General features: G+C 39.9%; 2 protein-coding genes across 3 annotated transcripts; one reads left to right on the top strand and one right to left on the bottom strand.

Moving 5' to 3' along the window:
- The first annotated feature begins 41,098 nt into the window (after positions 1-41,098).
- stra6 (signaling receptor and transporter of retinol STRA6) lies at positions 41,099-57,757 on the top strand. Of its 2 annotated transcripts, none has more exons than XM_035942810.2 (18): positions 41,099-41,253; positions 44,282-44,688; positions 46,021-46,087; positions 47,008-47,090; positions 48,024-48,157; positions 48,727-48,893; positions 49,686-49,811; positions 50,776-50,846; positions 51,649-51,728; positions 52,355-52,416; positions 52,839-53,001; positions 53,179-53,254; positions 53,670-53,803; positions 54,250-54,367; positions 54,640-54,741; positions 54,825-54,988; positions 55,664-55,801; positions 57,068-57,757. In XM_035942810.2, the coding sequence occupies exons 2-18, from the start codon at positions 44,618-44,620 to the stop codon at positions 57,304-57,306; spliced, it is 1,995 nt and encodes a 664-aa protein (XP_035798703.2). In that variant the 5' UTR covers positions 41,099-41,253; positions 44,282-44,617; the 3' UTR covers positions 57,307-57,757. The 2 variants fall into 2 exon arrangements, with proteins under 2 accessions (XP_035798703.2, XP_023153805.2); XM_023298037.3 differs by lacking the exon at positions 41,099-41,253 and adding an exon at positions 41,312-41,455.
- Positions 57,758-58,638: 881 nt separating this feature from the next.
- On the bottom strand, positions 58,639-62,975 carry islr2 (immunoglobulin superfamily containing leucine-rich repeat 2). Its single transcript, XM_023298040.3, has 2 exons — positions 62,667-62,975; positions 58,639-61,995 (listed from the first exon to the last, which is right to left on the bottom strand). Exon 2 carries the CDS (start codon positions 61,984-61,986, stop codon positions 59,830-59,832), a length of 2,157 nt encoding a protein of 718 aa, XP_023153808.2. The 5' UTR covers positions 61,987-61,995; positions 62,667-62,975; the 3' UTR covers positions 58,639-59,829.
- Positions 62,976-72,089: the final 9,114 nt, after the last annotated feature.

Genomic DNA, 72,089 nt, shown 5'->3' with positions numbered 1-72,089 from the left:
TTGATAATTACCTTTCTTCTCAAACGTGATTGCCGGGCATTGGAACGGCGATGCCGATGGGTAACCCAAACAGAAGGTTTTGCTGTTCAACGATGGCAAGGCACACTAGCAAATCCATGAACACCACTCCAATGAAGTCCTCCATTGTTGTTGTGTGGGCTTCCGTACGGCGCGAACGCTGTTGAACGGCTACGTACGCAGTGACGTACACACGTTTTGTTGTGGCGCAATGACGCAACTCCAACTTTGCTCCTTCCGAATGGAAACACAAACCCTTTCTGGGGCGGCACGAGATTTGAACCAAAAAAGCACTGGCTCTCAACTTTGAACCAACCTAGCACCTGGTGCTCTTTGGTCGAAAGCCCCTCTTAGAAAACATCATATTATAGCCTTTGGTATGAAAAAACACCATCATATACATCATATACATCGCATATTGTACAAATAACAAGTCAAAGGAAAGAGACATACATTGTAGAATTGTAGTAATTGTGGGTTGACTGATTTACTGATTATCAGTATTTTATTTTTTACTGATTTACGGGAATAAATACATTTAAAAATGGCGCTACTTTGGCTCTGAACCTTTATCTACCTGTGGTCGCTCTGTCTTCTGGAGTGATTTGATTGGTTATACGTCACGAATAAAACTCCTTTAACTTAACATCTGTAAACAAAACAAAAATGTATCAACAAAGTTTTCTGTTAGAGTTTGTGTTCTTCTAAGTTTAACTCAAGATTTTAAATACTTTCGTTTACTGCAAATGAATATCGACTCCAAATGTCTCAGTAATAATCATTATCAGCTTTAAAAACCCACAAAACACCCCTCTATACTCGACCACACTTAGTACAGTCTGGTTCCCCCTTCTATAAATCTGCTTGGAATCGTCCACTTCCTGTTTGTCAAAGTGGCCTTCTACCTGGACAGGTTTTGTTGGAGCTCATGCAACAAACATTTTGGGTAACTGCACTTTAATATGGATGGATGACACTGAATTAGAGTCTGTTTTAATGAGACTGAGTTAAGATGTGTAGCTCTGTCATTAAATAGTAAATTATTTCTCAGAATTCACAGAGAAAAGTCTGAAATGTTTGCTAGGTTAGCGTCCCACATGTTCTTTGGCTCAGCTAAAGCTAACTCTCTCCAACTTCTGGATCTCTTGAGTTGCTTGTTGTTAAAATATCTTGCTGTAGGTGCTGAAGCTCAGAAAGTCTGAGATGTTTGTTCAAAATAAGCTCATTCTCAAGTCTTATCTGAACTGTCCTCTTTTGTTTAAACTTTCCCTAAACTTAGGAGTTAATGACAGAGCAGCACATCCAGACTCAGTCTCATTTATGTAGAGATTAAACTTCAGTGTCATTCATTGATGTTAAAGTGCAGTTTTTCAAATGTTTGTTGCACATGCTCCTGACCAAAAAAAGTCCAGGTGGATGACGATGTGAATAGAAAGCTCGAGAGGATGAATATCACACATTTACGTTGGAAATAAATGTCCTTTAATTAGACATTGTCATGGAAAAGTGTGAGTTCCCTTTAATGATGTTCAAATCTTTGAGTGTTTTGTTGATGTTGGTTTATAATGTTTTTTTGACACTCGGCCCCAAAGATTAAAACCTTCTACGGCTCACAAGCTGCAACAATTCACACATTATCAACTATCTTTCTGACTAAACTAAGATAAAAAGTGAAAAACTGCCTGATTCCTGCATCATGAATGTAAATCTTTTTGGTTTTTATGTCAGTAAACTGAATATATTTGGGTTTGACATTTTATAAACCAAAACAAGAAATGAATTACTGGAGAAAACAATCAACAGATTAATGGACAAAGAAAATGTGTTTTCCAACATATATGGCTGAATTACTCCAACATTACAAGATACATACAATTTTAATTCAATTTTACTTATATAATGCCAAATACAGGTCAAATTGTCTAAAGACACTTTATTTTTATATTTTCTGTCATATTTGAAATATGACAAAGTAAGAAATTTAAACCTCTTGACTAATCCAATTTATTATTTGGTTTTTAAGAGACTAATGGACAATTAAAATAACTTTCTCCACTAAAACTAATAAACATGAGGTCAAATAGAAGGAACAGTTTTAAATACTGCAGTCCCACGACGACAAGAATAAAGTTTGTCAACAAAAACTAAATCTGCTGGTGGATTCCATTAAAGTCCTAATAAATGATAATAAAGTGTGATACTAAAGGTTTGTGGTGCTAAAAATCTCCAAGTAAAGATATCAAGTTGAACATCTGGATGGAGGTTGATAAAAGTTGACCTCCCTTCATTTCTCTGGAGCCGACTCCATGGATTTTATGGATGGTGGTTAAAGACCTGCTCTTCTAGTCGTCTTCCTTCTAGTCGCTGTAAAAAGTCAGTCCATCCTGGCCGACTTCAACATCTCTTCATGACAAGTTGTTCTGCCTCCGACCTGGTGGAAACTCCAGAAACTCGGGAAAACCCGTGGAGACTCGAAGAACTCGTGGAGACTCGAAGAACTTGTCGGGTGGGGGAAGGTGTGGTGGGCGGTGGGGGGAGGTGGGGGAATAGAGGGGGGGAGGCCGCCACCCACCTCCCCGCCTACTCTCCACCCTGACTCCACCCAGACTCCGCCTTGGCTCTGCCCATGTGGTCACTTCAGGAACTACGATGCCAAAGGGACGACGAATTTATTTCTTTTCATCTGATCTGTAGCTCAGTGAGTTAAGGATTTGCCTATGGAGCTGCAGGTCGCTGGTTCAAGACCAGACCCTTCTTAAGTTTTTTTGAAAATCCGAACAAAGACAAAGAAAGTAAAAGGCCAGTGGCGGGTCTTGAACTTGCGACCTTCCACTTGGTAGTCCTCTTCTTATCCCCCTGAGCTATGCGCTCAGATACTAATTCTTCTTTTTTTTGCGCATTTATCATCTATTTTTTGTCGTTTTCAAGTTCATTTTTACTTCGAGTCTCGACTCGACCATTTTTCTCAGGAGGTTGGACTTCAGCCTTTGTGCTGGAGGGTGGAACCCTCAGTTCCAAGACTTTCCAAAGCCTCCACACCTCCCGAGTCCTCAGGACCTGAGCTTTCACACAGTCTGAGGGCTGAAATTTTCTAAGTCCCACAGTAGTTCTCTGGTAGATTTAACTTTCAGACAGTCCAAGGACTGATATCTTCTAAGTTCCTGAGTACTTCTCTGTTAGTTTGAACCTTTCGACAGTCTGAGGACTGAAATCTTCAAAGTTCTTGAGTAGTTCTCTGTTAGTTTGAACCTTCAGACAGTCTGAGGACTGAAATTTTCAAAGTTTCTCTGTACTTCTCTGTTATTTTGAACTTTCTGGTTAACAGAAGCCTTAAAACTTGTGACCATGAGTCTTGATTTCACATTTAGACCATCCATCTGAGTTCTTTTCAGACCTTCACCTGTGGGTTTTTTAGAAATCCCTAACAAACTTTGATTCTCTTCACTGAACAGTAAAGTTTGTGGAGATCAGAAGGTAACAGTTTGATCGATGCCTTCAACTACTAGTAGACTTTATCTGGAAAGCTGTTTTCTGAAATGAGCTCTTAGTAAATCTATCCACAATCAAACCAAGAACATAGAAAGAGGAAATGTTTGAAGAAACAACTTGATGTTATCGTTTCAGAGTAGAAAACGCTTTAAGAACTTTATCTGTTTTTGCTATTTTTGATCGTTTTATTGTCTCTTCTGTTTAATTTGATCTTCTAAAGTCTAACTGGTGTCTTTTCAAATGTTTTGTCTTCAGTTTGATTCTTCTTAAACATTTAGCTTTGCTCTTTTCTCACCTTTTATTCTTTTCTAATGTCTGATTTGATTTCCAGATGTTTTGTCTTTTTAATGTTTAATTGTTTTTTTCAAATGTTTTATCGGCTTGTTTGAGTTTGTTTTTCTTTCCCAATGTTTAATTTTTTGATTAAATCTTTGTTAAGGTTTTTCTTTTTAAATGTTTTACCACCTTTTTATGTTTAATTTTCTTTTTAAATGCTTCATTGTATTTTCTGTTTAATTCCTATTTGAAGTTTTATTGTCTTTAAGATGTAATTTTTTTAATTAAACATTTAATTTTTTAATTAAATGTTTTGTCTTTTTAAATGTTTAATAATCTAATTAAATGTTTTGCATTTTTTAAAAATGTTTAATATTCTTCTTGTTTAATTGTATTTTTTAAATGTTACATATGGAAAATATTTTATCTGTAATTTTTAATATTTGTATTTTAAAAATTTTGTTTAATGTCATAATGACATGTATCGTATCTTGTTGAATTATCTCATTCAATATTTTGTCTGTTTAATATAATTTAATTGTATTTAATGTTTAACTCTATTAAACAGACAAAATATTGAATGAGATAATTCAACAAGATACAATACATGTCATTATGACATTAAACAAAATTTTTAAAATACAAATATTAAAAATTACAGATGAAATATTTTCCACAATTAAACATTTAAAAAATACAATTAAACAAGAATATTAAACATTTTAAAAAATGCAAAACATTTAATTAGATTATTAAACCTTTAAAAAGACAAAACATGTAATTAAAAAATTAAATGTTTAATTAGAAAATTACATCTTAAATTTCGTGAATCTTTTTAATAATAAAACATTTTAAAAGTTTTATTGTATTAATTTTTCCCCCTTTGATTTAGTTGCTTTTTGTTATGTAGTTTATTTCTTTAATCTCCTTTTTCTGTCAAGATTTTAACCCCAACCTTAAAAATGAAATAAACCCTTAAATCACAGTGAAAATACTTCTGTTGTCACAATCATGAGTTAGTCAGTTATTCAGTTTATCAATTCAACTTTATTTGTTTAGCACCTTTCACACAGATGACAAAACTAAACAAGCAAAGAGAAAAATAAACTATGCTAAAACTATGATTAAAACTCAAAAACATTTAAAAAAAAGATTTAACACGGTAATAAAATATGTTGTGTCCAGGGGATGGAGGGAGTTTATTGAAGTCTTCTTGGGCTCACATGGGAAAATCATTTAAAATATAAACTTGATATTCAGTCTAAGGAAACTGCAGAGCAACAGAAGAACCAACAATATCTCCTGTTTTCTCCTTTAATGAGTCGACTCTTCTTGTGCTTTCAGACCAAGGAACTACAGACTCTTCACAACCTGCTCAAACTCTTGGTACAGGACCTCACCACACGGGTCAAGAAGGTTTCCATCTCATTTCTACTCTGAAGCTCACCTTCTCCTGCTCAAACTGCTGACAAATGTTTCTGCTGCTCTAAAGTCTGGTCTCCAGAACTTCCTAAAAACTCTCAAAGTCTCTTCTGCTGCAGGTTGCTTTGTAGAACTGTTCCAGAAAACCCCACTAAACCACATGGAGGGGCCTCAAGATAGTCGTCCAAATGAAACCATACAAAAACCAAACTAGCACAACCCAAATACTAAAGTCTCCTGCAGCCTACCAGAGAACCTCTGAGAACAGAGAATCAGGACAGGAACTCTTACCTTCTGGACAACCAACCTTGGTTCACAAACAAGAATACAGAATGTGTCAGACCAAAAACCTCTGAAGACTCACTACAGCCAAGATAAAGACACAACTCAGCTGGAGCAAATCCACTAATCACTGCACACATTAGCACCATGTGCTAACTGTGGCTAAAGAACATTTACCAAGACAACTATCCAGTACAAAGCCCTAAAACACACCAAGAAACACATTAAAGTCTATTTTACTGCTGGAAGCTGCAAGCCAACGCCTAAAGAACAGACTAAAGCAATAGAGCCAAACCCGGTTAATGTGGTGAAGAGAAGCAGAGGAAATGTTTGTCTGCAGCTAAATAAAGCAGGAAGACACTGAGCTGCTCAGGTGTTCCTGATAACACCAAGCAGCCACCTGGACAGCCAATAGGAACACAGCTTACTGGAAGTCCAGAGGGCGGGGTTAGTGAAGGAAATTTAGTTTAAAGTTGAAGCAGAAAGTTAACAAAGAAAGTTGAAAACCACCTTCTGATACCTGAAATCTCTGAGTTTTCACACAAAGAACACCTGAACATGTCAAACTGGCTTCATAGTAGAACCATCATTGTAAAAACATCATAGTATGGTGTGTTGCTCAAAAAACATTAGGACCCGGCTGTCAGGGGAAAAACATGTAAGAAACATGAGAACAGAGAGAACCCAACCAGTAGGTCACAGTTTATCATCATCTAATCATCTCCTGAAGTCCATATGGTGAGAGACATCAGTATCTGGTTGTTAATTTACCAGATGCTGATGTGGTCTGTACTGTGCAGTATTTTAGTGACTCAATAAATGCCTAAGTAGTTTTTTTTAAAATGCTTTTTAGTTTTTAATAAACATTTAATAGCCTATATGTAATCAATAAATGGCCTCTTAAGAAAAATTCACTCAGAACTCTAATATGTTAACAGTACTAAATAAATCAATAAATACATGCATACACACAGAAATAAGTTAATACATTAACTGTGTTAAGATAAGATTTAGATTTTAAAAAAGTTGTTTATGTTTTTGCAGAATCCAGTATTGCTCACTGGTTGGTCATTACATTTTGTTAGTTTGATTTCACTGTTTAAAATGATGCCACCTTTTTTCAGACAGAACCTGTGATAATAAAACATTACAAAATTTTTAGTTCCGTGTTAATAAAGCACTTAAAGCTTTAAGTATGGCTAAATGCTTTTTTCAAAATTAAATATATCACTCCTTAGGTGGCAGTGGCCCCAAGTTCAGTAAAGTTGGAAAGATATTCACAGATTCGGACTTCCAGCATCAATAACTCATTAGATATAGGTTGTCAAAACATAAACGGTGCCTCTTTCCCATTGTTGCAAGGCAGACAATGTGTTACAAGCCCAGTTTTATCAAAAGTAGCTGTCTTTCAAGCTACAGGAATAACATTGGTGTCTATGGAGTGAACAGGGTCCGTCTGCAATTTGCAAAACCACTGCAACAGTAAAGAGAGACAAATATTCAATAACTTCACTCTTATACATTGTAGTGTCACTAAAATCACTGCAGCCTTCAACTGGCTCCTGTTGACAAAGTGTTTTAACAGAAATGTAAATGCTGTAATTTGATTCTTTTAATGAACCATGTAACTTGAATGGATGTGATGCTGGTGTGACCACAGTGCACACGTCTGATGTTGCTCACAGTGGTACAAGGGACGCTCAGGGAGTTTGTGTGTTTGCTCAGACTCAGGAAAAATTACAGGGAACATTGCCACTGTGTGACTCAATAGCACTCAGCGATGATGCAACAAAAGGTCCGAAATTATAATTTTCTGCTCGCTACTTAGTAAACTATTGAGTGTCAATAAATAGAAAAATACAGAACAGTTGCCAGCAGGTAGTTACCGCTCCCAGCCAAGAAAAATTCTGTCACATAATTGTTTTCCCTCTTCTCAGTCTTTATGCTAAGCTAACCGGTTGCCTAAATATAGATCAATATACAGTACAGACATGCGAGGTTTATTAATCTTCAGAGATCATTTTTGGAAAGAAAACAAATAAGCGTGTTCCCCAAAACATCAAAAATATTTGTGTGAAACTACGAGCACAATTGATTCAGTATTAATGATGGACCTTGATGACAAAATGTCACCAACAGAGGCCTAATGATGATGGCAGGTCCTGTCACAACATATTCACACTCATTTGCTTCACAGATTCCAGCTGTAAGCAATGTGTTGAGCATCTGATACAGGACAGTTGTCCATTGTCTTTCCTAATTGCAGTTGAGGCCCTGAGGTGCATTAGTGTGTTGTGGGATGAGCCCATGCATGGAGAGCCTCGCCCACCAGCTGCACAATACAGCCTGAGCGTATTGATTAAGCTGCTCATGGAGGCAGAATAAGAGGAGGGGGATATTTTCCCTGCCTGACCTGTTTGAGTGGTAGTTAGGGACAAAATGGGCCACAGTGGGTAGAAGACCAACTGTACAGGGGTCTTCAGTGGACATTTCCACAGCCTGCAGGATCACCTAAAAGCAAGATTTATTTATTATGCAGGAGAGGAAATAGAGGGAGGCAGAGAGCATACGCACCACAAATCCCTCACACTGCTTAATCTGCAAACATAGCACATCTCTGCTGGTCAGTTTAAGTTATGCAGTATCACATGCCAACATTTAAACCCATGCTATGCAATACCACCTGCCGGGCAGAAGATCAATGAAATGATTCAGGCAAAATCAAATTCTCACTTTGCTTGATTGAGTTAGCGTCTTTTTTTCATCTCACTTGCTCGGAGATGTGAAAACGGAAAAGTGAGATGAGGTATCTTATCAGATATTCCAAGATCTAATTAAAGCAAAATGATTTGCCGACATTCTAATTGCTTGAATCCAGAGCCCATAAACCCCTCCTCACATCGCACTGGATATTCATCACCGCCAGACCATTTAATCCATTTATCTACTAAATAGAGAGGAAAGTGGGGATGTTCATAAATATATGAAATACTTCATTGAGAAGGGGGAAAAGTGTGTTTGCCTCAAACCCAGTGAAGGAGAGGTGAGATTCAGGTGAAAGAACAGAAGACTTCAGCTGGCTCAGAGCGGTAAAAGAGAGGAATCAGGCAGAATGTGGCACTTGGGCACAACAATATTACTGCCACAGTGGGGCAGTAGTCCATTAAACTACATTATAACCCAGCACAGTAGAATGAGATCTCCTCAGCAGCAGCAGCATCCCCTGTATCATTCACCTGGCAGGAAATACTGTTGACGGCTAAGATAAGGCTAACAGATGTCTTAAGGGTATTACAAAAACAGGACTTCACAAACAGTGATTAAAGCTTGGCGCTCTCAGGAGGACCTTCCATTAATAATGCTACACAAATCAATGTTTATGACTGTCATAAAAAAAACGAAAACTAGAAAGCCCCCAAAGCCCGATTCATCCATAAAATCCGTTCTCTTCACATCAGATTCAGTCGGATTCAGACTGATTTAACCTGAAACTCGTCTAGCCTCCTTCTCTCTGCTTTTACTGATTCTGTTTACTGTTGAGAACCTCAGGTGAAAGAAGATGAAATGTGAATATTGCTGCCTTGAGTCAGTGATATATTGTAAGCTTCATTAAGATATTCACAATGACAGCTGGAAGCAGAATATTGAGGAGAATAGGTCAAAGGTAAAGTAGTGAGTAAAGAGGCTCCTAGATAATTAGCTTTTTACCATGCAGTTTATCTGGATAATATTATAGTTCATTCTGCAGTGTGTGAAGGTGCACACCATTAAGAAATTAAACTGTCTATATAGTACATGCATTTAGTTCAAATAAATTACATAAACAAAATGAAGCAAAGAAATGTATTTCAGGATCAAAAGAAAAACGGAAGTAAAATTAGTTCTGACTGCACAAAACATGATGAGCCTCAAAGCCATTTAGCTCAGAACATCCTACTGCAGCCCTCTACCCTTACTTTACATTTCACAGTGAGAATGATATTTATTTAATCTTACTGACTTCTAGAACCCTCGATTAACATGTAAACAAAAGGAATATGCTTAGAAAAATGAGAAATGTAAGATAGTTTTGTTTGAAAATGAGGTGTGTGTTTATGATGCAAGTGATTTCAGTCTCATACTGGTGGTAATCTTTCTCATTTTATTAAACTCCATATATTCCAAAATACCTTTTTAAACAGGTAATCTGCACTGTAAAATAAAAATTCAAAAACTATTAAAAAAAATAAAAATCCTAATAATATTCTGACAACTATAAGGTTAACTAAAAATACTCTAAAATAACTTTCATAATTAAAATACATTTCCTAGTCTAAATCTTTTACATGAGATAATATATATTTTTTGTCTGTTTAATGCTTAACAAGGAACATTTGCATGTGTAAAAAGAACAATATTACCTGTAAACATTTCTTAAAAAATAAGTAATGGAAAGGCAAGGAAATTATGTTAAATTTGCAAATGAAACAAATTTTATTTCACTTTCAAAAAATGACTAATGTTATGGTAATTCAAAGTTAAAAGTTTTAATGTAACTTTACATTAGACATGTAAAGTTATGGTAAATTTTTGCCATTCCAACAGTATTTTCCTGTATTTCAAACATACAAAAAAAAACTAGAAATTAAAGCTGCAAGCAGCGTTGGACGGGTCCTCGCATCCTTGCTGGTCGGCGAATCCGCGCACGTCCACCAGGTGGCGCTGCGACCGAGAATGCATGTCGGCCTATGGATGCGACGAGGGCTGGACTCTGATCACACGTGTAAAATTTCAGGCAGATCGGACCATGTTTAGGGCAGTTACACAGCAGTTGATGTTTCATGGCGAAGCATCAAAATTCACGAGGCCGCCATGGCCACGCCCTCAGACTTAAGGTGAGCATTTTGATAACTTTTGATCACCCATGCCTGGAGTACATGCTGGCCAAATTTCAGCTCACTCGGTGTTACCCTGTTTGAGTTGATAGCTTTTCAAAATGTGTAAAAATCACCCAAAATTTAAGGTTGGTGTTAAATTCTAGAAAGAAGAAGAAGATTAAAGAAAGAAAGTACATAAAAAAGAAGCAATTAAAGAAATGGGAAAAAGTTAAGACAATTAAACTTTTAAAAAGTATGGGGGAAAAAAAAGATGTAAGAAATTAAAGAATTGTATTTAATAAATAAACAGGAAATTTGTAAATAAGTGTTGTAGTCTTTTGCAGTTAATTGATGGATAGGCGTAGTGAGAGACAGCCAGACAATGGGGTAGAAATAAGAATGAGAACAATTTATACAGCACGGGGTTGCGAGCGGGAATCGAACCAGGACCTCAGCGTTGAGGAACAACTACATGCATAAGTGGCTTAACCCGCAGAGCTATATGATCACACATGTTGCATGTCAGCAAAGGTGTACCAACCCAATAGAAGTCTAGGGGAAGGGTTAGGGTTGGAGAGGTAGGTCCTGACAGTTGTAATGTATCATAAAAAATTGATATAAAAATTAAAATTTTTTCATAATTTAATATTAAGCCACTCAACCCAAAAAAATTATGAAATAAAGTTGGGGTTTTCCCTTGAGCATTGTGGTTGCACGTCTCCGTTAGAGGATATCTAGACCCACAATGCTCAAGGGAAAACCGCGGATTAATTTCTCGGATTATTCTGTTGCTTAGTTTTAATATTAAAAATATTTATGTGTCATATTAAATTTACCTTATTTTTCATTAATGCTGTAAGGACCTTGCTCTGTAACCCTAACTCTATCCCTAGACTTTCTATTGGATTTATACACGTTTACAAGGCGAGAACATACGTGCTCATGTAGCTCTACGGGTTACGCCTCTGACGTATGTACTTGGTCCCCGCCGCTGAGGCCCGGGTTCGACTCCTGCTTGTACACCCCATGCTGTATGAGCTGGCTTACCTCTTATTTCTAACCCCGTTGTCTGGCTGTCTCTCACTACACCTATCCAAACAAAAAGTGAAAGAGACTAGTACACTTATTTAAATAGTTAAATGTTTATTTACAAATAAACACCTTAAAGACAACAACACTTTTACTAGGAATTAAACACAATTTACTATGAAAACTTTAAATATACAATTACACATTAAAATCCACTACAAGTTCTTAAAATTACAAACTACAACAGTTTAAACATTTAATATTGAAAATAATATTTTTACTCATCACATCCAATAATACTTTTCACTCAACAATTACACATTAAAAAGACAAAACATTTGGACATCTAATCTAATATTATAAAATCATAAAGAATGACAAAAGACCAAGACTAGACTTTTAAGATGAATCTAAATACAGACAAAAAATTTGAAAAACACCAGTGACACTTTTGAATATCTAATTACACAGAAGACACAATAACAAAATCCAAAAAAACCCAATAAATTTACATATCTTAAAACGTTTTCTATTCTGAAACAAAAACATCTGGTTGTTTCTTCAAACAGTTCCTCTTTCAATGTTCTGGGTTGCACTATGAATTGATTTACTAATAACTCTTTTCTCAAAACTGCTTCCCTCATAAAGTCTACTAATAGTTGAAATCATTGATCAAACTAATGTTACCTTCTGATCACCACTAACTATACTTTTCAGTGAATACAATCAAAGTTTCTGGACCATTTCTAAATAGCACACAGGTGAACGTCTCACCAAAACTCAAATGGATACTCTAAATGTGAAATCAAGACTCATGTTCACAACTTTTAAGGCTTCGATTAAACAGAAATTTCTAACTAACAGAGAAGTACTAAGACACTTTGCACATTTCAGTCCTCAGACTATCTGACATTTCAAACTAATAGACAACTACACATGGACATAGAAGACACGAGTCCTTGGACTATCTGAAGGTTCTAGTTTACAGACAACTACTGTGAAACTTCGAAAATTTCAGCCCTCAGACTGTGTGAAAGCTCATCTCCTCAGGACTCAAGAGGTCTGTACACTTAGAACATCTTGGAAATCAGGGTTCAACCCTCGAGCACAAAGCCTAAAGTCCAACCTCCTGACAAAAACTGTCGAGTCCAAACTCAAGTTAAAAATTAAAGCTGCAAGCAGCATTGGACGGGTCATCGCATCCTTGCTGGTCGGCGAATCCACGCACGTCCACCAGGTGGCGCTGCGACCCAGAGTGTATGTCGGCCTACGGATGTGATCAGGGTCGGACTCTGATCACGCATATAAAATTTCAGGCAGATCGGACCATGTACAGGCTAGTTATAGAGCATTTCCTGTCCATCCAACAGGTGACGCTATGGCTGTGGCTGTATTTCAGCATGTGAATGTCATCAGGGCAGGACTCTGATCATACATGTAAAGTTTGAGGCAGATTGGAGCATGTTTAGGGCAGTTACACAGCAGTTGATGTTTCATGGCAAAGCATCAAAATTCAGGAGGCTGCCATGGCCACGCCCTCAGACTTTTGCGGAGCATTTTTATAACTTTTGATCAACCACGCCTGGAGTACATCCTGGCCAAATTTCAGCTCTCTCAGTGTTACCCTATTTGAGTTTATAGCTTTTGAAAATGTCTAAAAATGACCCCAAATCGTCAAAACATATGACATATAATTCAAAATGGCCGACTTCCTGTTGGGTTTTGGGCATGGGTGTCAATTACATTTTTGTGCATCTTGACGAGTTACATATGCCTACCAAGTTTCATAATTCTAGGTGACACGTACTGGCCGTAGTAACTGTTTGAAATTTTCCAGGTGGCTCTATGGAGCCATTTTGCCACACACGTGCAGTTTCCCCAAAATATCAAATGGGTTGCCCGTCCAGATATGTGTGGTAATTTTGGCGAGCATTTGAGCATTTTTAACCTGTCAAAAAGTACTTTGTTTATTACGGCAACGATGCGTTGCCACCGCAACAGTGTTTTATGAATCGTCAAAATCTTCACACTGTGGCATCGTCTAGGCATAACCAGTCAGCTGACCAATTTTCAAGATGATATGACAAAGTTTCTGGCAATGGTAGGTGCAAATGTAATGACAATTGTGAATCTGAAGACTGAAGTCATTGTATTTGGCCCCAAACATCTTAGAGAATTGCTTTCAAAGCATATAGTTACTCTGGATGGCATTACATTGGCCTCCAGTACTACTGTGAGGAACCTCGGTGTTATCTTTGACCAGGACATGTCCTTTAACTCGCACATGAAACAAATCTGTAGGACTTCCTTTTTCCACCTGAGAAATATTGTGAAAATCAGGAACATCCTGTCTCAGAGTGATGCAGAAAAACTAGTCCATGCATTTGTTACTTCTAGGCTTGACTACTGTAATTCCTTATTATCAGGTTGTCCCAATAGCTCTCTGAAATATCTACAGCTGATCCAAAATGCTGCAGCCAGAGTACTGATGGGAGTTAGCAAGAGAGATCATATTTCTCCTATATTGGTTTCTCTTCATTGGCTTCCTGTTAAATCTAGAATAGAATTCAAAATCCTTCTTCTGACATATAAAGCTCTTAACAACCAATCTCCATCATATCTTAAAGACCTGATAGTACCATATTATCCTAGCAGAACTCTTCGCTCTCAGACTGCAGGCTTACTTGTTGTTCCTAGAATCTCTAAAAGTAGAATGGGAGGCAGAGCCTTCAGTTATCAGGCGCCTCTCCTGTGGAACCAGCTCCCAGTTTGGGTTCGGGAGGCGGACACCCTCTCTATTTTTAAGACCAGGCTTAAAACCTTCCTTTTCGATAAAGCTTATAGTTAGGGCTGACTGGGTGACCCTTACGGGGTATGCTGGTGTTTTCATTTGCACAACTGACTTCCCCTCTTGACGTCCCTTTAGTTTGCCCCTAGTTATGCTGCTATAGGCCTAGACTGCTGGGGAACCTCTCTTGATGCACTGAGCCCTTCTCTAACTACCTATGTATTTACTACATATACCATTATTGCATTACATTCGCTCTGTTTCTTTCTGTGTCCTTTTTCCAAGTGTCCCTGGTCCCAGAGCTGGATGCTGGATGCTTCAGATGTGTGGCTGTGTTTTATGGTCCTTGTGTCCCACCCCCCCACCTCTCTATCTCTACCCCTCTATCTCTACCTCTACCCCTCTATCTCTACCTTTCTACCTCTTCTGTCCCTCTCAACCCGCCCGGCCAGCAGGCATATGGGTCCCCCCACATTAGAGCCGGGTTCTGCTCGAGGTTTTTTTCCCTGTTAAAAGGGTGTTTTCCTTGCCACTGTCGCCTTTTGGCTTGCTCTGGGGGTCAGGCATATGGGTTCTGTAAAGCGTCTCGAGACAATTTGACTGTAATTGGCGCTATATAAATAAAATTGAATTGAAAATTGAATTGAACTGAGAGCTCTCAGCAGTTTTCTACCCATTTAAGAACAGGACAAACCGAACAAGCTGTTGTATCGATTTGTCCACGATTTCCTCTCATGTGTCCATTTTAAGGAGTTTGCAGTCAACCAAGGCCGACTCAGAATCACTCCCACCGGGAAGATCTGTGAAGGAAGGTCCACCCGGCTGGTCCAGAAGCTCCGGTCCAGCAGAGCAGCGTCAGGATGGAGACGTAACCGGGTGAGTTAACTAGAGAGGCGACACATTCACATAGAAAATCCAACAATTCCTTCTGTTTTTACAGTTTGTGACTCTGGTAAATGGTGTCATTTTTCAAAGCTGGTGGGTTTTGGGCTTCACAGATTGAACCTAAATGCTTTTCTTAAACAAACTGCTGAGCTGCTGCACAGTGAAATGTTTGAGTGGAGCTCAGGATGAAAGCATCAGAGCTGTTTTACATGTTTTTATGTTCAGCTAATATCATTTCCTCTGGACAATGTTTGTGGTGTTAGAAGTGGACGTTTGTAGGGAGTTTTCAGTTGTGATACTTTAATGCATAAATATTTGCAGTGGTGGTTTCACTGCAAGCATCTACTGATGTCACCAGTGAAGTAAATAAAAACAGCATTTGTTGAACTTTACGCCTCTCAGTGTCTGCAGTTAGTTTAGCTGAATCAATGCAAAGATATTTCTATTTTTCTACATGACAGGAATGTCAGTGAAATCCAAATGCTAAGAATAAACAAGTGATCTGCCTGGTCACAGATCCCACTTTAATCCAAAATAAAGACTTTGCAAGGAAATGAACTTGAAATATGAGCCACCAGTAAAAGTTGTGATCAGACAGAAGGGCCTGTATTTTATCTTTGGAGAAGTTTAACATGTAAGTTTGTGCAGCTGATCAGTGGTGAGGCCTGTGGATGACTGGAGATGTGTGTGGACACTTAGACGAAGCAGCAAATGTGTTGAAAATGAGTTGTCTTCTCAGAGTCTTGAAGATGTTTTGTCAGAGCTAAGAAAGAAGTAAGAGATCCTGCAGGTGATTGTTGAGTGGTGTTGAGGAATTTGAATGTAGAGGAATAGCAAAGAGATTTTGAAGATATTTAAGCCATAAGTTGTATTTTATTTGTTTGCTGTTCTCTCCGATTTGTAGTGAAGAGAAGTGATTTGACATGAAGAATGTGATTTGTGTGGCTTTGAAATTGTGTTAAAATGTAAAAATGAGTGATGAGGAGAAGAGTGTGACTTTTTAGTATTGTGTTTTTTAGCGTGTTCTTTAAAAGTTGTAGGTAGATCATGTTCTTTTTTTGATTTTGTGGATTGTTTTTTTTTTCTTTCAGTGTTGATGTCACCGCCTTGACGAATAGAAGAAAAGCCTGTATTTGGGTATGTAGGACCGGTAGTCCAGAGGTAGTGATGGTGGTTTGGAACCTGGAGAGTGCAGGTTCAATCCCCCACTCTGCTCAAGCTTTTTTTTCACATTTGGGCAAAATTCGCCAAAAATCTTCTTGAAAGACAGTTAAGAATAAGAATTAAGAATAAAAACTTTACGCTCTTTACGCTCTTTACGCTCTTTACGCTCTTTACGCTCTTTACGCTCTTTACGCTCTTTACGCTCTTTACGCTCTTTACGCTCTTTACGCTCTTTACGCTCTTTACGCTCTTTACGCTCTTTACGCTCTTTACGCTCTTTACGCTCTTTACGCTCTTTACGCTCTTTACGCTCTTTACGCTCTTTACGCTCTTTACGCTCTTTACGCTCTTTACGCTCTTTACGCTCTTTACCTTTTTCGGGCAACCTCTTGGTTTTACTGGAAACCACCCTTCAACTCCAATCCACTGACACTCCACACCACAGACCACAACCTTTCCACTCCACTATCATCCTCCACAAGGTTCCCAGTGGGGATTCAAACCGTGACCCTCCACATGACAGACGCACAACCTATGTGTGAGCTATCTTTCACACAAGGTCCTTCATGGACTTTCTTATAATGATGGTTGAAAGAAGTTGTCATACAGCCAAAGTATGTATATATTGTAAATAAAGCTGCTGTAACAATGTAAATTTCCCCTGAAGTGGGGAGAAATAAAGAACTTTATCTTATCTTTATCTTATCTTAAAAACTGTCAAAAGAGCCCTGGGCTGGATTCGAACCAAAAACCTCCTGTATGAGAGGCAGATAACTTACCACTGCGCTATCCTTCCTACTGCTTGTAACTGTTAGTTTTCGTAAATGATGGTACACAAAACTATTAAGGAAGTGAAGATAATAAAGGTACTAAGGTGGATTTCAACCGGGGACCTTCAACATGCCAAGCAAAAAATTTACCTCTACACCACCTGTCCTACAAGATGTTGCTCTAACTTTGCTTAAATGATGCTAGCAATTAGTACTGGAGCATCCAAAGGACACATAAAAACTGTGAGTGGGGATTTGAACCATGGACCTTCAACATGTGATGCACAGAACTTACCTTTGCACCACATTTCCTACAAGGTGTTGTTGTAAATTAGCTTAAATGATGGCATCAATCAGTACTGGAGCAATCAAAGGACAAATAAAAGGTGTGAGTGGAGATTTGAATCATGTGAGGTACAGAACTTACATTGTAGGTCTGTTTCTGAGACTGAATACACCCAATCTCATCTGATCTGCAAAGCTAAGCAGGGTTGGGCCTGGTTAGTATTTGGATGGGAGACTACCTGGGAATACCAGGTGCAAGGTTTTTACTTCTCCCCACAACCTGAACAAGACACTGCTGGTCATTCACTAGAGACAGCTATCAACTAAAACCTCTTGGTTTCTTTATTATACACTCTATGAGGTGGATAAGCTGCAGCTCATGCTGATTTATTGCTGGTTCTGGTTGGAGCCAAAGAACAAAGGCATCACCTGTTGGAGCAGCTGATGTCCTGCAGCCTCTTCACCACAGAAAGCCTCTGACACCTTCAATTCTTTACACTCTGACTGCAAGACACCAATCACATAGGAACATATACATGTGTGGAACAAAGAGCTGAGCTGACACTCAACATGTGTTTGACCATTTATTGATAAAGACATTCAAACATGTCTAGAGATAGAACACCAACGCACGGTGTAAGAAAGGTCAGAACAGACTTCACCTGCTCAGGAAACTGAGGTCCTTCGGGGTGCAGGGAGCAATTCTGAGAACCTTTTATGGTTGTGTGGTGGTATCAGCCATCCTGTATGGAGTGGTCTGCTGGAGCAGCAGCATCACGGCTGCAGACAGGAAGAGACTAAAGAAACTGGTTAAGAAAGCAAGCTCTGTCCTGGGCTGGTGTTAGACAGGAGGATGATGACAAAGCTGTTGTCTATCATGGAGGACATCTCCCACCCCCTGCAGGAAACAGGACCATCACCGGCAGCTCCTTCAGGGACAGACTGCTTCACCCACGATGTTTGAAGGAGGTCCTTCCTTCCTGCAGCAGTCAGACTGTGTTCAATCAAGCCTGCTCCCAGTAGTTCAGATCACCCATGAAGTAACTGCAATAAAATGTAAATAAGTCAATATGTGCAATTTCACAAGGTTTTTTTTTTTTTTACAAGCATTTCTATTTCTTCTCTAAGGAGAAAGCATCTATTTATATCTGTGCACTGAGTGCTGCTTTTCTTTTTACTTTTTTTCCTATCTGCTACTGCCACACTGAAAATTTCCCCACTGCAGAATCTACCTATCCATCCATCTATCTATGGTCCATCTACCTCCCTACCTATCTATCCATCCATCCATCCATCCATCCATCCATCCATCTCTCTCACGGGTGTGGGGGTTGATTCACCTGTTCTCAATCACCTTAATCCACGAAGGCCCGGTTCTTCATTCTTCCGCTCTCTGCCAGACCAGAGACTTTGAAACCAGAACCTTTCTCCTACAATTAGTCTGGTTTCCCCTTTTTGTTTTCACCTTGGTTTAGTTATCCTTTCTGTGTTGGTTTTAGTTTCATTCGTTAAATAAACTCCTTGTAATCTTTGACCTGTGTCTGCAGATGTCCTGTGACACCAATGATCCCATCTGATATTTAGCATGTTTTCAATTATTGGTCCCATTTCTTAAAAAAAAAAGCCCCCTGAAATCTGATCAGATAAATGAATGTGAAACTACTTTGGGTCTGCTGCAGCTGCCTCCCTCTGATCTTGTTCCTGCCCACAGCACAATCTGATCAGTGAAACACTGAAGGACAACTTCAGCATGTAAAACATAAATAAGCAAAGGCTGCAACTCGTGATTATTTTAATTTTAACTTAACTTTATGTGCTGTTCAAAAACTTTATTTTTTCTGCAAATGTGTAGCGATTCCAAATCTTAGTTATTGATCTCCTTGATTACAAAAAAAATCTGTATCGACCCGGAAAAAAAACAAACATGTCAGGCACCCTATGATGTTAACTGTTTGCCTGAATGTTTTTGTTTAAAATCCTCAGTAATAACCTTTGACTGGTTGCTTTTAACCCTGTAAAACTTACTGCTGCAAAAATACAACATCAGCTTATTTTTTAATTACTATTTTCTATTATATATATCTGAAATAAACCCTAATCTGGGGTCTGACAGCAGCGTGAGGTCAAAGAAGCTGCCATCAGCTGCTGCACTTCTGTCCATCCAGCAGATGGAGCCATGGAGCTGCAGTGAAGTGAAGAGCAGCACAAGGCAACCACCACTTCCATCCACTGACACATTCAATTTGACTGACGCTAATGTTTTATTGACTTCCAACCACTAAACCAATAAAAGCTGCAAGCAGCGTTGGACGGGTCCTCGCATCCGAGCGGCCCGACTGGCCCACACATATCCACCAGGAGGCGCTGCAACTGAGAGAGTAAAGTTTCAGGCAGATTGGAGCATGTACAGGCTACTTACACAGCACTTCCTGTTTCATGGCGAGAAATCCAAAATGGCCGCCAAGTGGTGCAAAGATGTGATTAGGGCCGGACTCTGATCATACATGTAAAATTTCAGGCAGATTGGAGCATGTAGAGGCTGGTTACACAGCACTTCCTGTTTCATGGCAAGAAATCCAAAATGGCCGCCAAGTGGCACAAAGATGTGATTAGGGCTGGACTCTGATCATACATGTAAAATTTCAGACAAATTGGAGCATGGGGCGCCCGTATAGCTCAACGCGTTGAGCGGGCGACCCATGTACAGGGCTGGTCCCCGACGCAGCTGGCCCGGGTTCGATTCCCGCTCGTGGCCCTTTGCTGCATGTCTTCCCCTGACTCTTCTCCCCTGTTTCCTGTCTCTCTCTCACTGCGCCTATCTAATAAAGCCGACAAAAAGCCCAAAAAAATAACTTTTTAAAAAAAAAAAAAAAAAAAAAAAATTTCAGACAAATTGGAGCATGTACAGGCTAGTAAGACAGCACTTCCTGTTTAATGGCGAGGAATCCAAAATGGCCACCAAGTGCCACAAAGATTTGATTAGGGCCGGACTCTGATCATACATGTAAAATTTCAGACAAATGGGCGCCCGTATAGCTCAACACGTTGAGCAGGCAACCCATGTACAGGGGCTGGTCCCCGATGCAGCTGGCCCGGGTTCGATTCCCGCTCGCGGCCCTTTGCTGCATGTCTTCCCCCGACTCTTCTCCTGTTTTCTGTCTCTCTCTCACTGCGCCTATCTCATAAAGCTGACAAAAAGGCCAAAAAAATAACTTTAAAAAAAAAAAAAAAAAAAAAAATTTCAGACAAATTGGAGCATGTACAGGCTAGTTAGACATGACTTCCTGTTTCATGGCGAGAAATTCAAAATGGCCGCCAGGTGGTGCTATGACAGTGAGTCTATATCGACCTATGGATGTGATTAGGGCTGGACTCTGATCACACATGTAAAGTTTGAGGCAGATTGATGCATGTCCAGGCTAGTTAGACAGCACTTCCTGTTTCATGGCGAGACATCCAAAATGGCCGCATTCTGCTGGTCACCATGGCCACACCGTCAGACTGTTGCAGAGTATTTTGATAACCTTTGATCAACCATGACTGGTGTCCATCCTGACCAAATTTGAGCTCTCTCGTGGTTACGGTGTTTGAGTTAATAGCTTTTTAAAATGTCCAAAAATGACAAAATGTCCAAAATATGAATCATATTTCAAAATGGCCGCATTCCGTGGCTCGCCATTTCCACGCCTTCAGACTTTTGCGGAGCGTTTTGATAACTTTTGATCACCCATGATTGGAGTACATCCTGGCCAAATTTCAGCTCTCTTGGAGTTACGCTGTTTGAGTTTATAGATTTTAAAAAATGTCCAAAAATGACACAAAATTGTCCAAAACATGACTCATAATTCAAAATGGCCGACTTCCTGTTGCATTATGGGTAATGATGCAAGAGGCTTTTTTGTGCGTCTTGATGAGTTACATATGTGTGCCAAATTTCAGAAGTCTAGGTCGAACGTTGTCCGGGGGCTGAATTTTCGTAATTTTCTAGGGGGCGCTATTGAGCCATTTTGGCACGCACGCGTGCCATTCCCCTAAAATATCAAATTTTTCGCCAGTCCTGATGTGTGTGGCGATTTTCATGCGTTTTCGTGTATGTTTAGGGCGTCAAAAATGCGTTTTCCCCGTCCGTAGAAAAAAGTATAATAATAATAATAATAATAATAATTCCTAGGGTTTCAATAGGTTCCTCGCACCACTTCGTGGTGCTCGGACCCTAATAATAATTCCTAGGGTTTCAATAGGTTCCTCGCACCACTTCGTGGTGCTCGGACCCTAATTAAAGCTGCAAGCAGCGTTGGACAGGTCCTCGCATCCTTGCTGGTCGGCGAATCCACGCACGTCCACCAGGTGGCGCTGCGACCGAGAATGCATGTCGGCCTATGGATGCGATGAGGGCTGGACTCTGATCACACGTGTAAAATTTCAGGCAGATTGGAGCATGTTCAGGCTGCTTCTAGAGCTTTTCCTGTCCATCCACCAGGTGGCGCTGCGACCCAGAGTGTATATTGGCCTATGGATGTGATCAGGGTCAGACTCTGATCACACATGTAAAATTTCAGGCAGATCGGACCATGTCCAGGCTAGTTATAGAGCATTTCCTTCCATCCACCAGGTGGCGCTGCGACCGAGAATTTATGTCGGCCTATGGATGTGATCAGGACTTGACTCTGATTACACATCTAAAGTTTGTGGCAGATTGGAGCATGTTTAGGGCAGTTACACAGCAGTTGATGTTTCATGGCGAAGCACCAAAATTCAGGAGGTCGCCATGGCCACACCCTCAGACTTAAGGTGAGCATTTTGATAACTTTTGATCACCCATGCCTGGAGTACATCCTGGTCCAATTTCAGCTCTCTCGGTGTTACCCTGTTTGACTTTATAGCTTTTGAAAATGTACAAAAATGACCCAAAATCGTCAAAACATATGACATATAATTCAAAATGGCCGACTTCCTGTTGGGTTTTGGGCATGGGTGTCAATTACATTTTTGTGTGTCTTGACGAGTTACATATGCCTACCAAGTTTCATGATTCTAGGTAACACGTACTGGCCATAGTAACTGTTTGAAATTTTCCAGGTGGCGCTATGGAGCCATTTTGCCACACACGTGCAGTTTCCCCAAAATATCAAATGGGTTGCCCGTCCAGATATGTGTGGTAATTTTGGCGAGCATTTGAGCATTTTTAACCTGTCAAAAAGTACTTTGTTTATTACGGCAATGATGCGTTGCCACGGCAACAGTGTTTTATCAATCATCAAAATCTTCACACTGTGGCATCGTCTAGGCGTAGCCAGTCAGCTGACCAATTTTCAAGATGATATGACAAAGTTTCCGGCAGTGGTAGGTGCAAATGTAATGACAATTACTTCCTGTTGCCAATAGGTGGCGCTATGAGTATTTCTAAATTTATGAGTGTGGATGTATTCAGACCCAGACTGGTGTCCACCATATCAAGTTTGGTCCAGATTGGACGATTTCCAGCTGAGATATTAATAATTCAATTTTCATGGCGAGAAATCGAAATTCGCCGCGCCGCCACAGACACGCCCTTTGATGACGAGCCACCATTTTCTCTGGAAATCATCATCAATGTGTTCTGGCTTATGTCACCAAATTTGAGGTGAATCTGATCAACCTGCTAAGAATAGTACCTCAAAATGTAAAAAATGTCAATTTCCTGATACCACAAGGTGGCGCTATGACTGTCAATGCATATAACCACATGGATGTTGTCAGGGCCGGACTCCGATCACACATGTAAAATTTCAGGCAGATTGGAGCATGTACAGCAGAGTTAGACACCACTTCCTGTTTCATGGCGAAGGATCCATTTTTTTGGGAGTCAGTCTCCATGGCCCCGCCCTTTGAAATGAGATGAACATTTTGATAACTTTTTATCAGGTCGCGTGTTTGCATATATTGGCCAAATTTGACGTCTCTCGGACTTATCACCGATGAGTTATTAATTTTGAAAAATTTACAGCTAATTCAAGATGGCCGACTTCCTGTTGGGGTTAGGGCGTGGTCATGATTGACTTTTTTGGGTTTCCTGAGTTGGCCTAATGACCAAATTTTCAATTTTCCAGGGGGCGCTATGGAGCCATTTTCCTACACACATGTGCAACTCCCATAAAATATCAAATTTTTCACCAGTCCTGATGTGCATGCCAAGTTTGACGCGTTTTGGGGTATGATAAGGCCGCCAAAAATGGCAATTTCCCGGCGGGCAAAGAATAATAATAATAATAATAATAATAATAATAATAATAATAATAATAATAATAAATAATTCCTTGCATTCCAATAGGGTCCTCCGCACCGTCGGTGCTCGGACCCTAATAAACCCTTGCATTCCAATAGGGTCTTCGCACCGTCGGTGCTCGGACCCTAATAATAATAATAATAATAATAATAAATAATTCCTTGCATTCCAATAGGGTCTTCGCACCAGTCGGTGCTCGGACCCTAATAATAAATAATTCCTTGCATTCCAATAGGGTCTTCGCACCAGTCGGTGCTCGGACCCTAATAATAATAATAATAATTCCTTGCATTCCAATAGGGTCTTCGCACCATTCGGTGCTCGGACCCTAAATAAAGAGAAAGAAATCCATTTTTTTACAGTGTATCTTTTTTATCTTCTATTTTCTATCATGTGGTACAAAATACCTTAAATCCACCAGTAATAAATCTATAGATAATATCTGGATATTTAAAAATTGTTGATAAATATAGTATCATTTTTGAACACAAACACAGTGGCTGGATATTTGAAGAAACGGCAACCGAGAATGTAATGGGATACGCATAGTTACACAAGAAAGGGTAAAGAAAGCATGGATTATTCATGTCTATTCCCACAGTGCAAACAGCTCCTTTTTGATGGATTGTGCCCGGGGCGCTCCTCCCTGCTCAGTACCAACAGTCCCAGGCAGTCCTGCCTCATCCTGCACTACACAGCCGGGATGATGAGCTCCCCCAGAATCACAGACAGGCCCAGCGGCTCTCATCTCCTCGCTACATTCAGATATAATGATGGTGTGTGTGGTCTGAGGTGAACCTAAATTCAAACCGGAGTAGCAGTAGGAGGGTAGTAGAGCAGAGAGGTAGCGGGAGACAAGTGCTGATGGCATTTGACTGAAGCAGAGGAGGGAACACCGATGGAGCGTATTGGTTTGTCAAACCAGTCAGCTGACAGGTGCAGAGAGGTGGTGAAAGGTAAACACTGTGACCTTCAATACAGAGCAGTATTTGGTATTACATGCTCCTGTTTGTTATGCAGAAAGAAACTTTGGAGTGTCTCCTCGTGTGGATAGGTGGATTTACCTGGATCGGCTCCAAACGGTATCTGCAAAGGCTGCAGGGGTGTTAAGGGACCAAGAATGTGAAGCTGAAAATGTCAGCCACATTAAATACCATCACTGAGGAAATACAGTGTGTGGTTTTATAATAACATTCTGGGTATTTCTGACATATTTTGTGTATTTGTGCGCTGTTTGTAACTTGTTTTTATTCTTTACAAGTACATTTATGTTGTCAATCAGGCTTTAATAATTTAAATAACAGAGAGAACATTGGTGTCATTCATTGCCTTTTTAATTACATATAGGAAAATAAACAAATTGAATACATAGAGAGCATTTAAATAAATACCAGCTTTAACAAACACAGTATCTTGGTGAATACATGAAGACATAACTGTGTTTAAAAGAAGCTCCTCTGACTCCTTCCTTCAATGATGTGCTCAGTCTGCAGCCCTGAAATAGCTTTCCCTCTACATGAGCTCTGAACTGAGGGTGAACCTGAGGTTTTTTTTTTCCCCAACTCCATTTATCAGAGGCCCTTCTGTAGACGGCATGAATCTTTGCCAAATTTCTCCTGGCAGACGATTCAAAAGACACTGAATATAAAGAAATCCAACACGATGTGGGTCAAATCTCAATAACAAATGTTGCCTGAAGCCATCAGCAGCTCAGACAGCAACTGATAGAGAGGACTGTCTGGCTCGCTGATGAGAAACTGAGTAATCCTGAGATTTCACACTTTCAACACATTCCGCGGCACCTCCGAGCATTCAGCAGGTGAAAATGGATGGCGGACGAACTTGTCTAATGGTCAACTAACCATTCAAAATACCTTAGCAACAGTTAGAAGCCTTCACGCTGCGGTTCTGATCGTCAGCCCGTGACTTTGCCGTCCTCCAATGAGCTCGCTTCGCCGCAGAGAGGAGGAGGCAGCCATAGGCAAATAAAGCAGGGACTGGAACAAAGGGAAGGGGCTTCAGACACACTGCACTGCCTCTGTTCGACCATCAGTATTCCCTCCACATCCACTGCCATCACTCTCCACACTCATTGAGAGCACTTTTTAACCTCCTGTGTAATTATTGTGTCACTTAACAGGCAGAAACCATGCTCCATGAATGAGCAGACCCGTGCTCGACAATCACCATCAGCAGCCAGGTCTTTTCCCGACCTGCTGGGCAGATCAATGCAAAGTAATTTATCTACATAGATATACATTTTCCTGCCAATATTTTAAAATTTGGACATTTGCTGGTCTGGCATACACACAGTTTTTCACCCTCAAATTAATGCTTTTTCCTCACTGGCAGAGAGGCTTCAGAGACACATGCAGATCAATGCATTTTTCCTCTCTTGATGTTAGAGTTCAGTCAGCGCTTGAAAGGTTAGCAGCCCCAGTGAGGCAATAATGGTATTTTATGAAGCACGCCACATCTCCTAAAGACAAATCTGCATCATCACACTTTCACAGATTCCTGAATTTCATTTAGGAGCCAGTGAGTGTGGGTGAAAATGAAAAATGACTCCACAAAACGCATCGAAAGCAGTCGAGCCAAATCATTCACACCTGAGCATTGAAAGAAAATGTGCAAAACTGGCCAAACCTCTAAAAGCAGCTTCATGGCTTTACGAATGAGTGCATAGCTATGATCTCAGTCAGCTGTTACATCTCCTTCCAGCAAAATATTTCGTATTAGCCCCATCCTGGTAGAAACAGCACGACCAACATGCAGGAGATGCCAACAATGTTACTCACAGAGCTCTGCATTTGAAACAGCTTAACAAATATTTGACCATAAATACTCCACGGTCCACTCCTCCCTGTTGCTTATGTACCACACTCAATTACAGGATTAAAAGATCAATATATTCTACATCAACAGACACAGTACGACTGCCAGAGAATATTTAGCATGCCGCATGAAAACTCAGTTCAACAAGTCGGTAAAACTTGACCCAGACAGATCATGTTCTGTGTTCTTAGCTCTTTGTATTGTAATGCACAATCTAAAGCCAAGCCCACACTGCATTACCCAATAGCTTTATCCTATTTGGTGGTGTTGTACTCTTTGGCTGCTCACGCTCCCTGCAGGCCTGCAGCTCCAGGAACTCAACAGAGAGGGTCTCTGTTTGTGTGGGCTGGTGGGTGCAGCAGGTCACATCCTGACTCCTCCACCCACAGGATTCATCCACTGCACTTTTACCGTAAATGCCGAGATGCAAGCACATGCAATATGCTGAAGAGACGACATTCAGTGGGACTGTTTGGTTGAAATGACGCCAGGAATTGTTCTGAGGAACTCTTTCCTTCTCCAACTTGTAAATTACACAACTGAGAGTCAAGATTTGATGTGGTGTTTTGCTGAGTTTTGTACTTCAGGGTCAAGCTGTCAGAGGGTCCGTCCAGCTGTTTACGCTTCCGGAGAAAGCAGATGGTCAAGCAAAGCAACCGCTTCCACTGAAATGGTCTTTCACAAGACGTTGCAAAACACACTTACAGAGAAATGAGGAAATGCAGCTCAAAATGCCTGGCTAATCACATGAACAGTCCTCTATGCTCCCGAACCTTTGAACAGGCTAATCAAATGTGCTCCCTTTCCCTTCAGAGGCCTAATCCCTCTTAGCGAGGACGTAAGAAACGTGCCACCTGCTTCCAGTCATACAGCTCGAGGCCTAACTGCCCTTGTGACACCACACTGGCTTTAATCTCATGAACAAATGCATAGCTTCAGATACCACTGCTCAATCTGGACTCGCCACTTCATACACATTTTCACTATCACTGGGCTAGCTCATGACCCTTTGAATTAGTTTTCAGAATGGGATTATGGGACCCAAAATGTCCATGAGAAACTGACACAGAACAAAAAACCTCACACTTATACTACTGACTCAACTGTCAAACCTGGTGAATTCTATGAAATGAAGCCAGACTGTCCTGTAGTCTGTTAACATACACAGAACTCATTTGCTCTGATCAGCAGCAACAAAGACACAGCTCCCAATTCCATTTGTTTTGATCTCATGAAATGCGGCATCTCCAGAGAGATGTGTTGATAATTTATCCACACATCTGTGGCATTTTCCACACAGCATTTCTGTTCTAGGATAAACTGGAGAGATTAAACATGTAGAGGCACCGGAGTTATAAGCCACGTGAACTGGCTTCTGTCTGTGTCAGAGGTGAAATAACATCACAAATCTGAGGTTAAGCATATAAACCTTTCAGAAGGATGCTTGTAAAGACAGATGCAGAGTTTCTCAGAATTTCCTCTGAGCTTGTGTCACTGTTCTCAGCTCAGAGGACGACATAAATGTAGCATGTTTGAAGATACATTTTGCATGAAGCGTCAAACTCGGCTGAACTGTATTTGACGTGTGTAATTCTCGGCAGTATAAAACTTGCATACATTCAACAGTGTTTAATAGTGAATGAGTTTAAATCTACTTTGAATTTGTGCCAAAGAGAGCACAACGCTCTCATCTTCCACAAACTGCCCACACAATATTTTCAGGATCTAATCAGCCCAGACTTGAGTTGGAATACTCTGAAAAAGTAGCACAGTGGTGTTCAGATGGTTTTCTGTATTAAAGTTGCCTTTAATTTGTTGTTGCAGTATCCCACTGAGGATAACATGGGCTGTTTAAACAAGGATGGAGATGTCAGGCTGCGTTAGCATCGAGGCAGACGCTGCACCCAGAGGATTCCGCAGCTCAGTCATTAAATTTGCAGCCGTTCTGCAGAGCTGCACCGTCTGCTTATGGGATGAGGGGCAGCGTTTCATGGCCACGGATTCTTCTACCAGTGAAGGTTCATATTTCTGATTCACCTCACAGATCTCGAGTCAGACATAACATATGACAGCAAGGCCAAGGATGGTTTCTGGAAAGTTTAGTCATTGCAAAATGTTGTTTTTGTTTTGTGATGAACTGTGAAAATGATAATGTAACATTTTTGAGCAGGAGGGTTGTGAAAATGCACATTCAATATTTACTGCATTATTCTGACACAAGCTAAGAGCTGTGCTAAAAATACATTTGCCTGTTGTCCCTTTATAGTCATGCATTAATATTTTCTCATAATTGAAAATGAAAATTAGGGTGCAATATTATGGGTTTATCTTAAAATTCAGACATGATTTTTTTCCATTCAAAGTTTTTTTTAAACCAATATTCATTCAAAAATATACAAAAAATAAACTCTTGTATAAAAGCATACATGACAACTAACTGTGCATAGGGAAGAATTATGAAGTCTTTTTAAATTCATTGCCATTGTAATCTATTTGTTTCATTTCCATTGTAAAGAAAGGTGAAAAATGACAAACCCATGTACAACAAATTGCATGTTTTGCGGTTTATGAATCTATTCAACTTTTGTTGTCGTGTCAGCCATTATTGTAAGGCTCAGCGCTGCTCTGCCTTTGTCTTTTTGACTGCTGTCGTGATATTTGCCACTCTTACTGGCAGATGTTCTCGCCTAAACACTGACTTTATTTACAGCGCTTTGTTCATCTATTGTAAACAAAGGATTTTTGTTGTTTCTCATTTCAAGTGCCCTTCCCCCTGCTACCTTTTGTCTCTGAAAGCCCTGGTTTGTTGTTAGAAGCCTTCAATTGGAGCCTAGCTGGCCTGCCCCCTCTCCCGCCTCAAAGCCGGTTGTAGATGAAAAATTTATGACTGTATGCCTATTTCATTTGAAGTGCTGCTGTTCTTCAGATGCTGCCCCCACTGATGGCGACTGCGTCTGCCGCCTTCATTCGACCGGCGCTTTTCCTCACAGTGGGAGTGCAAATCAGGGAGAGAGGCTGGGATTGTCCACGGTTTTACGCTCTTTCACTGGTAGTCACTAATCAAGAACATATTTTTCTTGCCTGCGGGCAATTAAAACACACTGATTGATTGCTTTTAAAAGCCCCTGACTCTAAACTGGACCCACACAACTGTGTCACAGCACAGAAATGTGTTGCAATATTTTCGCCATTCTTATGAAGAAGAATGTTTTATCATTGTTGCTTTTATTAATCTCAGGAAATGCCTGGAATTGTAGGTCTAATTTTTTAGGGTCATGGATATTTGCAGGATGCCCGTTGACGTCAGTGGAAGATGTGCAGAAATGATCCAGGAATTACCCACTTATGTCACACAATCAGCTAAATGTGCTCACTGGGAGTCCATCTGTTTTATTCTCAGTGATACATGCTTTTAAAAGCTCAATAAAAATGATTAAACTAGATAATATCCACTTTTCCCACATTGCAATGGTAACTTCACCAATAATAATACCAGGATTTTTACAAAAGAGTCAGCTTACTTTTAACAGTTCCGATTCATTTTTAGTTAAGTCTTGATTTCTTTACAAAAAAAGATTTGAAAAGAAAAAAAAGACATGTTAGAATTAAAGTTAGCTTTCTTTTCCAACAATTATCAAATCTGTTGTGGTAGTAGGGCAACTTTTTACCCCGAAACATAGCGATAAATAGATAAAGTCAAAACAATGGAGAACACTGTTGAGTTTTTTTTGTAGATATGCACATATTTTTGGAACCTTTAGGTGTCTCAAAAAAAAGAAAAAAAAAAGTCCTGCAAAGCACAATCATTAGGATGAATATTTTTACTATTTGACAACTGAAACATAAAGCACACAGTCATGTTATATATTATCTACTCTAGTGTACAGCTACCATATAAGGTTTTAGACATGATACAGTGTTGTAAATGGCTGTGAACAAAGTGTTTCATTTAACAAGGGAAGATTTAATCACCACGTAGTGACAATGAGAACCTCCATGCCAGAGCTGAACATGTGGGCGTCCTCTCCCAAAACCTCTCCATCCCTTCCTGAAAATATGTTTTTACACATCTGTTTGAACGGTTACGAAATCTGCAAGTGGAGGAAAGGATAATAGGAGTGAATGAGTAACACCTTGTATAGTGATTATGGCATTTTCATTCACAATCACATTAACAAAACAAGAGCCAACCTCTAGAGACCTAAAATACACACAGGGGCAAGTTTAGAAATAATAAAAGCGGGAACTCCTCAGCAGGATGAGAAAAGACAAAAGGTTGCTTTTAAAACTGAACCACACATTCTGCATAAAGAAATCATCAGTAAATTGAGATTTGACTTAACATTAGACTGTAGAAAAATTCTTGTGTTCAAAGACCTTGGCAAAATCATCTCTCATGCATCAAGTCACACCGGTTCCTAAGCAACAGGTAATTTCACAACACACACTGGCGTACAGGCAGCAGCAGCTTTTCATTGCAGGGTTTCAAGCCAATTTAAAGTCACATCAGATGGCAACCTTGAGCTACACAATGCTGTTCAAAGCTCTGGTCAAAGCTGGGGGGCAACGTCACACTTGTCACTGGAATAATTAGTTCAGCACAATGGAGCAGTATTCATCTTCAGCAGCGATGTCTTCTTCAGCACCACATGAATCTACATTCCCCTGTGTAGCCTGCGGTTTCCAGGCTCAGGTTGCTGACTTTAAAGAGATAAGATGGAAACCAACCCATCGCAAAGTGGCTTCCAAGAAGAACCCATCAGCTTGAAGCTTTAACAAAATAATCAGCCAAAACCCCAAGTAGGATTTGAATTCAGGGAAACTGACAATATATGTTGCACAATTTTTCAATGGTTTTATACCATCTCGCAATTAAGCCTAGTCTGGATTTATTATGAACAAATACAGACCAAAACTATGAATTTTTCAATCCTACTAACAAGTACTTTTTTTATGCAGATAAAGATTGCTTCATTACCTCATCAGATTTGCACAAATCTATTATTTCCACGTGTTCTATCATTTATTACCAAAAACACCCCAACCAAAAACACTATGTTCAGGGGGTTTATTAAATAATTGAACAATTTAAAAAAATATGTCTTTTAAAAATAAATTTCAAAAGAGCTTTGGCCAAAGTAGAGTAAAGTGTTTATGTAAACTGTAAACATTTTGCAAGTTGGACTGACATTTTGAGCTCTTCAAGTATTTTGTTCTAAACACTAGGAAGGTGTCATTGTTCAGCCACATTTCCTAATGTTTTGTCTGTCAGAACTCACTGAAAAGTCTATTTTCTGCACAGGATTGACCCTGCAAAGGCAGTTTTTAAAACACAAACAACACAATCAATACATACCAAGAAACAGACAGAGTAGACTCCATTCAGACGTCTTTCAATAAAAAATATTTTGATGAATCTCCCAGTTTAAAAAACTAAAGCTGAATATTTTGGGGACAAAGAAAGCACTTCATGACATTTTATGGAAACATTTCTTGTACAGTATAAAGCATAATTTTTAGCTGTCTAAATCCGACACTAAAATGAATTTTTAAAAACTGGGCCGTGTGTTTATTTTGGTTTTGAGCTCCACCAAAAAGAAAAAGCTCCGAGCTGCTGCTGCTGCTGCTGCTGCTGCTGACAGAGAACTACCCATCACTAGCTCAGTCTCACGGGACTCCAGACAAGTCAATAATTCAGAGCAGGGAGAAAAATTTTATAAGGAGGCAGTAAGATAGTGGACAGGAGAAAAAAAAGCAGCAAAGAGTAGATATGGGGGAGTGTGGAGGCTAACTCCTGTTTGCCTCCTTGTGACCCAGAGCAATAACGTGTCAGCAGAGGCTTTTAGGGATTCTACCTGTCAATCAGCTGGACACTCAGAACAAGGGAGCAGTCGATATGGAGTACAGGAAAAGAGCCATTTTTCTTCCATTTTGTGTGGCTGGGGTGTTATCTGAGGAACATGTGAGATAACGTATGAGGGAGAACAGGTATAAACTGCAGAGACTGGTGCGAACAATAGAGCTGTGGAGCATTGATCAGTGTCTGGAGCGGAGATGCAAATCACTGCAGAGAATATTTGCATGAGCTGTAGTTAGCAGCTAATGACAGTATGAAGGATGATGTGTGATATTAAACTGGCCAGTAGCATGAGTACAAATGACATCAACCAATAATGAAGATGATGAACTACAAATCTAAATTCAACACGTGTTTCGACAAATTATTTTCTCAACTGAAATAAAAAACGCCGTATCTGAATGCAGTAAGAACAACATAAAGTGTTGTTATTATGAAGAAAATACTATAAATAAGTCACAAAGCATGTTTCATTATGTTTTATGAGAAATAATCCATAAGACTGTGATTATTTTTCTAATCTCAGGGATCCAGCATCTAGCAGAAATACAAAATAATGCTTTACAGCTTACATTTCATTCTGATAATTTATAAAATCCCAACCTGATACCACAGCATAGATGTTGTATCAAAGTGAGAACAAAGCTGCATCTCTGCAGCAGACGAAGCTTTTTTCTTTCTTTTTCTTTTATACATTAAAGCAAACAGCCAAAGGCATACAATGCCTAAATGTTGCTGCCTTTTAAATGAAAGGAGGAGTCTTACAGCCCCGTGCAGCTCTGCTCTCCTGAGGTAGAAATTCCCAGCAGGTATAAAGCAGATCTTTTGTCAGGATCAGGGGAAAAATAATGATGCTTTGTAGAGTTTCCTTTTCTGCTGTGTGCATATAAAATGGAAAAGAAACTGAGAAATCAATGAAAGGAAAAATACACAAAGTGGTTTGGAAAATTACAACAATCAGTTTTTGTCTTAAATGTCCGCCTAATATTTCTTTTCCTGCACCTGTAGCCTACACCGCATACAAATTATCCTCCTTTTTTTTTTTTAAAGTCATCCAGTGTTATAATTGGCTACAATAACAACACTTCTGAATTGGCTGTACCTTCAGGGTCTGTTAGGCAAACTGGCCCTGAAGTGCTGCTATCCTTCCCCCATAGTACATCACCTCCCGTCTACTCACTGGGGCACGTACATGCAAATGACAATCTGTTGCCATACTAATTAAGGTCTAGGTCACGTGAAAGAGAGCAGTGTGACTCCATCAGCTCAAGGAGGGGTTTTTATGATCCAATCACACGCTGAGCATCCCACTGAGGAAGGTAGGGTCTGTGATGTTATGAAAAATGTTTCAGAAATCAGCTTTGAAGAAGGATTTCAGAAGCTTGCAATGAAAAAAAAAAAAAAGACGTGACAAACCAGAAGCGATGTGGTGCGTTGTGCCCGGCCTGTACGATGCCCACAGGGGTTTCCTTTACTGGCTTATCGTCAACCCTTTCCGGGAAACATGACTCAGTTCCAAGTGGCAGTCATCCGGGGAATCAATACCATGATGTCACTGTGACAGCAGGTGGATTTCAAAAGCAATACTGATAATACATCGGGGGAATCGTAATAGCAAATCCAGTAACTTAATACTGGGCAGATGGTCCCAAAAAACTCTATTACTGCATGATTGCAATATTTCTTTCTGTGCGGCGAATTCAATTGTGCACTTTATAGACCGAGCTGCAGAAACCACTTCTGAATCCAAAACAAATCAGTTTAAATTACCTCAAAAAAATCTGTAAACGCAACATCATCATTTGGAAAATTACACAAGCTTTTTCTAGTGTCAGTCTGTGTTTACCAAAACCTTATTTATGGCTCCTGGCATTCCTCCTTTAGTGTCTTTGTTCACTCGGTGACATGTGGAGATCAGTCAACGAGGTCGAGGAGGAGTGATCTTTGCAGGGGGACTTGCTGTGATGGCACCACACTCTCCGAGGGAATTACCGGCAGCTTCAGAAAACACACAGTTTCCCGCTCGTCTGGCCATTTGTACTGAAGTGACTTTTACAAATCATCTCGCTGACCACTCCCCTGTCTTCAAAGCAGCCACTGCAATCCATTAACAGTGACGGGAGTGACATCACAGGAGAAACCTCACTTTGCTCATCAGCTAAGCCTTTTGTACTATAAAGCTTTTTACAAATCATGTCAGGAGGTCAGAAATATACTGTTGAAGCTGCTGTTAAATCAACTATAAAAAGGCTTTTAACTGCGGCATCAGTCCTTTCTCTTTTCAACCTTTACATTGGTGCTCGAACAACAACCAGGTTAAAATCCTTTCACTGACACAAGGTAAAATCCTACGCTGTTAAGAAACCTTCTACTCTATGTCACAATAACTTTTCATATAAAAAGGCAAACAGATCTAATTGCTTTTGTGCCCAATGGAAGCAACGTGATCCTCAATATTGATCCTCTGTAGCTACAGCACCACAGTCTCAGACTTCATAATAAATGCTGAAATTTCATGCAGTTTCACTCATATTGCAAGAAACGAAATCATCTGATGTTGAGGAAACTAGCAGAATATTAACATCTCAGAAATACAGTTGTATTTGGATTTATTTTGTCAAAAAATATTGAGAATTAACACTCAACAACTTGTGATATCAGATTCATGATACAAGATTTTGAATATGGAAACACTAAAACGGTAAAACTAGCAGAATTCAACCTGTGTGTTCATATAGTCAGCATTATAAGGCCTCAAAAGCCAACGTGTAGCCTGAGAAACATCCCAACATGGCAGAATTTTCTCTTTGTGCCTTTTGCAGGATATTCTGCATAGCTGTTGATAGCCGAGACAAGCTCTTGATTCAGCCTCATTCCAGCAGAGACGTGTGAAAGTCAAGCATCTCTGAACACACAGTGAGACGCGTCTGCAGCTTCAGACTATGAATACATTATTCATCAGAAAAATCTAACGCTTTGCAGACCAGGAGGCGTCCTCTCTTATGAAAAGTGGTCAGACTGAGTCCCTGTGGCACAAATGATGCTCTTCTAAAAGGCAGAATATCCAAATATTAGCTTTACAAACCCTGTGGAATAAGAACCACTTGAGATTTTCTACTTTTAAAATCAAATATTACTTTAAGTGTTTCTGAATAAAGACTGGATGGTTTCCATTTTCCATTTATACTACACATATACAATCAGAGATCCCCTGAAAGCCCTATGTATATGTCAAGAATTAAACACAGCAAATCAAAACATGTTACACATCTCTGAACTGACTACACAATCGCCCACACATTCAAAATCCTGTGTGCTTTGTTGAGAATCAAACCTTCTCTGCCCTCAATTAGCTTTTGTGGGAGCACTTGGCAAACCTCTCATTTTGATAGCAATTATGTTAGGCATGCTGGGGTGAATTTTTCATTTCACAATTAAAAACTCTGAGATGTGAGAAATGCAAATCTTTCATCAGACCAAGACAGTGTTGCTATAGTGGGAAATCAGTATTCATAGAGGTTCACAGTAGTTTTTTTTTCTGATACTGTGTGGGAATCTATTTTGTTAAAACAGATGACATTGTCTTCATTTTCTTCTGAGTATTTGGAACATTTTGCAGTGTTTTCCTGATTTAAAAGGAAGCTTTCAGGACTAACATGGAGTTTATCGACCTTTTACAGACAGTTACATAATGAAATATGATTTTTAATCCGCAAAGTACAAGATAAAAAACACACAAACAAAGGAAATCCTGCTTCTGATTCCAGGGGGGAAAAAAATTAAAGGTCGTGAAAACAATATATCAATACAACTGAACTTTTTCCCTTCGAGTTTTACAGGTCATGAGATAAGACCGCGGCATCTGAAATTCAACAACAAACCAATAATCCACTGCACTCATGACCCACATCACCAAAGCCTTTAAATTTATGCTCACATGGACCACCCAAACAACACACACCCATGATGACAAACCAGAGGCCGTGGCAAGGACATCATCTATCACACTGACACGCACAACACCCCAACTAAAACAGACATCAACACACAGACACACACAGACTGAGGGAATCCTTCCTCTGTATGTTCAGCCTTCTTATCTATTAGCTCCCTTGAACTGAACACACACACACACACACACACACACACACACACACACACACACACACACACACACACACACACACACACACACACACACACACCATTTATTAGGTACAGTAACACAGCATTGCATTAAATGTCCTTTCTTTGCAAGGCATAAATTGTTCAGATTGGATCACACTGTGTCTAAGAAGTAACTTAAATGACAATTTGTTCATTATATTATGAAGCAATATTTTGCCCACTTCCATTTGCGCACACAAGAAGATCTAGTAAAATTGTACTTAATAAACTATTGAGTGCACATGAACACGGTTACAAACTCCATTTAAATGTCAAGTGTAAGCTGGCATTCAAGATAAACAGATCATGAAATTCAAATCAAATTCTTGAGTGTGTGCAGCGTGTTTTCCAAGGTGTTCACCAAGCGGTTATATAAAGAGGATTATTACACGGCGGCTCAGACACGACTCTGCCTCGCTTCCATAAATTCAAGGTGTTTGTCAGGCAATCGCAGCAGGAACGTGACAGACTGAGCATTGCACACCAGCGTCTGCGGTGGCAAAGTGATCATGACCACTTTAATAACTATCAGGAAGATTTGTACTTGTCACAGGCTCCTTAGCTATAACGTCCCAATCTCAGTGCTCATAAACGGGGAAATAAATCTTTCCCTCCTGGCCTACAGCAATAACAGTGATACATCAAAACAGAAATGACCTGTGTGACTGAAATAGATTTTTGGCTGTTTAGGTTCAACACTGGATGTTGATCTAACACAAAACAACATTATTAAAAACCACTGTATGACAGGAAAGTGTTTAAGATCAACTCCTAACACAAAAACAGATCTCACTAATCACTTCTGTTAAAGCTAAGCAGAAATTTAAAGTGACTTTGTAACCCTCCTGTTGTCTTCACTTATGGGCACCCAAAAAATATTGTTTCTTTGTCTGGAAAAAATTCAAAAAATCAGCAAAAAAAAATCCCCAAATTTGGCAAGAAAATTCTTGTAAATATTTTCCAAAAATGAGGAAAAATCTTCCAGAAAAATCCTAAAAATATTACATATATATCAGTGAAACTTCTAATATTTTCTTTAAGAACATTTACAAAAAATCACAATTCACTGGATTTTGGTTGATTTTATTGTGAATGTTCTCAAGAAACATTTTTAACATTTCTTTTCCACCAAAAAATGTTCAAAGATTTCCTAAAAATGTAGAAAATGTGGACATCAGAAGTTTCACTGTGAAAATATATATATATATTTTCCACATTTTCAAACTTCATAACAGGTCAATTTTGACCCACATGAGGGTTAAATACATTAATCTGCAGTTTGTTAGTGATTGATTAAAACTGAAATGACCAAAAAGAAGAAATGTAAGTGAAAGGATTTTCTAAGATTTCAGGCTTGGGCTGGAAGAGACTATCACAGTCCATTTTTGTTTTCTTTGTATCACCTCTTCCTCTTCAATCTAACAATACATAGGAAATGTTAGGTGGGTTTGATTTTTGTGTGCAGTCTATAAGTTTTTGCAGATTAGGCTACCATGTGTTCCAGTCAGTGGTACAAACCACGGCATCCTGAAGAACTAACACTATTGTGACAACTGTTTTATGTATTATTTATTTACTCTGCATTATGCATTCTAAAAATGGAGAAGCATGCTCAAGAGCTTACATTTATGTTTCCTCTTTTGACTTTAAATTATTTGTCTTTTTACTTGCGCCTTCCTAAATGTGTAAACCAATCAACTGCTTTCATCATATTATTTAACCTCAGCTAGTTTGACGGTACATGAGGCTCCAACTAGTTACGTGTCCATGTGTAAATGACTAATGAAACACTATAATGTAAAACTGGTTGAACTGAGCCAAATGTAAGGTGTCTGGGGGTAGAGTGGGAGGGGATGTGTTGGAATATGCTTGCACTGACTTCATTTTTATGAAATTTACAATTGCCCAACCCAATTCAGCCTCATTGCAGCTGTCAACAGAGATAAGCAGTTCTTTCATGTCTGCTCAAATGTACGTTTTTCCACCTCGGACATGCACAAATCCAATTATGTTCTAATTGAGTGTTACAAGGCTCATTGATTGTGACAGAGGCAGTGCAGCAGACTGAGCGGGAGAAAAATATCCCCAGTAATTAGCTTCCTGCACCCAGGAGGCCTTCAGGAGCCATGATTTAATATTGAGGCAATATTTCTCACTATTACTCAATTTGAATTGACTTTGCCAACAATGAAATGTTAATATTTACAAAGCATAAAATAAAGATAAAAAGAAAAGTTGAATTTGACCATGTGCTATAATAATATCTAATATAATATTGGACATTTTAATTCATTGATATACATGCTTGTGTTTAAGGACAGCTGTAATAGCAGATTGCTGACTATGTTGCATGTTTCCTAAAGAAAAACTGGAGTCAGCAAGTTAATAATTATGATGGCATGTTTTTGCACATGGCGTGATCACTTTGGTTCCTATAGAGCTGTTCTGGAACTGAATTATTGGGAAACACCAGGACGAGAGAACATACTCACTTGTATGGAAAGGTCACAGGAAGGTCATCTCTGCCTGGTGTGTGATGAACACGTCTGTTCACTTCAGGAAGCATTGAAAGTTCACACTTGAGATTTCAGCAGGTGGAAGCCAGGGAAAAGAGAAACTGAGATATGTCTCTGATGTTGTCGGATCTCCAGAATTGGTGTTTCAATAGAGTCTAAGTTGTCTCCCTCAACAGTTAACATGCAATGTTCTGCACAAAAATTGAGTTAAAACTGCTCTTCACAAAAGGTCTGACTTCATGAACAGACACAGTGTACACCAGCTGCCCTCAGTGCATTGAAAGAAAGCACAGTGAGAAAGACATGAAAGCTACAGTTGTGACAGATATCTAGTGTTGTTGTTGACAGGTTTGATATCAGCCTTTTTTATCTGAGTGTAACACAAGCACAGCCTTGATCCTAATGTGAGCCTCATGAAATGAACTTTGAAGTAACAAATGTAAGCCCTATTGTACTGTAGGCTGATTTTACTTAAAGTACAAACAATTATAAACAGGATCCACATTGTGTTTTTGACAAGTGTGTGCGCTTTAACTCACACATAAAACATCTCTCCAGGATGGCCTTCTCTCACTTGTGCAATATCATCATAATCAGGAACCTTCTGTCTCAGAGTGATGCTGAATAATGTGTTACTTCCAGCCTGGACAACTGTGATTCCTCATTATCAGGATGCCCCAATAACCTCCAGTTGATCTAAAATGCTGCAGTGGGAGCACCTTCAGGAAACAGCAAGACAGATCATATTTCTCCCTCATTAGTTTCTGCCTCCCTGTAAAATCCTGAATTAAATTTAGAATCCTTCTACTAATATATAAAGCTCTTGATGACCAGGTTCCATCATATCCTAATGACCTTACAGTGCCATATTATCCCAACCAAGCACTTCTCTCTCAGAGTGCAGGTTTACTTGTGGTTCCTAGAGTTTCCTAAAGTAGAATGAGAGGCAGATCCTTCAGCTTTCAGGCTCTTCTGCAATGAAACCAGCTTCCAGTTTGGGTTCAGGAGGCAGACACCCTCTCTACTTTTAAGATTAGTCTTAAAACTTTCTGTTTTGCTAAAGATTATAGTTAGGGCTCACTCAACTATCACCTAGTTCAGCCACTGAGGGGATTTCCCATGATGCACTGGTCTTCTCTACCCTCACTTTCTGTCTCCAGGCATGTATATGACACCACTGTATGTCATTTACTTTGTGTCTTTTCTCCCCTGTAGTTTGTGTTTTGTCCTTTCTGCAAACATCTCTGACTACAGAGCCACATGTTTCTGGTCTGTAGTTATTGGCCTCACTAGCCTCCTTAGTGCTTTTTGTTCTCTTATTCATTGTGTGTCCATTTTCTCTCTTTTCTTTCTCTACTTTACCCTCACCCAGACTGGTTGAGGCAGATAGCTGCTCTCCCTGAGCCTGGTTCTGCCAGAGGTTTCTTCTTGGTAAAGCTGTGTTTTTCTTCCTGCTGTTGCCAGAGCTTGCTCAAAGGAAATGTTTGGATTTGTTGGGTATATTTTAGTAAGGTCTTAATAGTTGAAGCACCTTAAGATGATTTATGTTCCATTATATAAATAAAATTACAATTAAACCTGAACCAAATTGGTCTCCACAATGTATTTACAGCATCCAGAACCAGTCGGAAAAATGTCAATCACCAGGTTGCACAGTGAGAACAAACACTAATATTTCTGATGAACTTCCCATCACCTCAACCTCATTCCCATCCAGCTCACTGGGACTATAGACTCTCTGTGGTTAGAACTCCTCTGCACTATGACGAAACTATAAAATTTCTGCTCAGCTTTACAGAACTCGCTGATGCAACTAACACAGGAATGATTCCCTCTTTGGCCTAAAATGTCAACAGAGCAAAAAACCCCAGTAGGTTGCCACAAAGGTCATTGAGTGTACATGACATGAAGACACAGCTAAAACACAAACAGCATCTTAGGATGAAAACTTTAAATATTTGTTGCAACCAAGAGGCACACCCACACGACAGTGGCTTTATTTGCTTGAAACTGCACTGGACAATTTATATTACAAAATATACCTTGAACGTGACCACGCTGTTCACCTAATCAGTCACTTCTATATGTTTCACAACAGCTTAGCATGCAGTTTGCATGCAGCAGCACTTTTATGATGCTTTCATCACAATAAGATAGAGACAGTTCAAAGTCTCACCTAAGCGCCACCACAAGGGTCTAGAAAAAGGAAAAGTTGCTCTTGAAATTGTTTTTGCTGTTTATGCAATAAATCTCTAAGGTGGGTGTGTGGTGAAGAGTCATGAAGGCTTGGTCATTTGAACCACTTCAAACTCAGAAATAGACAGACAGACAGCACAAGATTAACACAAGGTAAGATCCTGATTTTGAATTGAGTTTTAGAGGACTAATCTGGGCTCGTCTGGTGTGATGTTTTGAGGATATTAGGAGCCGAATACAGTCAGATGATGCCCAAAGTCCACCTTATTCCAAAATGTATAAATGAGTGTGTGATGAGGTCAGTAGTCAGTCTCTCCACGCCTACCTGGCGCTGCTGCACTCCCACATATGGTCGGTAAGTACTCAACATGGCGGAGTTTATAAAACTGTCGCAGGTGATATTAAAAAAAAAAAAAAATACACTCACAATAAACATCCACCTGCTGCGAACCTTTACAGTCTGTGTTTTCACTGAGAGGCGCACGTCTGTGTCAATGATCATGAACGCACCAGAACGAAACGCAGATTTAAATCGTCATGGAAAAGTTACTGGAGAGTCCGGCGCATATGCGGAACAACAGAGGCTCAGGTGACTGAGTTACCTGCTGAGGCTGGAAGTGTCTTTGTCCTGAGGACCAAACTCCACTTCAAAGGCATGAAATTTGTCCGTGATGTCTTTTTGAAACCCGAATCCAGCGTGATTCCTGCAGCTGAGCTCCACAGACAGCAGACAGGCTGCTCAGCTGTGGGATAATCTGGCTGCTTTGTTGCTCTGTGTTGTTTTAAATGGAAACAGTTTGAGTTAATTAATTTGAGTCCGTGACTGATAATATTATGGGCAGTAATTTCATAATGAAGAGATGTCAACACCATCTTCTTCAAATGGACATTTTCAGCAGCACTCTTGGTCATGATGGACTCAAATTCAGGATGAACCCAGAAATATTAAAAGTAGAGTCAGCACTGAAAACAAACAGCATTTTTACAATAATTTTTATATATAAGTGTGTCTTTGTTTTGACTAGTGAAGGATTGTAGTACATCTTTTTTAAGCTCTGGGGGTATTTGCTCTTAACTGAGCCTCAGGTTTAATTAGTCAGTGAATGCATGGCTTGTCTCTGTTGATGATGATGCTGTTTACATTGTTAAAAATGGCTTAAATCACTAATTCAATTATGTTTGTTTTCACAAGGCTCATGCTTAACATAGTTCCTACCAAAAAGGCTTTTGAGCCGACTTCCTAAACCTGATACAAGTGAACTGTCTGGCTCAATCAAACCGCCTCTCTGTGATGTAACTGTTCAAAGCATTCTTTGTTCAGTGACCCCTTTATTTGCTGGTTTCTTTGGGAGCACATTTGACTTGGTGGCTTACTATGCTTGAGAAACTGTGTTTTCTCAAGAGTGCATGAAGGGAAATTTGGTGACGTTTTAAAGTTGTGTGACCATAATCTTGGTATAATGAGAGCACGCTGACATGGAGGCAGTGTTGCAGAACTGACTTAGTCTCAGCCACCTGCAGCTGAATACAGCAGTAGAGCTCTGCAGACATACTGCAGAGGAAACATGCAGCTTTTTTATCTATAAAACGGTGTACATAAACATAAAAATGTGAGTGCATTCAGCGTTGCGTTGTTCAACTTGTTGCAGAAAGAAAATAATTGGTGCAAGGGCGTTGCCATGACCCTTGACCTCAGTCTGTTTTTATGACGCTCACGTGCTCACGCTGTTCTTCCTTAGGAGGTTACTTGTGATTGTTAATTGACTTCAATAAATCGGAGAGACCTACTGGCCAAATTATCACCTAAGAAATAATTTTACTACTGAGAACTTAAAATTAAAGGGAACTGTAGAAAGTGTGGTAAGAACAAAAGCAAACAAAAATAGATAAAAAATAGTGAAATCTATGATGTAGATACAATAAACTCCAGTAAATCTGGTGTTGCAGACGACTGTGAGAAGGTTTAAATGTAACAGTGAACCAGGAGTCAGTGTATCACTGAGGCCAAGATCCAGCATGATGTGATGAGATAAACAAGGACATGCTGTCCTACTAAACATAAGTCATATAAACAAGCCATGTGGATTTTTTTTTAACTTCAGGTACATACTGTGTTGATGTTTGTTTTTTGGATTAATTGATCAAGCATTTAGCCATAAAATGGTTGGATGGTGTAAAAATGGCCACCACAGTGAGATCTTCAGATATCTTGCCTTGTCTGACAAACAGCCCAAAGATTTTTATTTTTTTTATTATTTTATTTTTCTATGGTCGTAAAAGCAGGGAGGCTGGATGCTGGAACCAGCAAATGTTAGGAGAGTGGGAGCTGTCTGTAACAACATTTGCTTTTCCATCAATGATGCAAAAGACACTTTTTTGCAATAGAGATTTTTGAGCCCACATTTATTGTTAGGTATGATTCATGTCTAATAAGCTGACAAAGACATCAGCAGTGTGACCGCATCTTTTGTAAGCGGTTTCATTCACATTTCATGTGCTCTGTTGGAAACATAGATTTTTTCTCTTTTCTCATAATATCTTTATATCTCTATCAGTAGTTTACAGGGTGTCTTGCTTTGCTGTTTGGGCAATATATTTAACCAACACAATAACATGATACCTGTGTAGCCCAGTAAAGATGAAGATATCTGGTTTAGAAATTTATTTTCATAAGAATATGTACTAGGACACTGTTATCTTAATTTATCTGCACAAGACAAAGTACTGAGTTGAATGAACTCTTCCTTGATCCTTATCAAGCTGAAGGTGCAAAGTTATGAGGTGATGTGAGGATCCGTCTGACTGGTTTTATTGAAAACTTCCATCGTGCATTGTTTGACTCCATGTTGCGATGGTGATTTCCCTGGATTTATTTTGGGTAACCTTTCACGAATGTAACTGAACCATGACTGAAGGGAACAACATGAAAATTTCCCTGTTATCAACGAGGAACTCCCGTATCGCCGATAGGAAAGGCTCATTGCTGCCAGCTGCCCACACAGTCCAAGCTGGAGTTTTATAACTCTGCACACCTGACCACCCCCAGCCACAGGTCCAATAACAAAACTCCAAAAGTAGATGTAATCCCTGTAAGCCGCAGGTGGCCTTGAAGATTGGCTACCCAGATCTCCACATTTTTCCCTCCTTTCACACACTGCCCCCCTCTCACTCTCTTCCCCAGGCTCCTGGTGTGGTGGCAACCCTCAGCTGAAATAGGGCCTTTGCAGGGTGGAGGCAGCAGGCTGCAGCCAGGACCTGTCACATTACTCTCAGCTCCACAGAGGGACCAGGGCACCTGAATACAGACTGAGGGAGGGTAGCAGAGTGTGAGTGAGAGCAGACCGAACACGGAGAGACGAGGACGCCTCTGCAGCAGTAACAGAGTCCAACGTGGGACTTGGAGACACCTTTTCCCCTCGAGACAAGGGGATCGCAGCTGTGTGTCGCCAGAGACTTCGGCTGAAAGTACTCCAGCTCCTTTCTAAGACGAGGGATCTGTTTAAAAAGAGGAAGCACAATGGATAAGGATGCTTTTCAGGACTATGAGTACCCAGACCTGGATCCTGTGCCAACCAAAATTGAAGCAGAGTAAGTACATACTTACAATCTTTCTGAAGACTTAAGTTTATTGATTTTACACTTTAAATCTTGTCTGAAATGTCAGTTTGGTTTTGTATACTTTGTCGGCACATCTAGAAATCGCTACTATAAAATCTGTTCATCCATTTAAGATTATTTATTAGCAGTTCTCAAAACTTTTCTAAGTCTGAACAGTTTTGCTGTGAAATGCAACTCTCATTGAGATATTAGGTGACACTTGGCAGACTTCTCCTCTGCCAGCGTCAGTCTGTGGTCTTGTTTCAGTTCCTATTATTTGTCATGTTGAAACTATATCATTTTCATGTTCCAGGGTGCAACTTGCTCTGGAAACTGGTTGGTTTTGCCAGTAGAACTCCCTAGGATATAAAATGAAAGTACGAACAAAACTTTAGTGCGATCAGCCCCAAAAGTTTGTCAGCATTATGTTATTTTGCACATTTTCACCCAAAAAATCTGAAAGTGCAGGACATTAAAGCACTCTTGAAGCATCTTTCTTTGCTTCCTGTCCCACAATGCAGCTACTTCCTATTAGTTTATTATAAGGATGTTCTAAATTGCTTTTCCATCACATTCCCACTAATACAGAGTGCTTAATGGAGCAATATTGATCTTTAATAAGGGTCTCAGATGAACAATATGACAGAAATATGATGGAAAAAGCCGCCACGTTTAGCTAATCAGCTATCTGACTCTGGTGAGTTGTGGCTTCTCTGTGGCCACTATTGTAGCTCGGTTCCAGTTTTAACTAACTGGTTTGTAAACACTAAAATGTCCCGTTGTACATCCTCATCAGCCAGCTCTCCCTCTGCAAATGGGAATTTAGACATTTCCTTGAATTAATAGTGATCTTCTCTTAGAGTGCCGAGTTACAAATTTGCACACTGTTTGGACAACTAAGAGGTATTAAAACATTCATTCTGGAAGCTGCCATCTTTTCGCTCACAGACGATACTGTATATATAGGACAATAATAAATGAGTCTTCCAACCTGGAGCTGATGCATGAGGCCTTCTCTGAGTTGTAATTACTACCCCATGACCAAGCATTCCTGCTCTTTTCGTGCACAGAAACGTGAACATAGGCATTTGTTGTTTTCCTGTGTCACGCTGATACCAATCCGTTTAAATGCAAATCTCTGCTGCGGGATTTCAGCTACAAAGTTTCCAGCCACAAACGGTCCTGACAGTGACGTTTGAAAAGTTTAGTGAGGTACACTAAAGGTCAGCTCAGTGACTCAGAGCATTAAGTTTTAAGACTCAGATTATTTTACTCATGCGCAAATGTTTTTTCTTCTCTCTCTTTTTTTTTTTTTTTTTTTAGAGTAATCCCTCCATGTGACCCTACTGCTGACGACAGGCTCTATCACATATGCATCACTGCGATATCTGTAAGTCCATCTTCCTGCTGGATTAATGTGATGCCACATTACACTGTCCTGCCATTCACTGTCATTTAGGTGTATGATTTCACAGTGTGTCTAATGATGTGCAGCATTGAGATATCATAGTTCTCACTTCCTCGATAAAGTCAGCCTTCACGCTTGTCCCTTTTGTGTTTCCGTTATATAGAAGAATATCTGAAAAAGTTGTGCACAGGTTTTAATGAAATTTGATGAAATGTTGGGCCATGAGCCAAAGAACAAATAATCCTGGTGTAGATCTGAGCCTGAGGAGCAATTACAGGATTGATATTATAACACAGAGGGCTTTTGAGAGCGCTGACTTAATATGTCAGATTTAGAAAATGGTGCAACTTTGTCTGAGCATTTCACTCAAATCACACAAATTGAGTAATACAAATCCAAACTTAATGTATAATAATCCAGCACAGATTTAGCAATTTAGTCCTAAGTACAATTTGGTCAATTTTATCAGCATTTAAACAAGTAAATCTCAATACTGATACTGTTTCGCTAGTGATTGCTCATAATCCTGGACATGTGCATGGATCTCTCCTGCACTATTTACACGATGCTGCTTTTTTACTTTCTCTTGCCCATTTAAAGATGGTCGTAGCTGCTCCAGACTGAAACAATATAAAGCAAGGCATTCCTCCCAGCCGTGTGTTTCCTAAATGTGTCGCAGGTCATGACAGGTCATTGAACTCTCGCTGGTCAGTGATCCTGACTGATGACAGTTCATTCAGACCACATCCACAGGGAGCACTCGTGAGACCTTTTGTGGCTTAGACTCCCCTCATTTTTAGTCTGAAGCTGGGTGAGGCCTGAACTCGAGGCCTGAACTCTGGGGAATCCATGGCTGCACTGTGCGCTACAGACCACACTAACTGAGGTGTCTTCTCCTTTAGCTCGTTGTCATGCTGATCCTAGCGATCTTAGCGAGGCGCATGAAGGTGGGCGACAGACAGAAAGGACTCCCAGGTTTACTCAGGTGAGCCTCATTTTAACGTCTTACAGTTGCATAAAAGGTGTGGTTAATTGAATAGCCTGCTCCTACAGAACCACATAACACATTAAACTACATACTATTTAGACTACTGTTTCCATTTTCAAAGGCAAGGCACAGATTTTCTATCTGCCTGGCAGCTATTGGATTCCATTCATTTCATTATTCTATTAAGTTAAACCTGCCAAGATTTTTATTGAGATGGGAAATGCCTTTTATTGTAAATGCTGACCAGATTGGAAATGAATATTTAATTTAGTCCACTGTGTTCAATTGGTCAGTTGTCAGATCATAAACCAACAGCATACATGGATGTTTAAGATTATGACAGAACGTTGTTTGTCATTTTATTTGCTTATAAAGGCTTTGGGTAGCTAATTCTGAAGTGAAGCTCCTCACAGTTTCCCATAAGCACAAGGAAGCACCAGCAGGGAATAAATCTTCTGCACTATTTTAATCTTTTGACTGGCTGATATAGAATTAACTCACAAATGAACAACCAAATCTTCTTCAGTTGAGCTGCTCATTGACCAATGGATAAAACTGTGGTCATTCAACTTGTGTGTAATAATTTGTTTTTGGATATGTGCTGATGAGAGCTTTCATGCTCAGTGACTGGATTAATAGAGACTGAAAATTGACAGATTTTTCTATTTCAAACAAGGTTACAGGAAGGTTACAGAGTTGATTTCCATGCTATAATGACATGAATAGAAGCCGAGGGCAGCCTGTAAAGTGGAAAATTCCAAATGTCTGATATACTTTTGGTTAGTAGTCATTTTAGTTGGTAACATCTGGTAAGTTTATTTGCTGAAAAATAGAAATATGATCCATTTTAGGTTTGATCCTTTCTCATTCGATCAATAATTTGAGTCTGGTTACATGTGAGCTCTAAATATTTGCTGCTCTATTTCACAGTCCGGTCAACTTCCTGGACCATACGCAGCACAAGGGCCTGGCAGTGGCTGTATTTGGAGTGCTCCTGTGCAAACTGTGGGGCCTGATCATATCACCACATCCCCTCCCCTTCACCACAGACTCCCAGAACAAACGTGAGGTCATCTTGGTTCTTCCAGCACTAACATCAGCCTGTCTGAGTCACTCTTTACGCACTGTAAAACTTCTGAAGCCACTTTGAAAGTTTGTTTTCAATAAATTATATTAAGTTTGGCTTTTGCCTCAGAGCTTAATACAGAAAAAAAAGTGTTTAAAAGCAAAGTACTGTAGCGACGTATCTCTATCAACATTATGTTTGTTTAATACTGTACCTGCATTACATAACTGGATTATTTTGTTTCCATGTATCTGTTATTTGGAGTTTGATGGTAAGCTTTACAAGAAGCTTTGAGTCTGAAATTACATAAGAAATGACTGTAAGGAGTCGGCCTCCTGCTACTTTACACAATCCCTGAACAGTGGAGGAGGAAATACAGCAGACGCTGAGCACTGTGTGATCCTAATCAAATAGAGTTTTAGCAAGAGTTTTGAGGAAATGTTAGTGTGGAGTGAAACTAAATCGTGTAATTTGTCGGGTCTCATATCTCAGGGTTCAGTAAATCACAAATGAGTGCATATTCCTTCTGATGCTCTGGGTCTTCACAGACTTGTGTTGTATTTGCAGAGAACTGGGTGATCCTGGGAGTCTTCTACTACCCCGCACTGTACTACCCTCTCCTGGCATGTGGCACTTTACATAATAAAGTTGGCTATGTACTCGGTAGCCTCCTGTCATGGACACACTTTGGTGTTCTGGTGTGGCAGAAAATTGACTGTCCAAAGACACCTCTGGTAAGCAAAGACCACTTTCAATTCCCAAATGATTATTGGAGAGAACAGACGTGCAGAATCAGTTCCAGGATTTTTACCATTCAGCCACTTTCTCTGCTGTGTGTCTGTCAGAGTATTAAGGATTATTTCAAAAACAAAGCTAGTTTGTTCTGCTCTGGAAACCCTTTGACGACCAAACAAAGCCTGTCTGTGGCATATGTAAGGGATGGGATTTGAAAAGGTGAATATTAAGCTTTCAAGACAGATCCACAGATACGCGGTTGGGGTTTTTGAACCCAATCCCAGATTTTGTGCCACATCCAAGTTGTTTTCTGTGCTATGAATGGCTACGACTCAAAACAATTAGTTCCACTGTCTGCTAGTCTTAATCAAGAGGCTTTGTCCCAGTTAATCAGTTTAGTGTGTGTCAGTAAAAGAGACACCCAGACTGAATGTTGTGTAATGGTTGTCTATTTTTTTAATGGTGGTGAGGCTTCGGGCTTTGGAGGTTAATCACATAAAGACAAAAAAAAATACATTTTATAGGATATTATATTTAGTACTTAAACTATTAAGTCCCAGCATTTTGTTAGTAACTAAGCAGAAATATTCAGAATAGATTTGCGTTTTGTCTAAAACAAAATATACAGTCAATGAAGGTCTCAGATCTTTGTGTTGTGATGAACGTCCCATTTGGCCAACATGCAGACTCTACACACAAAGCTATTTTTTGTCTACTTTTTGTGTCATTTTAAAACAAAACTCCCATGACAAGTCGCTCAGTGATTTACATCTTCTTTTATTCCTTTGCAGATACACAAACACTACTCCCTTTTCTCCAGCCTGCCTCAGATCGCTTGCTTGGCATTCCTTAGTTTCCAGTATCCCCTGCTTCTATTCAAGGGCTTAAAGGGCACTGAAAAGAACAATGCCACAGAGGTAAGTTTTGATCTGACAGCAATTCTCCTGACATGCCTGCTTCAGGACGGCTGCACAGCTCTTTTGCTGCTGCTTACGTAACACAGTCATGCAAGTGTACATGTTGATTAATAGTACCTTTTTGTAAGCCTGAACTATTTTAAAAACTAAGACGCACGTTTAATCTGAATATTTGCACATGAGAAACCTTTTTATAAGCTGCCTGCTAATCAGTGGACTTAGCATGCTCGTACAGTCTAGGCTGCAGGAAAATGTGAAGTCCGACGCAGCACACCGGCGGCCTAATCATTTTAAGTAGATTTGACGTAATTGGTTTATGTTATGCTCTTGATCAGATTATGAAAAGGTTGCCTTGTTTTTTTCACCGCGGAGACACAATGCGGTGTTTATTTGATGCTAATCTTGGTATGGGTGTGACAAAGCTGGGTGAGGCGATTACCTGGAGTTTCAGTCACCCCCTGACCCCCCAGCTTCCTGCACAGCAACGTACCTGACACCATAAACCTGATCGTAAGGAGTACGGAGGCTTTTCTCATATCTTATGAATTATGAAATGCATTTTAAATTTAAGCTGCACGGTGGCTTGGTGGTTAGCATTTTCGCCTTGCAGATAGAAGATGCCCAGTGTCACGTCCCTGCCTTCCCAGGATCTTTCTGCATGGAGTTTGCATGATTGTTTGCCTGATAGACTGGTGACCTGTCCAGGGTGTCGCCTGCCTTCACCCCAAGTCAACTGGGATAGACTCCAGCCACCCATGACTCTAATGAGGATTACACAGTGTATAGATAATGGATGGATGGATTTTTGATTCAAGTATTACTTAATGGCACAAACTTCCAAAGGGATTTAGGAATATGAGAAGCATTTATGACCCCTGACATCATATTAGCTTAGTCTTAGCTCTTTATGTATGTACTTTCTCTTACTATCATTTGGTTCACTGCATTTTTTGCTGTTTTTCAGGATCTCAGCAGCAGCTACTATAGAGATTATGTGAAGAAAGTTTTCAGTAAGAAGAAGGCCACCAAAATAAGGTGAGAAGCCTATTGGTTTGCTGTGTTGCCTACATCTCCACTTTTGTGTTTTTCTTCTCATCTTTTGCCAAAATGTAGTGTAGTACTACAAACAACTTGAGCCGTATTTCATTTTTATGTAATTCTGAGGTTAAACACAGCTGGAGCTAGTGGCCCCGAGCTGTTTTAATTTTCAGATTTGAGACAACTTACAGAAAGAGGCTGTGCAGACTCAAATCAATGGTTGTGTATTTTCCGAGTCTGGAATACAGTCACTGTTAAAGATAGATAAATATAGTTCAGTTACATGGGGTGGTGGAGACAACGTTCACCATTCACAAGAGTGTGGCAGATAGTCGTATTAGATCTAATAAATCATCTGGTGACTTGTTTTGCTGCATTTGTTAAAATACATGAATGCCTTGCTGCACAGAAGAAATGCACTGAATGAGAGGAAGTTAACAAGAAATAGCAGCTCTCAAATGTTCAAGAGGGATTTCCAAGAAACTGTATCCAGAGGAAATGGGTTGAGGGCTCCTTGACATTGGATCTTGATTAAAGAGAATTCAGCTGACTGGCTACAGTCACCTTACTAAGAGAGTCAAACCTATTTTTAGAGTGTTTTGGTCTTACAAAAAAAAAAAGCAACATACAGAGGCTGTTCCTTTTCCATTTGAACAGAAAGTTTACCTTCTTTTTAAGTCAACATATTTTCTTCAAATTGATGTATTTAACGATGCTTGCCAAAAATGTAAGAATATTCCACTCTGGTGTGGTGTGTAATGCAGTGATTAACTGTAACTGTGTTTATCTTTTACCCCAGCTCGTCGAGCGCAGACAAACCCAAACTCCCTCAAAGAATAATTGATGCTGTGAAGTCGTACATTTATACACCAGAGGACGGTAAATGTGTTGTCTTCTTTTATGCTTGGTCACACCTTCAAGTGTTATTATCAGGATTTGACTCAGCTTTATTGGCCAAATATACATTTTCCATACAGAAAGTAGGATTCTTCCAAAAGCAAATAACCATAATATATATACAAGGAGTCAAAAAAGGTTAATTGTATAACTACATACGTAAACAGCAGCAGTAAACAACAACTTGTAGGTAAAGTTCTTTCTGCAAGCTGTGGCAAATACCCAAAGAGTGCCAGACTGTAACAGAGCAGGAAGTGCTGGCATAAATAATGAATGGGTTTTGTTGCTTTATATTCATACACAAGGCAGCTATGTACAATACCTGCATAAATGCACATCTGTATGCAATACAAACATGCTTATTCTTATCTTAGTATCACGATTTTTATTGACAGTAATTTATTGTGCTTATATTTTATTGCTCTTTCTTGTGTTGTGTAATTTTGTTTTCTAAACAATATTGGGCAAAAAAATTCCTTCTGGACTAATCAAGTCCAATCTTGTGTTATCTTGGATTTATGTCTGACATATTATGCAGTGATTAGATATGAACTTCTTTTTATCTTCAGCTGATGTGTTTTAACACTTTACTGTTTTTCTTCAAGCAGCTTTCCGCTTTCCACTGAAGTTGGCTATTTCTGGTGTGGTGTCTTTTATAACCCTGTACCAGGTAACCGCCATATCTACTGTTAGACTTTAGAATCCATGTATATTATGTAAACTAAAACATAATACATAAGGACGCAGTAATAATTGTGCACTTAATGTAATATGGCACCACTGAGTGTTGATTATTAGTAATCTCCATGTTGAAGAATTAAATGCACTACAGTATCTCTTAAACCTTTATTATAATGAGACAGTCCTTATTTTAACTTCAGTCAGGCTTTTAATATCATCAGATTACGTTTCATGCTATTGTACCACTTTATTGTCAGTGTACATTCTGTATTTACCGATAATAAGTTGATTGTCAGTAGTGGATGTTTCAAATACATTTTTAATTTCAAAATCTGTAAAAGCAGTTTCATTGCTTTTCTGTAGTACGTTTTTTCTGGTAATAAATAAAGTTCCTGGCTTGCTTTTCTTCAGGTGGGCCTCCTGCTGATCTCGGCAGTGGTACCGTCTCTCCAGACTGCTCGTATGGGAGTCGATGAAGATATTGCAAACCTTTTAGCTGGTTTCAAGATCATGCTGTCCCCAGACAAACATGAAGTGGTCCGAATAGTGGTTTATTACATGTGGTGTGTAGAAGGTGAGTGAAAACAGAGCAGCTATTTAGTGATATTTCACAAGTTACTGGTACATTATTGCACTCTTTCTCTTGTGCTTGTTGCACATATTTCATAATACTAACTGTACTGTGAGCTGTCAGTGAACAACATCCCTCCACGGTAAACAACATGAATGTCATATGCTCATTTCCCTGCAGTTTGCTACATCTCAGCTATGACTCTGTCTGCTTTGGTCAACCTGGCTATGCTCATGAGGTCAATGGTTCTGCATCGGTAGGTCTGAGAACTAAACAGTGTAGCAGCTCTCTTTCTCGTTTTTTTCTTTTTCTTGGCAAAGTTTCCCAGAATTGTGACTGTGCTTTGCATTCTAGTTCCTTCATTATCATGCCATGCTTATTATAACATAATAGAGCACTAATCATCCAGACAGAGAAGCACTCACTCCGTGTTAACTGCTGCTACAATTGAAAATGGCTATTAGGATGAGAAATGAAATACTGTGCCATTATCATAGATTATGTCGCACTAAAAGAAATGGGTTTTCCGAGTTGAGTATTGAAATGCATTTCGGCAGCATCCCGCACTAAATTACCTCTTCAATTTACTATGTAATTGGTGCATTTAGTAATGAATCGGTTTATGTATTGCACAGCGCTGCATTGTCTCGATTGTGTTTTTCTTTCTGTAGGTCAAATCTGAAGGGGCTGTACAGAGGAGATATCTATAATGTTTACAACTGCCAGAGAAGCATCAGGGCTTCCAGGCCAGCGTTGGTCTGCTGGATGGGATACACCAGCTTCACAGCAGCTCACATCTTCATTGGTACAAATGCACACTGAGAAAAACTTAGTGAAGCCAGAATTATTAGAATTATTACTTGATTTTTTTGTGTGTTTTTTTCCTCCTCCAAAATGCAGCTATATCTCACATTTTGTGCATCCTATGGTGTGTTTTGTGCTGAATACAGGATACTTTTCCCCTTAAATAGAGGACTATGTCTGTGTATCATATCATACATGCTCTAAGGATAAAACATTCATGACTTTACCAGTACAAGCTTTCAACATATCCTGCCATATTACCAGTAGGTTTTCTGTTCAGATGCTTAATTGTACCTAAATGGATCTTCCTAGCCACTGACTGGGGTTTCTGATGAATCCTCCCTTCACTATTATATAAGAGAGTGGGTGGGTGTGCAGTGTAGATCTGTTGGATGCTGGACAGCCTCTAAGTGGAGAAGCCCTGAAGCTCTGATCTTCCCCCTGCAGGCATGATCATCCAGACCATGGTGTTCTTCCTCTGCCTTCTGGTCGCCGTCTTCCTCATAATCATCCCTGTGCTGCACAGACAGAATCTGTTTCTCTTCCAGATGCTGTGGAGCATGTGGTGAGCACTGTCATAACCCCACAGTTTGGCCAAGCCAGAATTCCCTTCTGTGACAGCACAGTCATGAAAAATGCAGGTTTTAGGCTGTTTTCTTTGTTCTTCTGCTTTGTCTGAAATTTGGCGCATGGAGTGGTTTTCAGTCAGCGTCGTGGTTCATTTATGTTGTACAGACATGGATTTGGCTCTGATTATTTATTGTTTTAAGCATTGTTTGTGGCTTCTGTCTCTCTTGTATCAATGAACCAAATGCTTGATTGATGATTTTGCTTCAGGCCCTTCTGGCTGATGATTCTCCTGGCCGTGTTGATTCAACACATCACCGCCAGGTTTTGCTTCATCAAAAAAACAGCAGGCACACGAGACCTCGACAACAGGTGAGTTACAGTATTTCCTGTACTACTTTACTGTGCTTTACTCCCTGTCTTGTATGATTGATGCGCTCTAACTTCTCTTACAGGGGTAATCTGTTCCTGCTAACATACCTGCTGTTTCCAGTCAATGTTCTGATCGGGGTGCTACTGGCAGTGTGGCGGCTGGTCATCACAGCCCTGTTCAACATTGTCCACATGGGACGTGTTGATATCAGTCTTCTGAACCGCAATGTGGAGGCGTTTGACCCTGGTGAGCCACGTATTCTGCACCGTGTACTGACGGTGATCAACGCAGCCATATTGTCATGGTCTGGTATACATGAACATGTTACAACATCAGGCCAGATCCAATGTCATGGATGGCTAGTTTGTACTTTGGCTGTCTCAGCAACAAAAACATGTTCTGCATCAACTATGTGTTTACCAGAAGAAAAAACAGCAAAGCATTGCTAGGCAGTTCAATTATATTTTACATTTCCCCTTTTTTTCCTCCTTTTAGTCTCAGACACACAGTGTTAACATGCTGATGAGTGCTAACAGCATCCTTTTACATTTGAATAAACTGTCTTCTTTTTTCATGTTGGCTTCAAGGGAAGCAATTTTCCATGAGAAAATGCACTTTTTGTGATCCCACTTAGAGGCTAGAAATTTGCACCCTATCCACTTTACCCCTCTGCCAGCTCAATGCATTTCCTACGATATCTGTATTCTGTGAGGTGCAGGGACTCTAATTGCACGCCGATCTCTGAAATGGCTTCAAATTTAAGACATCTGTTGTCCGGAAAAGCAGGTGGTTTACAAAAAAGAAGTGTGATTGTACAGCCATTATGCGTGATTGCCTCAAAGCCAACATGGGGTGCAGTCTTGTGTGTTTATTGCTTTTGCCCAGTCAGAGTGATCCCCCCCTCCCTGTGTCTGTCTGTAGCCTACCGCTGCTATGCTCATTATCTGAAGATTGAGGTGAGCCAATCTCACCCTGTGATGAAGGCCTTCTGCGGGATGCTGCTGCAGTCTGTGGGCCAGGACGGCAAAGCTGGACAGAGGTCACGGGATGCTGAAGAGGGTTTGTGGCACAAAACTCGGTCTACATCACAGACACTCATTCACACAGTCCTTCAGTAGTGCACAATGATTCTAAGCAAACAGTGCATTTGTTGGGTCTGTTTTCAGTCACAATTAATGCACATGATTGGCGACGAGTTACAGCAGCAGGAATATATATGTGGAATTTATTCACAAGAAGTGCTACAGGGTGTTTTTATTAGTTTTTAGACAATAATGGAGCTCTTAAGCACAGAGTAATGACCTCGGCCTTACTTCTAAGTTCAGTTAGTTTATTATTGTTTGTGGCCTTTACTTGACAATAACAAAAATATGGAACATCACCAGAATATCTGTAAAGATAAACACTAGTTTATTATCTACATTAAAGGCACTGTCAGATCTTTAATTTCTCCAGAGCTGCTTAGAATTTAATGGCAGGTCACCACAACACATAATCAGATCATAACACTGCCATGCACGCACAGAAGAAATGAAAGCTTTGCACTTCTGATTTAATATGCCAAGAACAAATTGAGTGTCACTGTGGAATAATTTACAGCCCTGCTGCTGGCCTCAGTCATCATCAGTCTGTCATGACTCTGAGCCTTCAAAAGACAGTGCAGTCACTATAGAACAACTATTACACATGTTGTCTTACTAATATAGAAAAAAACGTGCATCTTTTACTTACATTAAATTACCCAAACGGCTGCTTTAAGGCTGGCTGTCCATCTGCAGTGATGCTATTGACACAAATAAGATGTGAGTGATGGCCGCCTACCCATGTGGTGACACAAGAACATACATTATAGTGAGAAATTAGCAGCAAAATGCATCAGGACTCATGGGTAGTTGTGGAATCGAGGCACAGCTGAGTCCAATTACACATGTGCCGTGGAGATGTTGCTTGTTTCTATCTAGAAAACAATGCATTATCAGGAATAATCTATTGTGTTACAGATATTACTCTCGAGTAGCTGATTACACAGATGAGCTACGCTAATTGCCTGTTACATATTCATGTAGCCCAAGGGGCTTAAGCTTTCAGTGTGTTAATGGCAAGCCCAATATGCTCCCACCATGCTTAGAGGATTAGAATATGATTGCTTTCTATTATTACTCTTTCTGTAGTATCTAGACAGTCCTGGGTGGCCTACAAAAGAGGCTTTTCTCATTCCAGTTTAAAATGAAAAGGGTAATCTTTTTATGTAGCCACGTGTGTGTGTGTGTGTGTGTGTGTATATGACATACCTTGGGTGCTATCACTGTGTCTGAACATCCTCAGGGATCCAGCTGGTCCAGCAGGAGAAGAAACAGCACAAAGTGTCCAGTGCCAAGAGGGCCCGGGGGCACTGGCAGCTCCTCTACACCCTGGTCAACAACCCGTCTCTGGTGGGCACCAGGAAGCACTTCCAGCGTCAGACCGCAGACAGCTTTCTGAATGGAAGCCTCAACCGCAGCACCAAGGACGAGAGCAAAAAGGAGGCAGGAAGCAAGGAGGCCGAGGCCGCTGCTGGCAACTGAACAAGAACGTGACTCTACCTGGCTGCAGATTCTCTTTTGGTTTGGTTCAAATACTATTGTCATACTATTTGTCCAGACCTGCTGTGTGCATCTGCATTTGGTGAAATAAGTGGATTACTATAACTCAGTGCCTCATGTAGAGATATTCACCAAACCTTTCCCGTTTGGCTGGAGACTCAGAATCCTTGCTGCTCTTCATGTTCTCCTTTCTGTGAGGACCTGGGTCTCCAGTCTGATATGTGGCACTCATTACCCATCTAAACACACTCGTTAAATACCTTTTGCAAAAACATTTATGTGCTTATTTTGGGATGGAACTCATTTGCACCAGATTTCAACCATGAGGTTAATCACAGTGTACAGTGCAAATTTATAGTTACCTAAAGTAAACACACGGATGTACAAAACACCTTAGTAAGAGGGCATATATATATATATATATATATATATATATATATATATATATATATATATATATATATATATATATATATATATATATATAAAATGTTATAGTGAGAGAGAAAGCGGGGAAGAGAACATTTGACTATTTATGAATACACAGAATGAACTGTTCTCATAGCCTTGAGTAATAAATTTTCTTTCCTTTTTTCCCCTGTTGTATACATTTTGTGTAATGAACCTGTGGAATAGCACCTACTAGAGAAATTAAACTGGATGCATTTTCTGTTTCATTTGTAGACCGTGTAGTCCAAAACTACCTGCCACCAGCATCATTTTCTATTGTTGTCTAAACTTCTATTCCCTGGTTTCTAATGTTCTCCAACATTTCATCGTTTTTTCCCCTGCAGTGACATTTAAAATTCCAAAGTGAAAATATCAACACTCGATTTTTTCCCTCTAATAACTGTGAAAATAAATCTGAAAACGGTTTTCTCTCTTTTCCCCCAGTTATTAGCATTCCAAATAATTTAAGTCCACAAACGTGTGACTGTTTTCTGCTGAGCCAAATGAACTGGACATAAGGAAGAATAAAGACAAAGGGAGGCTTCGTGTTGATCGGCGCTTTGAGACGCAGCAGTTTATTTACAATCTGCATGAACACACGTATAGCCCCCAGATTTTACCTGTTTTGTTAGAAAATATGAAAAAGACTTTAAATAAAGCTTCCGTATTAACTTTTCCAACAAAAAGAGAAGTAAAAACCCATAAAAAAGGAGTAAGAAATACTGAACTGATTTTTTAAAATCTATTTCATTACCTGAACCGTTGAATTGTATTTTTTTCTTCAGAAGAATTCAGAAAATAACAGTTGATTTCTCCATTTCTTCTGAAACGGATCAGTTAAATCCAGACAAATCCAACAATCTGTACAGTTTTACATATTTTATTAATTCCACTTACATAAAATTATATCAAAAAATCTTGAAAGAGCACTGGGTTTTTTTTGTTTTACAACATGGTTCACAAAAAGTCACTATATGCATCGAAAGTACAAGACAGTGAAGCCGCAGGACGCACGCTGCGCCTTTTTTGTTGAGGCTTCGTTGAAATTTACCGTGGTAAAAAAAAAGAATAATTTCAACTCACATGGCTTTACATCACAGGTAGACAGTCACATCTACAGTCCTATAGACTACACTAAGAAAAACCACACAAGGAAATACGTGTGACATGCCATGGACACGTTCATTGTAAAAAGCGAGAGTACAGCAAGCACCCGTTGATTAAGAGGTTAAAGTCGCACATTATTTTTAAAGCCTTACATCACGTGAAACAACATTTTGTTGGTTAAATTATCCGGGTTTTCCCGTCAAGCAAAACACAGCCAAACGCTCAATTTCCCTTTTTTTTGGACATCCAGGACAGCGAGCGAGGCGCTGCTCTGTGCGCAACAGCACCAAGATGGATCCAAATATCTGCAGCTCGTATCATTTCATCAAATAGTAATTATTTGAATCCCAATCTGTGACTAGTTTCGTGGAGCCAGAGTGCCGACACCTGAGTGGATGTTAATTCTTCCACAGCCTCGAGCAGACAGCTTAGAAAGAGAAACTGGTCCCTGATGTCAATTTGTTTGAAATGGCTTTTTTTTTTTTTTTTTTTTTTTTTAAAGATATGGCACTTTTTTTGGCTTGTTTTGGTGCTCCTAAAATTAAAAATATAACGCAATGCCTTCAATTACGCACAACTCTCCGCGCCTCGCTGTTTGCATAATTTGCGCGTCTGTGTCCGTCCTTCAGAAAGGGAACGTTGTGCTGAAAACCTGTTGGTTTTGAGGTTTTGGTAAACTGCGTAAATCTGTGCTTGCATTGTAAACGTTGTTACTGATTTTAACCTTACAGTAGACGACAAATGTCACATGAATCAATTCACAATCTCGGTGATTGTAGGAGTGCTTTCTGAGGTAAAAAGGAAATTAATGAGCCACCTTTTTTTTTCAATAATCAAACGCCGCCATCGATTTTTCACGCGTAGTAATGATGTGTGAGTTACCTGCTTTACTGTAGGCTACTTAAAAAGTAAAATATTTTACAATATACCCGCAGACACCAGCGCAGCTCAGCGGCTCGGCTGCTTGTAGTTGCCGTTGATTTCCTCCGAGATGTTGACGGCCTCTGCGCCCAGCGGTAATCTGTCACTGTACTCCGAGCCCACCTCGAACTCCTCCTGGTTGGTTTTGGACGAGGATCCCGGGATAGACTCGGTCACCACGCTCCCCTCAGCCTCTCCCTCTCCGTCTCCTTCCTCTCCCTCGCCCTCTCCCTCCCCCTCCTCCCCCTCGCCCAGCTCGCTGGGGTTGAAGGTTTTCTCGGACTCCACGAAAGACGCCCTGGGATCGAAATCTCTCGTCATTTGTTTCTCCATCTGATCCGGATTCTGAGCCTTCATGATCAGCTTGTAGGTCTTCCCTTGGTATTTGTATAATAAATGGCAGCATGTGGCTCCCAGTAAGGGAACGGTGGCCAGACCCAATAGGAAGATGCTGACAACCACGATGATAAGCAGGGAGGGGATCTTCTTCCTAGTGGTGAAGACCACTTGGACTTGGCAGTCCTGCCCCCCATAGGTGAGACAAAGTGTGTAATTGGTGCCAGGCTGTAAACCGTGGAAGCGGTAGGCATTAACCCCTTCCTCTATGTTGGACCACTGAACCATGGAGTGTCCATTTCCTGTATTTACACAGAGGTAGAGCATGTCCAGGGTGGTCTTGCTGGATGAGGACTGGTACAGACCCACTGGTTCTTTATTCACCGTCTCCTCCTGGTTGTCACTTTGACTGAGATGAAGGTTGGATTTGCTGCTGGGAAGCTGCAGCGGATTTAGCTGCACTTTGGCCTCCGTCTCTGACACCTCTAATGCAATCACGCCAAAATCAAAGGTGTACTGCTTCAGGTCCTCTAAGCTCATGTTGAAGGCATGGTTGGAGATGTATTCACTGCTGTCTCTCACGCCGCACTTGCTTGCAAACGTGGGGCCCTTAGAAGCTCCACCGGCTTGCTCCGTGCCCTCATTTTTGTCTGTTGAACCCTCAGGACTGCCTTTTGTCTTTTCTTCCGACTTAGTCCAGTTGATCACATTGTTTTTGGATGTCTTGGAGTCTGTAGGCTTTTTACTGGATGGACGGATCTTATCCACGGTGGAGTCGACGATGGAGTTGCTGCCCTGTTTCTGAGTGCCTGTTAGAGCCACTTTAACACTGCTCTCTGCCTTCCCTAAATCATTCACCGCAGAGCAGCTGTAATTTCCATCCTCCTTTTTGCTCATTCTGGGGATGATGAGAGTGCCATTTGAAAAAACAAAGAATCTATTATTGGTTGTTTTGTCATTAATTGGCAAATCATTTATTTCTCCAGTGGAGGGCAAAGGGAACAGATAATTCTGATTCCCTGCAATCACCTCCCAGCTGACCTGTGGCTTGGGGCTGCCTTTTGTCTCACAGTCTAAAATGACCATGAGACCCTCGTAGAGGTCAGTGTTCTCTAGGTTTGGCTGGTATGTGATAGTAACAGTAGGGGCCTCACAATCCAGTTTGGGAATCTTTGTGACCATCACACCCTGCAGATGTTCAGGGGCCTCACATACTATTAAATTTGGCTGCGGAACAGAAATTTTAGTGGTTGCGATCCAATCCCTCAGCCACTCCACGTTGCAGGAGCAAGTAAAGGGGTTGTCAAAAATCTGCAGGTGGGACATGGAGGTGAGAGGGCTGAGGGTGCCTTCCACAATGGTGGTAAACTTGTTGTTGTTAATGCGAAGCGACCTCAGGTCTTTGAGGGTGGTGAAGGCGTCCTTCGGAAGGTTCACCATCTCGTTGTTGTTCATTTTCAGAAGCTGCAGGCCTGTGAGGTTGTGCAGATCTTCCCACGGAAAGTTCACAATTTTGTTGTAGCTGACGTCCAGGTTGCGGAGCTGAATCAGTGGGACCAAGGTGTCCGTCTCTATGGTGACTATCTCATTGTGGGCCAGCCAGAGAGAGGAGACCTGAGTGATGTTGACGAAGCTTTTGCTTTTCAGCAATTTGATCTTATTGGCAGAAAGGTTCACAGTGGTGACATTGGACGGGAGACCAACAGGTACCACCAGGAGCTCTTTATAAGTGCAGTCAACAAACTGGTGAGCAAATTTGTCCTGGCAGCTGCAGAGCTCTGGACAGCACCGCACTACGTCAATCACAACAGTCCACAAGGCAAGGAGCTGGAGGAGCCTTTGTGCCATTTTCTGCACCTGCAAGCACCAATTAGCAGATATTAGACAAAGATTTTTATCAGACATTAATACAACATCCATTAAGTCCCTTATGACCCTGAAAATGCACTGTGGTTGCTTTTACATCTCACATATATTCAAATGTGTTTCACTGAGTGGTTTTAAAAAGGCTATCAGAGCTCTTTAACACAATTCAAAATGCATTACAAACTCATAAAAACAAAGAGACAAGTGGACATTACAGATGTTTCTGCTGCAGTTATGCATCTGACTGAAAACATTAGAGCAAAGTCTGTTTTTGCACACTTCAGTGGAGCTTTGGACAGCCGTGGTTTAACAAAAGCATATATGAACCTATGTTGGATGTATCAGGGTCAGATGGTCTCCTGTTCTGAGCGCGTCCAGACAAACTGGCGCTGTCTATGGTGTTGAAACACTTTCTTCCCCCTGCAGCTAATCAAAAGGTTTTACTTAAAGCAAGAGTTAGATATTTCCATTAGGCCTTTCAATCTGCACATCATTATGGCTTTTTGCACTCAGCCGCAAATGCCCTTGTGATTGATCTGAGTTGTAATTGATCAACAGGGCGATTTCTTCCATCTTATCTTTTATCTGGGTGCTGCTCAAGGTTTGCATTTTGCATCTTTTATTTACAGTAAACTGCCTCATTAACTACTAAATCATCTTACCTGTCCAATGTTAACTTCAATTCCTGTGTGTTATAAATCACTCCCGGAGTTTACAATCCCGCAGAAACAAGTTTAATGGCCGGAAAAACTCGAGTCCTCATCCGTTGCAGATCCGTTCACATGCTTTTTGCAGACCTGGACAGCGCTGATGAAGGACGGTGGAGGGAACATTTTCCCGGTGAGTCGCTGTTGCAGTCCGACGGCGCTTTTTTCCTCCTCAGCGAATGTGGGATCCACTGCGCGCTCCCGCCGCTGCGGAGCGAGAAAAGGAGCCATGAGCGCGCAGCCTCTCCCATCTCTCTCCTCACCATTAAAGATACAGAAGCTCCGCCGCCCTCAAAGGAAATTCATAATTTAGGATCCGATGTTTAATTTATCACTCCGACCCAGAGCCTAATCTTTGACCTCATTCGGTTTGGCTGCAGACTATTGTCCTTAATTAAAGGACTCACTCAGGAGTTTCCAAACGCACTGACAAATTTAAAGTGTAGTTCGAGCAGACAGAATTTCCACGAATGATGTATTTGAAATGGGCTTTGATAATGAAAAAAACAACCAAAAAAAGGATGAAAAGAGGCTGAATTCAGAGCAGTCCAAAGAAAGAAACTACTCCACATCTTGATGCGTAATTTCCAGATCATTTGATGACATTTCATTGCAGCAGAGTTACGTTATACCAACGTTGACCTGAAGTCTTTGGTAAAATGTTTTAACTCAAACTGACACAGAAAACTATCAAAAAGCATTTAAAGCTAAAACAAAAATATTTTTTTCTCAATCTCCTCCACCTTAAATGCTGTCACTGATTCACATGATTTTTATGTAACTAACCTCCTCCTGATTCTTTATAAATGTTTTGTAGCCCGTGACTTCAAGCCTAATATTTTTAAATAAACATTATTAGTCATTGTAGTTCTTTAAATGTTTATGATTGATATGAATTTGTATTTAAGGTCATCTGTTTCCTGCTCAAACACTGCCATCTTCTGGTGTGCTGCAGTATGGACTCTGTTTCTGTCAGGTCAAATAACACAACTACACATTTCCATAACAACTATAACTGGCAGCTTTAACATGGCAAACATACACCATCACAGTAGCATAGCACAGTAGAATGTGTGAAATAGGATCATTGCGTTTAAACCATGAGAATAAAGACATCTTTGCACTTCTTCACTTTTGCACAAACCAACTCTTCAAAGCAGAGGGTTGCACATTATCAAGCCTGTTTTAAAGCAATATTTCAGGGCCCATACCTGCATCCAAAGGGGTCATGTTTAGCAGCTTACATGCAACAGTTTGAGTTACATACATGATGCAAAAAGTTCTCCTTCTATACGACAATGTATTACAAAGTTTGCCTGAGTCCCCAGAAAAATGCAGGTCAGTGTCGTCCATAGTTTGCTTTTTCCGTACATAGTTTTGTGTATGTCCTTCCACAGCAGCTAAAAATGGTAACTATGTCCTGGAAAATACAAAGAGTGAATTTCATAACAAACAGATTACAATTGCTTAGAAGGCTTTCAGGTAAATTCCAGGTACAGCTGCTGCCAAAGGTTTAGACACACCTAATCATTTTTTATTTCTAAGCTGTTGTTTCCAACATCATCTAATGGCTAAACTATGAACTAATATAAACTGATTCTTCTCTAAATTCTTCAAAATATCCTGTATTTGCTGTGATATCGACTTTGCACACTTTTCATTCACTCAACCAGCTTCATGGAGTCGTCACCTGGGTCCTTTCCACCTACGCTGAGGTTTAGATTCGGTGACTGTGGAAATCAGGTCATCTGATGCAATACTCCATCCAGTGTCTCTGGTCAAATAGCTCTTACAGAGCCTGGAGCGTGCTGTGGGTCAAATCGAAACAATACAATTATGATCTCGCTAAGCAGAAACCAGATATCACTGCAGAATGTTGGTCTGTGTTGCCTTGGATTCTGAATAAACAGTATCAGAGTCTCCTCCAAACATCCCTAACATGACATTCCTCTTCTGAGTAAAACAACCAAAATGCATCCCCTTATTCCCCACCTATCAGTCCCCTACAACTGAGAGAGTGAAGGTGCAGAAGATTTGTTCAGTTGAATATGTTTGTGTAGTCTACCTGATTCAATGGTGCCCCATCATCTGGTAACAGATGATGGAGGTTTGTACAAGTTATAATCTACGGCCCTGACATGTCAGTAGCAGTGTATTGATAAATTCATGTTACTGTCTGTGGTGCTGAAATAACAAATAGATTTTTAATTGTCCTTTTTACTCTTAGGCCCATCCTTCTGTCAGTTTTGTCTAAAATCTTTAATATTCTGTAATCCACACACTATAGATACAAATTTCTATTCTATTTTGTTGAAGTGCGGTTATGGAAGAGCAAGAAAATCACAGAGACATACTGTTGTTTATTTTTGTCCTTAATGGAGTTCAGATGATAAAAAAAATACACAGGGGTCACGTAACTTTAAATTTCCGAGCTTATAGTGTCATGTGAGAAATAGGAGAAAACCCTCCAAGAATAAGGGTAGTTTGCAGCATGATATTTTACACAGTCTTTCATTATTACTTTAATGCTCAGTTATGAAAAGATAAATAGAGTAGTGAGAGAAGGAAGATAACCGGATAAATCGGAAAATGTCCAAATGTCCTGCAGCAATTTCCTTTAGAGGATGTACATTGGTGTGTGTTGTGGTTGGTGGTGTGCTCTCATGTCCAGTGTTGAAAACTGAGAATTCATCCGGTGCTGATTTTTGTAATGAACTGAACAACTATGTGCTTTGATTATATCAAAGTAATGAAGCCTCATAATAACTTCAGATAAACTGTGGCAGATATTTTTTCACTTGGTTAATTATTTTAGGACTTGGTTTTCATTTAAAATGTGACTTTTGGGCTTAAAGTCCCTCTCAAATCATTGGTAAAATAATCTGGTAAATAGGTCTACACTTAATTAGCATCTTTTAACTACAGACAAACAAAATGCTTTACAATGTGTTTATTTTTTATTCACACACAACACACGCACACACACACATGCGCACGCACACACACACACACCTCTAGAATGTGCCGATCTATGATGTCCTTGTCTCTCTCTCCACCCACCTCTCCCATTTACTGCAGCTCAGCACACCAGCTCACCTATGACTTGGCTGAAAACACTGTAAAACTACTCTGTGCTACACAATGGAGTGATTCAGCCAGACAGACAATAGGTAGTATTTGGTGAATCCTGTGACCGTAGAGAATTTCTGACATCAGGCTGAATCATTGTTGAGAGAAAATACTCTTCTAAAGTAGGAATGACTGTCCTGTGTACACACACCACAATACAGCAATCACAGGGTTTGGTCACAAACATGACATTAACATGCAGAGCTGATTGAGTTATGATATTTTCTGCTGCTACAGAAAAAGAAAAAAAGAGAATTCTGAATACAGAAAGCCACACCCTGCAAATTGACTAGATTGGCTAATTAAGCTTAAGTATGAAAACCTGGCAGAGGCTGAGTTACTAGCAATGTTCCCTCTAATTTTTCAGACATGTGCACTGTGGTCACACCAGCATCGCATCCATTCAAGTTACATGGTTCATTAAAAGAATCAAATTACAGCATTTACATTTCTGTTAAAACACTTTGTCAACAGGAGCCAGTTGAAGGCTGCAGTGATTTTAGTGACACTACAATGTATAAGAGTGAAGTTATTGAATATTTGTCTCTCTACTGTTGCAGCGGTTTTGCAAATTGCAGACGGACCCTGTTCACTGCATAGACACCAATGTTATTCCTGTAGCTTGAAAGACAGCTACTTTTGATAAAACTGGGCTTGTAGCACATTGTCTGCCTTGCAACAATGGGAAAGAGGCACCGTTTATGTTTTGACAACCTATATCTAATGAGTTATTGATGCTGGAAGTCTGAATCTGTGAATATCTTTCCAACTTTACTGAACTTGGGGCCACTACCACCTAAGGAGTGATATATTTAATTTTGAAAAAAGCCTTTAGCCATACTTAAAGCTTTAAGTGCTTTATTAACACGGAAATAAAAATTTTGTATTGTTTTATTATCACAGGTTCTGTCTGAAAAGAGGTGGCATCATTTTAAACAGTGAAATCAAACTAACAAAATGTAATGACCAACCAGTGAGCAATACTGGATTCTGCAAAAACATAAACAACTTTTTAAAAATCTGAATCTTATCTTAACACAGTTAATGTATTAACCCTTTAGGCGCCACAGTTTTTTCAATAAAATATTCAGTTTTGATATCACTTTTTCAAAAGGTTGTAACTTGAAAATGATTAGAGATAAAGGCATACTGTAAATGAGTAAAATCATCAGTATGATCCAAAGTTTGTGATGGGAGTAAGTTCACTCATCTAATTTGCATATCATGACGTCACCAGGCGGCGGACATATGGATTACATAACTTTTACAGATGTTTATCGATCAAGATGGCATTGCTTGGGTCAGAATTTGTCAGATTCCTTTCTCCACGATACCCAGCAGGCTCATCTAAATGTCTGATCCACTTGTGACACTGTTCCTCATCTCTCAAGCAAACCCAGCCATCATGATCGTCATTTACGGCGGGGTCATGAACGCCACTGCGGCCTCCGCCGCTATTATCAGTGCATTTTCTCCCGCGTCTGCCGCTATTTCCGCGGTTTTTTGCATCCCCGCTACCCACCTCACTATTAGCGGTGTTTTGACCACCACTGCTACACCCACCACGCCACCCTGGACACGGTGAAGCAAAGCATCGGCTCCAGTATGTGCTGCTTGTGGACTTTCATGGCGCACGGACTCGCTGCTTTTACGCACAGACGCAGCGTTACTTTCTGTCTCACTGGACGACTGAACGTCTTCATCAGAGGGTGAATATTCCTCTTCAGAATCATAGTCAGCCATTACTTGACGAAGTACTTTGTCAACAGTGAACAAACCTCTCAGAATGGTCAGTTTTCTCGCGCTGTCGTGCGCGCTGCTGCGCTCCGACTGCGACCCTCGTCTCCTCGACCGGGAGGCGGTTTTCAAACTCTATAAACTCCAAAACTTTGAATGAAAACACGCCCACAAATGATGCTCAGATTGAAGTTCCAGATGTCCGCCATCTCCTGGTGTAAAGTAGTAACTACATGAGGCACCATATTTGCAGCTATAGCTTGTTATGTTCAGCAATGTTGCTTGTCGCAATATTGCGACTTTGGCGCTTAGAGGGTTAACTTATTTTTGTGTGTGTATGCATGTATTTATTGATTTATTTAGTACTGTTAACATATCAGAGTTCTGAGTGAATTTTTCTTAAGATAGGCAAAGGCCATTTATTGATTACATATAGGCTGTTAAATGTTCATTAAAAACTGAAAAGCATTAAAAAAAAAAACAACTTAGGCATTTATTGAGTCACTAAAATACTGTAGAGTACAGACCACATCAGCATGATTATAAGCATCCTCTGGTAAATAACCAACCAGATACTGATGTCTCTCACCATATGGACTTCAGGAGATGACTGGGGGATGATAAACTGTGATCTACTGGTTGGGTTCTCTCTGTTCTCATGTTTCTTACATGTTTGTCCCCTGACAGCCGGGTCCTAATGTTTTTTGAGCAACACACCATACTATGACGTTTTTACAATGATGGTTCTACTATGAAGCCAGTTTGACATGTTCAGGTGTTCTTTGTGTGAAAACTCAGAGATTTCAGGTATCAGAAGGTGGTTTTCAACTTTCTTTATTAACTTTCTGCTTCAACTTTAAACTAAATTTCCTTCACTAAGCCAGCCCTCTGGACTTCCAGTAAGCTGTGTTCCTATTGGCTGTCCAGGTGGCTGCTTGGTATTATCAGGAACACCTGAGCAGCTCAGTGTCTTCCTGCTTTATGTGGCTGCAGACAAACATTTCCTCTGCTTCTCTTCACCACAGAACCGGGTTTGGCTCCGTTGCTTTAGTCTGTTCTTTAGGCGTTGGCTTGCAGCTTCCAGCAGTAAAATAGACTTTAATGTGTTTCTTGGTCTGTTTTAGGGCTTTGTACTGGGTAGTTGTCTTGGTAAATGAGGTTCTTTAGCCACAGTTAGCACATAGTGCTAATGTGTGCAGTGATTAGTGGATTTGGTGCAGCTGAGTTGTGTCTTTATCTTGGCTGTAGTGAGTCTTTAGAGGTTTTTGGTCAGACAAATTCTGTGTTCTTGTTTGTGAACCAAGGTTGGTTGTCCAGAAGGTAAGAGTTCCTGTCCTGATTCTCTGTTTAAAGAGGTTCTCTGGTAGGCTGCAGGAGACTTTAGCATTTGGGTTGTGCTAGTTTGGTTTTTGTACGGTTTCATTTGGACGACTATCTTGAGGCCCGTCCATGTGGTTTAGTGAGGTTTTCTGGAACAGTTCTACAAAGCAACCTGCAGCAGGAGATACTTTGAGAGTTTTTAGGAAGTTCTGGAGACCAGACATTAGAGCAGCAGAAACATTTGTCAGCAGTTTGAGCAGGAGAAGTTGAGCTTCAGAGTAGAAATGAGACGGAAACCTTCTTGACCCGTGTGGTGAGGTCCTGTACCAAGAGTTTGAGCAGGTTGTGAAGAGTCTGTAGTTCTTTGGTCTGAAAGCACAAGAAGAGTCGACTCATTAAAGGAGAAAACAGGAGATATTGTTGGTTCTTCTGTCGCTCTGCAGTTTCCTTAGACTGAATATCAAGTTTATATTTTAAATGATTTACCATGTGAGCCCAAGAAGACTTCAATAAACTCCCTCCATCCCCTGGACACAACATATTTTATTACCATGTTAATTCTTTTTTTTGTTTGTTTGTTTTTGAGTTTTACTCATAGTTTTAGCATAGTTTTTTCTCTTTGCTTGTTTAGTTTTGTAATCTGTGTGAAAGGTGCTAAACAAATAAAGCTGAATTGATAAACCAACTAAATAATTGACTAACTCGTGATTGTGACAACAGAAGTGTTTTCATTGTGATTTAAGGGTTTGTTTCATTTTTAAGGTTGGGGTTAAAATCTTGACAGAAACAAAGATTAAAGAAATAAACTACAGTAAAAAAGCAATTAAATCAAAGGAATAAACATTTAATATAATAAAACTTTCAAAAAGAAAATTAAACATTGAATACAATTAAATTATATTAGACAAAATATTTAATTAGATAATTAAACAGAAGATACAAAGCATGTAATTATGAAATTAAACAAAATTTTTAAAACAAAAATATTAAACATAAAAGATGAAATATTTTAGATAATTAAACATTAAAAAAATACAATTAAACAAGAATATTACACATTTAGAAAAATACAAAACATTTAATTAGATTATTAAACCTTTAAAAGTCAAAACATTTAATTAAAAAATTAAATGTTTAATTAGAAAATTAAATCTTAAAGACAATAAAACTTTAAATAGGAATTAAGCAGAAAATACAATGAAGCATTAAAAAAGAGAAATAAACATAAAAAGATGGTAAAACATTTAAAAAGAAAAACCTTAAAGAAGATTTAATCGAAAAATTAAACATTGGGAAAGAAAAGGAAATTTTTCAAACAAGCCGATAAAACATTTGAAAAAACAACAAACATTAAAAACACAAAACATTTCCAAATCAGATCAGACATTAGAACAGAATAAAAGGTGACAAAAGAGCAAAACTAAACATTTAAGAAGAATCAAACTAAAGATAAAACCTTTGAAAGGGCACTAGTTAAACTTTAGAAGATCAAATTAAACAGAAGAAACAATAAAATGATCAAAAGAGCAAAAACAGATAAAGTGTTTTCTAGTCTGAAATGAAAACATCAAGTTGTTTCTTCAAACATTTCCTCTTTCTGTGTTCTTGGTTTGATTGTGGACAGATTTACTAAGAACTCATTTCAGAAAACTGATTTCCAGATAAAGTCTACTAGAGGTTGAAGGCATCAATCAAACTAATGTTACCTTCTGATCTCCACAAAGTTTACTGTTCAGTGAAGAGAATCAAAGTTTGTTAAGGATTCCTAAAAAAAACCACAGGTGAAGGTCTGAGAAGAACTCAGATGGATGGTCTAAATGTGAAATCAAGACTCATGGTCACAAGTTTTAAGGCTTCTGTTAACCAGAAAGTTCAAACTAACAGAGGAGTACAGAGAAACTTTTAAAATTTCGGTGCTCAGACTGTCTGAAGGTTCAAACTAACAGAGAAGTACTGAGAAACTTTTAAAACTTCAGTCCTCAGACTGTCTGAAGGTTCAAAGTAACAGAGAACTGCTCAAGAACTTCTAGGTTTTCAGTCCTCAGACTGTCGAAAGGTTCAAACTAACAGAGAACTACTCAGGAACTTGGAAGATTTCAGTCCTTGGACTGTCTGAAAGTTAAATCTACCAGAGAACTACTGTGGGACTTAGAAAAGTTCAGTCCTCAGACTGTCTGAAGGTTCAAACTAACAGAGAACTACTCAGGAACTTGGAAGATATCAGTCCTTGGACTGTCTGAAAGTTAAATCTAACAGAGAACTACTGTGGGACTTAGAAAATTTCAGCCCTCAGACTGTGTGAAAGCTCAGGTCCTGAGGACTCGGGAGGTGTGGAGGCTTTGGAAAGTCTTGGAACTGAGGGTTCCACCCTCCAGCACAAAGGCTGAAGTCCAACCTCCTGAGAAAAACGGTCGAGTCGAGACTCGAGTTAAAAAAAAACTCGAAAACGATGAAAAATAGATGATAAATGTGCAAAAAAAAGAAGAATTAGTATCTGAGCAAGTAGCTCAGGAGGATAAGAAGAGGACTACCAAGTGGAAGGTCGCAGGTTCAAGACCCGCCACAGGCCTTTGTCTTTCTTTGTCTTTGTCAGAATTTTGAGAAAATTTAAGAAGTGTCTGGTCTTGAACCAGCGACCTGCAGCTCCATAGGCAAATCCTTAACTCACTGAGCTACAGATCAGATAAAAAGAAATAATTTCGTCGTCCCTTTGGCATCGTAGTTCCTGAAGTGACCACATGGGCAGAGCCAAGGTGGAGTCTGGGTGGAGTCAGGGCGGAGAGTAGGCGGGGAGGTGGGTGGCGGCCTCCCCCCTCTACCCCCCACCATCCACCACACCTTCCCCCGCCCGACGAGTTCTTCGAGTCTCCACGAGTTCTTCGAGTCTCCACGGGTTTTCCCGAGTTTCTGGAGTTTCCACCAGGTCAGAGGCAGAACAAGTTGTCATGAAGAGGTGTTGAAGTCGGCCAGGATGGAGTGACTTTTTACAGCGACTAGAAGGAAGACCACTAGAAGAGCAGGTCTTTAACCACCATCCATAAAATCCATGGAGTCGCTCCAGAGAAATGAAGGGAGGTCAACTTTTATCAACCTCCATCCACATGTTCAACTTCATATCTTTACTTGGAGATTTTTAGCACCACAAACCTTTAGTATCACACTTTATTATCATTTATTAGGACTTTAATGGAA

The sequence above is a fragment of the Amphiprion ocellaris genome, chromosome 3 (assembly GCF_022539595.1).
Source record: "Amphiprion ocellaris isolate individual 3 ecotype Okinawa chromosome 3, ASM2253959v1, whole genome shotgun sequence".
Taxonomy (NCBI): domain Eukaryota; kingdom Metazoa; phylum Chordata; class Actinopteri; family Pomacentridae; genus Amphiprion; species Amphiprion ocellaris.
Note: the sequence above shows the minus strand (reverse complement) of the source record. Positions and strands in the feature narration are given on the sequence as shown.

Bases quoted from the DNA above. Each gene is read 5' to 3' on its own strand.
- islr2 (XM_023298040.3), bottom strand. From the start codon at position 61,986: ATGGCACAAAGGCTCCTCCAGCTCCTTGCCTTGTGGACTGTTGTGATT.
- stra6 (XM_035942810.2), top strand. From the start codon at position 44,618: ATGGATAAGGATGCTTTTCAGGACTATGAGTACCCAGACCTGGATCCT. The intron at 46,088-47,007 runs GTAAGTCCATCT...CTTCTCCTTTAG, and splicing joins TATGCATCACTGCGATATCT to CTCGTTGTCATGCTGATCCT. The intron at 49,812-50,775 runs GTAAGTTTTGAT...GCTGTTTTTCAG, and splicing joins AAAAGAACAATGCCACAGAG to GATCTCAGCAGCAGCTACTA.